Genomic DNA, 72,089 nt, shown 5'->3' with positions numbered 1-72,089 from the left:
CATTCTGATTGGTGTGAGGTAAAAGCTCAGAGTCATTTTGATTTGCACTTCCCTGATGACTAAGGATGTTGAACATTTCTTTAGTGCTTCTCAGCCATTTGAGATTCCTCAGTTGTGAATTTTTTGTTTAGCTATGTACCTCAATTTTTAATAGAGTTTTTTTTGGTTCTCTGGAGGCTAGCTTCTTGAGTTCATTGTATATATTGAATATTAACCCTCTACTAGAAGGATATAGGGTTGGTAAAGATCTTTTCTCAATCTGTGGGTTGCCATTTTGTCCTATTGACAGTATCCTTTGCCTTACAGGAAATTCAGGTAACAGCAGATGCTGGCGTGGATGTAGAGAAAGAAGAACACTTCTCTATTCCTGTTGGGATTGCAAGCTGTTACAACTACTCTGGAAATCAGTCTGGTGGTTCCTCAGAAAATTGGAAATAGTTCTATGGAGGACCTAGCTATACCACTCCTTGGATTTTCCCAAAAGATTCTCCAACATTTAGTAAGGACACATACTCCACTATGTTCATAGAAGTCTTATTTATGATAGCTAGAAGCTGGCAGCAATTTAGATGTCTCTCAACAGAAGAATGGATACAGAAAATGTGGTTCATTTACACAATGGAGTACTACTCAGCTCTTAACAACAATGACTTCTTGAAATTCGTAGATGAATAGATGGGACTAGAAAATATCATCCTGAGTGACATAATCCAATCACGAAAGAAAAAACAAAAAACAAAAACAAACCACACATGGTATGTACTCACTGATAAGTGGATACTATCCCCAAAGCTAGAAATACCTATTATACAATTTACAGATCATATGAAGCTCAAGAAGAAGGAAGACCAAAGTGGGGAGGCTTCAGTCCTACTCAGAAGGGGGAAGAAAATAATCATTGGGGTAGAAGGAGGAAAGGATCAGGGAGGGAGAGAGGAGGAGGAGGGAAAAAGGGGATAGATCCAGGGGAGGAGATGGGGGAGAAGTACAGAGGGTCAGGATTTTAAAAGGTATGTAGTAGTGGGGGATGGGGAATTGGGGTTAGCCATTAGAAAGTTCCAGATTCCAGGGATCCAAGAGTTTCCCAGGACTCAACAGGGATGACATTAGCCCAAATACCCAACAAAGGGGAGATAGAACCTGTATTTACCATATCCAGTGAATAGGCACGGCCCCCGATTGAGGGATGGGGCCACTCACCAATCTCAAAATATTAATCCAGAATTCCTCCTGCCATAAGGAAATGCAGGGACAAAGTAGAGCAGAGGTTGCAGGAAAGGCCATCCAGAGACATGGGGATCCATCCTATCTTCAGACACCAAACCCAGTCATTATTGCTGATGTCAAGAAGCGCTTGTTATCAGAAGCCTGGTATAGCTGTCCCCTGAGAGGTTCTGCAAGAGCCTGACCAATACAGATGTGGATGCACAAAGCCAACCATCAGACTGAGCATGGGGTGCTTAATGGAGGAGTTAGGGGAAGGACTGAAGGAACTGAAAGGTTTGTTACCTCTTAGGAAAAACAATATCAACCAACCAAACCTCCCCCTCCAGATCTCTGGGGTCTAAACCACCAACCAAAGAGTACACATGAAGGGACCATGGCTCCAGCTGCATATTATCAGAGGATTGCCTTAACTGGCAGCAATGAGAAGGGAGTCCCTTGTCTCAATGACCCAACAGAGTGGAATGCTAGGGCATGGAGGTGGGAGTGGATGGGTGGGTGGGGAAGCACTGTCATAGAAGCAGGGGAGATGGGAGGATAGGGGGATTAATCGATGGAAATGTGGGGAGGGGGATAACTTTTGAAATGTAAATAAAGAAAAAATCAATAATAATCATAAAAGCTTTATTTGCTCAGAGAAAGGTCTACTGAGCAACTTCTCTAATCACTGGCTGCCTTTGACAGCAGTCTCTGTAGGTATCTAGATCCATTCTGGTCAGTGGCTCTAAGCACTAATCTCTAATGGCTGCCTGCCTTGGTTTACACACCACACAGATGACAAAGCTAGTCATTGGCACTTCCCGTTTGTATGTGGGCACAGTGAAAAGTACATGAAAATGAGATAGATTATGATAAAGAAAACAAGATTACGATAAAGCTTCTATGAGATCTGTGCTCCTTGCATTGCTTAACATGATCCATTTTGTTTCTTCATTTTTCTTCTAGTGATGCTGTATCTGGAAAGAGCCCAGAGATTCTACACAGCCAGCATGAATCATTTCTGTCTGTTTCCCCTGGTATCTGGGGATCCTTTCAGAACAGGAGTGCTCTCATATGACAGTAGCTATGTCTGCCCTAGCTCCACTAGCTTTGTACTGGTGTGAGATCCTCCTACAGGCTCAGGAGGACAAGAACATGGATGGGGGTGCCTGGGGAAGAATGATGTTCATACTCAAGTGGAGCCCTCCAGGTTAGGCTAGCTGAGCTTGTGTTCTCATATATTGACAACCCTGCATGTCTGGGATTTCTACTTGATGGCTCAGTTCATTTGGAATCTATTAGTTCAAAGTTTAATACAAGACTATGAACATTGAGAGTTATTCTAAACTGCCTAATTGGTCCCCATGATGCAACACAATTATTTCTCCATGGAATCTGTGTTTCTGTGTTTGAAGGCAGAGTAAAGCAAACACACACACACACACACACACACACACACACACACACACACACACAAAATAACCTACCAGAAAAGGAAAAAGCAAAGACAGAAGTAAAATGTAAGCCTTTTCTCTGAAATAAGTGAAGGAGATCATTGTAGAGACTCAACAACAAGGAACCCTACTCTGGCCAGTCTGCTGAGAACTGCGTAGAATCTGAAGAATAAGGAGAAATGCCATACAAATATTGCAAACAAAAATAATTTGACAAAATTTAATTTACTTTCACAAGTATTTCTATGAATTGAAAAAGGAACAAAACGCTTTGTTCCTAAAACATAAATTGACACAAACACAGTATTCTATTTTTAAAAACTAGGAGGCATTCCTAAAAATATAGAAAAATGTCATGAATATTTGCCATTATTATTTCTACACAATATTAAATTAGAAATGATATACAATGCAGTTAGACAGAAAAAGCAAGCAACCTAAAAAGGAAAATGGATCATATTATCAATAAATATTATCATACTTTCCATAAAATGCCCAAGATAATTTCAAATATATGGGTATTAAGGGAACACAGTAAAATTACTATGTAATTCTCGGGAACGGATAACATTTCTATACATTGAAATTAACTAATACAGTCTTAACAAACTTTAAAACTATAGACATTTCAATTTACATCAAAACTATAGGACACAAAAGAAATTATCAAACAAAGATTGTGAAAAATTTGTAAGAAAACGTCCTAAATCCTTATTGCAAGCAATAAAGTGATATATTTTACACAATTTAAGCGATATTTATAAACAAAGACTCAAAGAATTAACCGAGTGACACACAATTTTCAACTGCAATTCTGACAAAATTGATTTTAAAGCTAATATAACAAAATAAGAACTGGGAATAACTAAGAATTATAGGCAAGAAAAATAAATGAAATTCATGGCATCAAACATGGTGGAGCTTGAAAAAATGTAGTAACTTAGTATTGTTAATAAGATTCATAAATATTCATTCAGGTCAGTAGGACTGAAAGAAATCCTAGAATTACCTCATATATCTCATATATCTTAGACTTATTAAAAAAAGTACTCTACAGACTGAAGTAAAAACAGGCATTTAAATTTTTTTGCTAGGTCAATTAGCTAATTATATTAGAAAAAAATCAAATTATATCTCTACGTTGAACCAACCATAAAGGAAGTCTCTAGTCACTGTATCTCTACATTACAAAAACAAGTTCTGGAAAAGCATACAGAGAAACATGAACATGTGTGTTTACAGTGGCAGGGGAAGAAACTATTTCTGGAAAAGACAATACATAGAAAATCACATTCAAGTAAAAAAAACTGAAACTTAGTGAAAACAGTATAAACAATTCTAAAATAAGCTGTCATGGAAAAAAGATACTAACTTTACAGAGGGCTGGAAAAGGTCCATAGTAAAACTATATAGAGTTTACTAAATACAATGACAAATATGTGCTACCGAAAAGCATCAAATGCTACTCCTCCTGTGTACCATAGATTCTCTATACACATTTTCCTGAAGGGGCCAATATGTGGGTTCAGAGATGATGTGTTTGTGTGTGTGTGTGTGTGTGTGTGTGTGTGTGTGTTAGGCAGTCCTTCTCTTCTGAAGTTCTGATAAGCACACAAGTTAAGCAATGTGAGTGCCATCCACAAAACAGCGTAGCTTTCAAGCACCGTGCTACATTAACTATGACTACATTAACTACATACTGTTATCTCTCAAGTTCACACATCACTATGTAACAGATAATCATTGTGATCAATGAACATACATCACTTTTCAGTCTGTAATTGATTATTATACAGCAGTTCACATAAACAACACGGACCATGCTCTAAATCAAGGCAATGTACATCAAAATACCTTGTGATACCCTTATAGTTCTGTTAGATGGGAAATATGTAAATATATGAAATGTGCTTATTATGATCAAACTTGAGTCATGGTCTTATATACTCTCTGCGTTGACTGAGCTTTCTCAGTCGAGGACAGAGAGAAGCATGGGAAATCAATCAAAGGGTACCCTACTGAGGCTGCCCTTATATTAGATCAACTCCCTAATGAATAACTCTAAAACTTGCCCCCATCACACCAGCCAGTTTAAGGATTCCTTAGAGAAGTGGTGACTAGTAGAAGAGAGTTTGCTAATATGATCACTACATTTTAATAACAACAATCAATTTGAGTTTATACCACAATATATGTAAATGGTTTAAAAATAATTAGAAATTTTCTGTTGAAGAATCTACAAGTTCATTGACTACCCATCATGCCCATTTTGATGAGGGCCATCCACAATGGATTTTTAATTTTTCAGATACTATATTTTCACTTAGATATTTTATTTTGGTTCTTTTATACTGCTTTGTTTTTCTGCCTTGAAATACTCTTTTGCATTTCTGTGAAAACTATTTACCTTACTTCATAGAACATATTTATAGTAAATGATTTGTAGTCTTTGATAATTCTATATTTGGGTCACTTTAGATTGCTATCTATTGATATTTCCCTTTAGAATTTTTCTTATTTCCAATTATTGTTATGTCAAATATTTAAATGAATGTTGGATTTAAAAGTGTATCAGGAGACTGTGAATCCCATTACAACACCTAGAGATTGTTGCTCTTCCATTTGTTTAGCAGGAACAGATCACAGGTGATAAATGATCAATTCCAGATCTGTTATATGGGAAGTATTCAAATATATGAAGTATACTTAGTGTGATCACTCGACTCATCTACTCTCTTCTTGGACTGAGCTTTGCAGTCATGGACAGGGAAAGCACAGGGAATTCATCCAATGTGCAGTCAACTGAGGCTGACCTTGCCACTAATGAATCCCTAGGGAATTTCCCTTTAGGTTAGGATCTCATAGAAAGTACTGTTTCACTTTCTATGTATAGTAATTCAAATTGGTAGCTTAGTGTTCAAAGACCTTACTCTGTTGCTTTGGTTGTTTCTCATGCACATGTCATTCAGAGCCTTTTCTATTATGGCTAATGCTTAACTCCTCACATCCTTCACTCTGCTCTTTTGGGTTTTAAACCATCACTTATGCTATTACTAAAATAATAATAACAACTACATCAAATAGCTCTGGTAGATGATAAACAACAAATCCTTATTTCTTTTGGTTTTTGTAGGCTTGAGGAGTGCTATATCAAAACTCCAGCAAAGTCAGTGGCTGGAAAAAACATGCCTTCTTTTTCATACACAAGTTTCATTCCATTTAGTGAGAGAACTCTATGAAATCTCCTTCACAAGGGTACCAATCCCATTAACAAACTTTGCTACAGTTTAAAGGAGCCATTTTCCTGTAACTATTCATTAAGTTGAGATTTCAACATATGACCTTGATGCAAACAAGCTTTCAGTCTATAGTGATGGAGGGGGTGAACTGAGAACTTCTATCAGTGTCTACAGAAAACTTAGGACTCTGCCTCTGCAGCTCTGTTTTCTTTTGGATTTTGCCCACAACGCATGGAATTCTGAGGTTTTAATTCACATTGCTCCAATAGGAAAGTACAGATTCCATCCAAAATTTTACCCAACACTGTTACTATGCATAATGCTAATATAAATATATGTGATTAGAGTTGCAATTAAAACTAAGAAATGAAGAAAGACAAGTGGAAAATATGAAGATGTTCATGTTAATGCTCACTGTCTATTTCAGTAGATTTGGAATCACCTGGGAGACACACCTCTAGATATATCTGTGAGCATGTTTCCAGAAAGGTGGGAAGATCACATCATGAGTTGACTTGTAAGGATAAAGGAAAAATGGAAGCTGTTCTCTCTGTTTCCTGGCTATGATGTAACCACATGATCATCTACCTCACACCCTTTTTGCCACAGCTTGAACCACTCTCAAAACAATGCCTTCCCTTCTGTGATTGCTTTGTGAACTATGGATCAATAAATCCTGATTTTCTGAAGTTGCTTTTGTGTGGTCATATGTAGTCACATCAATGAGAAAAGTAACAGAAAAGTAGGTAACAAGGAGTAGAGGATGCAGAGAGGACTGGTGCTCTAACCAACCTGACCTTGTAGTTTGTAGGACACTGGAGTTGATTTTTAAGTAGAATGTTGAAAAATTTAGAGTAATGTATGATGGAAAACCTTGAGTATTGTAAGAAGAGCTTAAAGTTCAATTTGGTAGGATTTTAGACTAACAGAAAGCCAATGGAAAAGCAGAAAGTCAAAACTGAACATCAGGTTTCAGAGGAAAATAAAATTATACTGAGAATTTGGCAAGAGGCTGTTTCTGCTATAATATGGTAATGCCTAAGACTCCTTTCTGTTGTTGTTCTCATAGTTTGAATGAAGATGAACCCCAAAGAATAAGCTAAGTTGTTTAACAGAGGAAATTTCCTACCACCATCACATTTGCATATGGCACAGTTGTATTTCATTGCTTTTAGTCATATCTTCAAAGAAAGAAAGCAGAAACATAACATGTGCACCTTGGTTTTAAAAGGAGCTTGGTGAGTTTAAAGTTTCAGACAGGGTCAGTTCAAACAGAAAAACTACAATTATTAGAAGTTATAGACATTAAAGAAAGCCCTGTGTCTTTATATGGCCAAGAAGAGGGTCTCTGAGGGCAAGGCCACAGTTTATCAAAGGTGTAAACTCACAAAAATTAAAATTCAGTCTAAAGGAGAATGTAATTAATATGCAAGGAAAGAAGTTTCCCTCTCAACACCAACCATTTAAGCAAAATTTTTCCCAGAATCAACCACCAAGTACACAGAGGTATTTACAAACATGGTAGAAGAAAGGTGACTTCATGTCAGTGTTGCCCATGTGGTGCTAATTTTTCAGTCATACAAAATGTAGAGACCTGAAATCTTGGAGGTTTGGATCAACATTTTAGAAAATGATAGAGAACAGGGGAATGCCCATCAGGGTTGGGTTTGTAAGACTGGGCCTCCAAGTCCAGGATGTCCCACTCACAGAGACACAGAGTTGGAGATTGATGCAACAAGCAAGAGGTTTAATGATCCAGTACATTGAGGTGGCCCTGTGATTGGGACAGAGGCAACCCCAAAGAACAAAAGCACACACTTTCAATACTTTTTCAGGGTATAGGCTCTAGGTTACAGTATTAGTTGGTTATTTCTCATTGGTGAGACTTATTACCCTTTAAATTCATTGGTGGCTGCCTATTGTCCTTTGAATTCATTGGAGGCCCTTGGTGGGGAGATATCTTTGGCATGCAGAGGGGGTGGTAAAGGATCCCTCCCTTACTGAGGTTAATTAATTTGAGCAGCCATGGTTGGGGGGCTGGGGCTGGGGGTGGCACTGCTAAAGGTGGTTAGCTCATTTCCTGGAACAGGGTGTTATCCTAAATTCTTTGGACAGTGTGTTAAATTCCCAGCCACCAGGTGTTTGCTCAAGGCAGCCTTTGACCTTAAAGTTTGAATCTTAGCCTTTGTCCTTAAAGTTTGATTCTTTCAGGTTCTCTGTGAAGAGGTCAAAAAGGCCATTGTGTAGTACTGTGAAGGTGACTCTTAGCTTCTCCATTCATCTTCCTTACTTCCTGATGAAGGGTATTGTGCCACCAATTGATTAATGCTTTTACCAAAACTCAATCAATTTTCACCATTACACCATCTCCATCTAGATGAGCTACACTTTCAAACTGGGTGAAAATAAACCCTAACCCTTCATTCCTTAGGTTGTGTTGTTGGTATTTTGTCATAACAACAAGACAGGAACCAGAACACAACTATATCATTCATTCTTACTCTTTAAACTCTTTTCCTCATTTGTTTGACTAAAGATTTTCTGTTGACATGAGAGAGGAGAGAGAGAGAGAGGGAGAGAGAGAGAGAGAGAGAGAGAGAGAGAGAGAGAGAGAGAGAGAGAGAAATGATAGAGAGAGAGATGGGGAATCAAGAGAGGGAGACAGAAGTTAGACATAGAAAAAACATTACATTTTCTTTTTTAAAGTTCCCTTTTAAGTATTTAATTCATTGTTTTATGGTTGAAATAAATTCTATAGTACTGTCTGTAAGCATAGGTATCAATGCGTGTGATAAACAATGGCACTGAATGACAGGCAATTATGCCTCTGGCTTTTCGTTATTATTATTAACCTTTCCAAATTTAGAAAGGCCAATTATTCAGTTTATTCAATTGGAATTTTTAAGATGCAGTAAATCATAACTACAATAGTTTGACAATGAAAGTAGACATTATTTTCTCTTTTTTTCCCCTGTATGTGAGAAAGAGGGCAAAATGATTTTCATTTCAGTGATTTTTTTTCTAGCAAAGGGCTGTAACCTTATTTAGCCATTGTTAGCTACGCTAGATCATAATAGCCCCTGTTATTGTTCAGGTAGTAATCAAAGCTGGAACGCAAGCACATTGAAAGAGAAGGGCAAGGAAAGCAACATGCTTTTTGATCTTTCAAACTTTAAGTCCAGTGCAACTCTAGTCTCAATTTCAATGTGTGAAGAATCATCGTCTTTATTTAAAGGAAAATCTGGACCCAATGAAAGACAAGTGCTTTTCTTAGATCCCATCAGATAACTGAACAAGTAAGGAAAGCCACCATGGCAGAGTCTTTAGACACAGGACCAAGGAGAAAGAGACAGGAGGATGTGCTTCTGGGATGTTATGGCTGGGATGAGGAATCAGCGAGAATATTTGAATAGATATGACATATTGTTACAGCCTGGCGTGGACTAGAGAAAAAAATTACTCTAGGCTGTAGTCTTTAGGGGCCATACCTTGTGAACTCTCACTCCAAAAATCCTATTAAGTTCTTATGATGAAGTTCTGAGAAAAAAGAAAAAAACCCACTCCCGGCTCTAGCCAAAGGAATGAGAGAGTAATTATTTTGAAGCACATTGTGGACTTCCTCCATAATAAAGACCTAATGATCAGGGGAAAGAAACCTGGGAGTATTATTTAAACAACTCTGCTCTCTATCCTTCCTGCCTTATGCAAATGGGAAAGGAGGCTAAGAACTTTATATGAATCTTTATATAAATAGGTTGGGAATACAATTGTGAAGGACAGATGGGAATAGAGGCCAGGGAGTGAGGACACAGACCAGACATAGCACAGGAAGAACGTGTCTGCGAGGCACATCTCACTGATGACAACTGATCAGATGAATTGGACATTGTTCTTTGCTCCATCCTAACTGGCCCATCGTCGAGGTTGCAGTGCCATCTGTGGAAGGTGGTTGACAGTGCTGTAGGACACCCTCAGAGGGACGGCCTAGTGAAATCTGAACTGGAAAGGAATGAATAAACAAGGACGTAGGAGCAACTGTGATTCTTTAGCACTTAGCTCCAGAAAACATTAAATACAGTTCAGCTCTTTTTTTTTTTTAATTAATTGCTCACTTTAATAATCTGGTCGTGATGATTTAGGCTGGTAGTCTTTCTTTCTCCTCGTATCTTTTTTTCCATTAATATTCTTTATTCACTTTACATCCAGATCATAGCCACCCTTCACCTCCCAATCCCCACCTCACATATCTCCTCCTTCATCCCCTCCTCTTGTTTCCCTCTGAGAAGAGGGAACCCCCACCCTACCTTCCTGATATCAACACTTCCTGGTACATCAAGTATCTGCAGAATTAGCCACATCCTTGCCCATTGAGAGCAGATAAGGCACCCTAGGGAAGCAAGATCCACAGGGAAGCTACAGAGTCAGGGACAACCCCTGCTCCAGTGGTTTGCTGGCCAAATGAAGACCACGCTGCACCTTTGCTACTAGTATAGCCAGCCCATACGCGCTTTTGGTTGGTGGGTTCTGTCTCTGGGTGCCTCCAAAGGTCCAGGTTAGTTGACTCTGTTGGTCTTCTTCTGGAGTCTCTATCCCCTAGGGGTCCCTCAGTCCTTCTCCCAACTCTTCCAGAAGACTCCCAGCACTCAGGTGTCTGTATCTGTTTTAGTCAGCTGCTGGGTGGAGCCTCCCAGAAGGCACTTGTACTAGCTCCTGTCCCGCAAGCAAGCACTACTATCATCAGCTCCTAAGGTGAGAATAAAACCCTCACTCTGTAGGCCAATTTACCTCAGTCTAACTCCAAAGCATTACATAAATTTCAGAAACAAACAAACAAACAAAACCTACGAAACAGTTAAGGGGAAATGATTACTCTAAATTCAAAGGGCCATAAAATCCAGTATCAGGATATGATAGTAGGAATAAAGTTATCAGTGTTAGGTCTCAAAGAAACTCAGAACACGTGGCTAAGGTGCTTACTTAACATATCAAAGGGGACACTGGCCAGCTCGCCCAGGATCCATCAGTACCTGTGGCTCTTCCCAACATTACTAATGGCTGTGGGTCCTCCCAACACCTCTCACTGTGCCCCTACCCTAAAACTCCACCCCCATTCCAGGTCCAGGCTTCCATTTTTTCTTCCCCCAGTCTGAGCCCTATATAACCCAGTCATTTTACGTAGTCTAGTCTCTTGGCCTCCTGGCCTAAGCCAACTCTTGGTCAGCATCTCCTCTCTTGCTCTCTCTCTCTCTCTCCTTCTCTCCTCTCAGGTTTATCCTGCCCCCCATGTTCAGCCCAGACTCTTCCTTCTGCCTGCTTTCTCCCATATATCTACAATAAAAAAATCATCTCCATAATTTAGGAGTATCTAATATGTTTATAAAAAGATAAAGAAAGGATGTGTCCCAGGTTTCAGCACCAATGTTGTGTTACTAAAAGGATAAAGAGAGGATAGATATAGTCTATGGAGGTCTGGGGAACCCATACTGAGACATCCCTTGCCTCCTGAGGGACCAGCCACAGGATAGTATAGTATAGAACAGAGTTATTCAGGGCATGAGGAGGAGTATTAAGAGGGTAGAAGGGCAGAGAGGGAGGGAGGGAGAGAGAGAGAGAGGCATAGAGGTGGGCCATGAGCTCATGGAGAGAAGTGGGGAGGGGGGAGGGGAATGGGGGAGAGAAGGGACAAAGAGGGAAGAGTGTAAGAGCAAGAGAACAAGAGCAAGAGAGTGAGGAGGGGGCAAGCAGCCCCTTTTATAGTGTCAGCATGCCTGGGTGTTGCCAGGTAACTGGAGGTGAAGCTTAGACAGAATGCTAACATTCCCCCATTTTGATTTAATTAAAAAAGAAAAACTAGAAAGGCGATGGTGAAGCAGGATAGAGTCCTTGTGATCACTGACTGCTTCATGCTTGTTTGGGGTCGACGGGTCTCTAGGGAACCTAGAAAAGTGTGTATGGGATGTTTGCCGAGTCTTAGGTGAGTTGGATGTTTTCTTGTTGTCCAGGGTCTAAGGAACCATCTGAGGATAGGTCACAAGGAACAGGTCCAATAGAGGCATCTGTGTCTGTGAGAGGAGATTGGGAACATCTGGAGGTTGCTGCTCTGGAGCTGTGCCAGGTGTAGTAAGCACCTGGACTTGACAAGATGCTGAAACACACATATATATTTATTAAGGAGAGAATAAGTACATTTGGAAGAAAGAAATTTTTTTTCTTAGATGTACATTGGAAACCCAGAGGAATCCCACCCTCTGGAATAGGTAGTAAGTGGGGACTTTAGACAGAGGTACTTACTGGATGGACTCTATTTGGTCCATAGGAGGTAGATCTGAGTGGGTTTCTTGTAGCTTATAAGTTTACAAAAGAGATTAACAACATGAGTTTTTGTGGAGCAGAAGGAATAAGAATTTGTGATTACTGTTGGATCACATAGTAGTGAATTTGGCAAGAAGAAGAAATATGAAGCATTTAACCAATGTAAACCGCGTTTAGGTAAGGAAGTAACCAATTACATCTTTGAAAACTTTACATCTGAACTAGTTAGAAATTGAGTTTAGAGCTCTGTATTTTTCGATTGTCAAGCTACAGTTACCTTAGCTGTCAATAGAGTCAGAAATCTGGGGAGGAATAAACTATAATCTAGCAGTCATATAGTATTTAAAAAGTGACAGCCCATTAACCAACAGTTCCCAGTGGTCTCTGTGGTCTTCATGGTAACTTGGGCAAAGTCAATCTGGGTTTCAAGCCCAAAAGATGCAGAGCTGTTTTTCTGTGGAATGGATACATGTGCCATGAGAAATGACTTACCTTGATTTAGATAAATCAGTTGACTCTGAGTTTTGTATTCAGTTTGTCCCTTGTGTTTCTCAGTGGCTATCATATCACAATCTAGGCAGCCTCTTAAAGCTGTATTCATATCTTCTGAGACCTTGTGGAGCAAAGAGTTAAAGGCTTTGAGAGATTCTGTTTGTCATAAACTTAAATATATTAATAATTACCAGACTTCTGACAAGACTGAGGGCTATATTGATTGGTTACATCTAAATAGAGCACATCATCTGTACAGGGTGGAAAGTCAAGCTATAAGACTGAGTACTGTACTGAAACTTTCTAATAAAGGAGGAGTTAGAGGTGTGGGAACCCTGTCTGCTTTCTATCTGAGAAAGTTCATTAGCTGGGTCAAGGTTTGTACTGTCATCTGATGTGTGCCTCATAGCTAAGAGAAGTTGAGTTCGAAGACAGTGAGTTACCCATGGGGGGAGGTATTGAATTAGTTGTACCAGCATCCTGAGAATAATCTCAACACCCCAAATTTCTGCCAAGCTAGATGTCTAAGTCATCACTCAGACCATCTAGAGGCCATATATAGTGAGTTCAAGACTCACCAGAAAGCACTTCTACCAAGGCCTGCGAGTTTCTTTAAAAGGCTGCAAGAGCTCAGAAGGGGGAGGGGATAGAGAGTTGCTCTCCAGGGAATACTTGCCCAAGGGTCAAAGTCTAATCTTGTGTGTCAGCTAGGAGACCCCTTTATCCCATAAAGGCTGGCCTGGCTCTGTTTGGGAAATCGGGATCCTGCTTGCCTCCTGGGATTGGCAGGGGCTTGGTTCCCTGGATTACTCCTAGTTCAGGGGGAAAGAGTACCAATGTGCAAACTCCTCACCAACTGGCAGATAGGCGATGATATACCTGAGTGCCACAGAGAATGGCAGTTTTGCACTGCCAGATATTCTGGTAGAGATGAGGTAACAAAGGTTGTGGTTCTATTGCAGTCTAAGGAGCCTATCGTTCCTACAGAATCTATCCCAGATATCTTAAAACAGTTTGCCACACCAAAAAGAGGGATAGAGAAAAAGATATGGCGTCAAGGTGACATCAGAGACAGGGCAGTTGACAAAAGGTGAGGTGAGGTCATTGGGCAGTATCACTGGAGCGGCTGTGAATTAGTTCCCTGGGGTACACATAGCCAGCAATCTTTAAAGCGACTAGGTCAGGTGACATTAAGGAGTTGGTACGCTGAGGTCAGGGTCTGAAGCAAAAGGCGAATGACAACTTAGTGCCATTTATGAGCAGGGATGTCAAAGTGGTAAGGACCTTAGAGGAGTGTTTGGTTACCTCCCCCACTTTTCCAATATCTAGAGGTTGGGCAATTGAGACACATTTTTTTCTGAAAGCAGAAAGTATTTATTGGGGACCCTGCTTGATTTTTACAGAAGAATTCACCAACAACTCCTGTCCCCCACCTGACATTCTATAGGTCTTATATGTAGAAAGAGTGTCTTGCATTGTTGAAGAAGTGATTGGTTCATGATCGTCACATATTTTTCTGACAAGACCAATATGGGCAGCCCCCATGTTCATTTGACCATTTTTTTTACAATTGTCTTTTGTTTCATCAAAGAGAAAGCAAGTAAAGAGATGATAATATTTAGATGGAATAACTGATATAGGGATGACAGCAATTTGGATGGGTTCCTGGCATCTGGCCTTGGAACACTTTCCTAGAAACTATTTGGAAAGGCTGTTTGTTTAGCAACAGTGGGGTTCTGGACCTCTTAGACTCTAAAGTCTACCTGAGAAGTTGGTAAAGGAAGCAACATGTTATTGTTGTAGGTTGGCTGGCTAGAAGAAGGAGCAGGGGGAGCGTTGTCAAGCTTGGGTTTAGTTGCACGGGTGGAGCAAAGGAAATAGAGGCTCCCACCTTAGCTAGAAGATCCCTTCCCAGTAAGGGGTCTAGGCATGTTGGCACTACCAAAAAGGAATGGGTGAGAGGCACATCCCTAAAAATGCAACTAAGTGTTGAGGTTTGGTGAGGAAGATAAAGTGGTCCTCCTACCCCAACAATCTAAAAACTGAGATGGGTTTTCCTGTTTTTCCTGGATGACCTCTTGAAGTTTTTCAAAATTTACTGGTTTTAGGGCTGCCCTGCTAAGACCGGCCAGGAGGCAGGTTTTGCAAATAGAGAAAAGTAATAAGAAAAGTATGCCATGTGTGAGACCTTGATGGGGAGAATTCAAGCCTGACACTGAGCACAGCAAGCCTTGGGAATGGAAGAGGCACAAGGCTCATGCACGCGGGCAGGTGCAGTTGAGGCACCAGGGTGCTCTGGTGCTTCTGTGAAGCTAGGACCCAATCAGGCGAGGCAGAGGTTCGTCCTAACAGCTGGAAGCACCACACCAATGATTCCTCCGCTTCAAGCCAGCACTGCCAGACCCTGTGGTGGGCGGGGGTGGGGGGAGAAGTAGCATCCAGTAATGAGTGTGCTATTCTTGTGGCGGGCAGGGGCAGGCACTGTGAGAGTGCAGGGCAAAGTCTGTTTTCCTTGTGACTGTGGCAGGCAGAGAACCGGAGCAAAGTAAAGGAGAAGGAGAGAGAGAGAGAGAGAGAGAGAGAGAGAGAGAGAGAGAGAGAGAGAGAGAGAGAGAGAGAGAGAGAGAGATGTATGGGTTTCAGCAGGTAGAGTCCCTGGCAGGACACAAGTTGCAGGGCTAGACCCACTTTTCCCACTATGGTGAACCAGGGGCTGCAGCACCTGCAGTAGCGGGCAGAGCACAGAAGCCCCAGAGAATTCACCAAGTATAGGGGTCGCGCAGGCATGGGGCACGTGCTTTTCATGGGAGCAGCAGCAGTGTACAGCAATGAGGAACGGTGGAGGGGAAAGCCCACGCTACTGATTGCTAGTAAGAGAGTGCAAGTTTAGTGACCACATAGAGATATTGCTTTCTGCTTATTGTGAATTAGACCAAAATATCCCAGTAAATAGGGACAAGTCGGTGAAGACAGACCGCATAAGTGAGAGAATAGGAGCTCGGTGCCCCTGAGTGAGAGAGCAGTTTATCCAGGCACAAGTCTGGCATTTCAGCAGCAAGAAAGAGACTGTCTCAAAAGGAGACAGAAAAATCTCACCCAAGGGGAAAAGTCCTAGAATGAGGGTCAGTGAAAAGCTCCATCCTCAAGGATAGCACAGGAGTAGCTCCAAGCTCAAGAATACTCCCCTGGGACCATGTGGACTTTTACTCTGACCAGTTGGGGGAAGGGGTTTAACAGTTCTCCTTGTTTAGGCTAGCAAATGTTGGCTCCCATATTACAGCAATGGGGTGCAAACCTGCAGTGTTTCTAAATCAGTCATAGCATCATGTGGTGTGCTTATAAAAAGATGAAGAGAGGATATGTCCCGGGTTTTGGCACCAATGTTGTGTTAATAAAAGGATAAAGAGAGGCTAGATATGTTCTGTGGAGGTCTGGGGGAAGGAAGTACCTCAGCAGGCCTGTGCTGAGACATCCTTCCCCCCCAGGGACCAGCCACACAGCAGTGTAGAGTAGAAGAGAGTTTATTCAGGGCCTGGGGCAAGGAGTTAAGAGGGTAGTAGGGCAGAGAGAGGAGTAGAGGCCGGCCATGAGCACGTGGACAGAAGTGGGGAGGGGAATGGGGAGAGAAGGGACAAAGGGGAAAAGGGTAAGAGCAAGAGAGCAAGAGAGCGAGGAGGGGGCAAGCAGCCCCTTTTATAGTGTCAGACACACCTGGCTGTTGCCAGGTAACTGTGGGGTGGAGCATACCTGTCTGTTGCCAGGTAGCAGTAGGGGTGCAGCTTAGACAGAAAGCTAACAGTATTCATGTCCTCCTTTTATTTCCAATTTCAAATCAGTTATACTACTTGTTGACACAATATTGCCACTGCTTCTTCAAAGGGAATAAGAATTTATTCTGGAGACAAATATGGCAGAGCATGGCCCAGGAACAGCCAGGTATGGCGTTTAAGCATACCAACATTTGCACGAGTATTCACAAGAGAACAAAATAAAGTCAGAAACCAAGACACAATGAACAAAATATAAAATCCTCATTCCTTCTGTCAGGTTTTCTGTCAGTGTTCTTAAGAGATTAATATTTTGAGAAAACATTGTTTCTCCTAACAGAATAAAGCAATGGTTCTACATCAGAGTATGAAGATTTTGACCTTAAGATTGTTTAATAGTCTCTAATTAATGTCAATGAAGTTATATTCATGCTATCTTTGGTTTTTATCTTTTATAATCTTTTTTATTTATTCTTCCCACCTTCCTCCCTATTTAACTCTATGTTCTTTCTTAATTCTCTCTAAAAGAGAGAAAAACAAAAGCAAGCAAACAGAACTAATACATCAAAATAAAAAATCAGTAAAATCCATCAACACACACACACACACACATGTTCCCACTATTAAATTGAATTCATTTGTGTTCCTATGCATGTGCCTTCCCTTTGTTTATTTTGTCTGCTAGTTTGGTCCTCATCTGTCTACTTTCATTTGGAACATTCTTTTAGTTTAAAAAATTAAATTATAATCTAAAAGCATGTTCACTGAACCTTCTTTTTTAAAATATGCACACACACACCCACACACAACTATTGTATTTCCTTTTTCTTTATTTTTTTGGGAGGCTGAGTGGTTTCCACAAAACTTAGAAAAAGGAAAGTAATAAAATAACATTGTTTCAAACTGTAGTTTATCTAAAAACAAGGGAAGATTATAAAAAATATCCAACAGTTACAGCTACAGGCAGATCAAAGTTAATCATCTACTTGCTAAAATCTAAGTCCTATTCTAATGTGAACTTTGACATTGGCTTTTCTAAGAAGGACTTCTTTATGTTTGGTCCAGGAGATAACTGCAAATAGTGCTAACAGCTGGGACTTCTGTTTCCGCCCTGTTGTGATTTCCTCTACTTAAGGGTCACCTGTTCCTCTTTGTTTTAAGCAAGTAATTCAACTGAGCATCTCTACCCAGGTTACTCTAGTCTGCCTAAAACCTGAAAGCCTTGTGATAAATTATTCTTCCAATATATTGTGGAGAGAAACTGCTAAACTTAAATTATATTTGTGGAGCTGTGAAGCACATTATTATTTTTATATGTTTACACGATATTTTAAAGCTTTAAGCAGAAAAAGCAGGTAGTTACAGATTGGCTTTACAATGAATGTCTTGTTTCGTTTTGTTTATTTCCATTTAAAAAATTGAAAACAAATTCTTCTCTCATATATCCCAACCACAATTCCTCCTCCTTTCACTCCTCTTAGCCTCCCACCTCAACTTTCAGAACCACATCAGCTCTGTTTCTTCTTCAGGAAAGATTGGGCTCCAAGAGAGGGCAGTCAAACAGGACAAAACAAGATGCAAGACGAAAACTCTCATATCCAGGCTGGAAAAGGCAACCCAATGGGAGGAAAAGAGCTTCAACGGCTGGCAAAAGAGTCAGAAGATTCATCTGCTCCCAATGTTAGGAGTCCCACAAGAACACCGAGCTAACAGTCAGGACTTTTTTTTAAGAGTCATGCTCTTGGGTTTGACTATGATGAGGACCTTGAAAACTATGTTTCTCTAAAGATGTAGTGTTAAGGAAAGAGAACACACAAATAGGCAACTGCCCCTGCATATTAGTGCTCTATTGTTAAGTTCAGAAGCCACCCTAAAATGTTTTTATCCACATATGCGTGAATATAAATGTCTTAAATAACACACACCAAGAACAATAATTTTACACAGTAAGTTAAACCTATAAAAATAAAGTAGCTACAGACTTTGCTATGTAGCTATTTTAAGGATTTCAGGGGCATATTGAGTTTTGTTCCAGTTGGTTTAAATTCAAAATGACATAAAAATTATAATTATATGAAACATCTATAAGCACATATGACTTCAAAGTCTACTTTCCAGTAAAAACTAAGTAGAAAGTTTCTATGTCTGTGTTTTCTGGATATAGGAAAGGCAGAAAGAAAACTGGAGCATTGACAGATGAAGCTTTTTCTACAGACCCATGCTAATATTTTCCCCTCAAAAGAAAGGTCAATTGAGAGAGAGAGTAGGAGGTGGGTTTTTAGAAATGTGGTCAGTAAGGGATTGGTCTTCTCTCTAGGTTTTATCATGGAATAGCCTATAGCAACCTTTCTCTTTGATGTAAAGTTTTACTCTGCTTAAGGAGGACAGAGAAAGTTGGAGAGTAGATTAGAGGAGAGTTGAGCATAGTAATGTCCCTTAAATTTACATTGAGTTTTACATGTCAATGTGGTATTTATTTATTTTTTAACCTATTTTGTAATTTTAACACTGTCTTTAAAGAGTCTTTCCATGATTGTAATTCCTAATATTTATCATTTCTCTCCTGCACACAGTTTAACTTGTCCAGTAAAGCAGGCTTTCTACGCACGATCTTTAGTTCTTGTGCTTAGAGAAGTTTTAGTTTACCGTGTCAATTAACAAACAACAAAAACAGTGAACACAATTGAAACACAAGAAGTGTTCTCTACTGAGAGAAACATACCTTTTGTTAGACAGGTCTGTGTTGTCAAGTGCTTACACATTGAATTATCATAAAGTCAAGCATGAATCCAGCTGGAGTAACAAAGGACAGTTTTGTTTTGTGTTTTCCCAGAACGTTCTTTCCTTCAATCTCAGTTTCTATTTCTCCTTAAAATTGAAGTCTTCTTCATGATAGCTAGGGAATATGTGAATCAGATGAAATTCATATTTCTTTTGGGAGTAGCTCCCTCTCCCCTGAAGGAAGAACAGCTCCTCGCACTGTGTCTTCAGCTTGTTTATAGGAAGTGCGTGAAGACTCAAGAAACTAGATGATCAGCCCTTATGTGTGCCTTCTCTGCTGAGCCAGAACGATTTACCAACCCAGGAGTAAGATATACTTAGAGCTTCCTAGGAAGATGATTACATACTACATGGTATTCCTCCTGACAGCTCCACCCTACTGTGCTGGAAGGAACAAGTGTCTCTTATATCTGGTATCTGAATGATTAGGACAATTATAGAATTAAACTAAAGCAACGAAATTACAGTGAACAAAGCAATATTACCGAAGAACTCAGTCAGATCTCGGAAGAGTAGCAGGGGCAAACAGACTAATGGTTGTAACTTAACCAATGTTCTGAAAGCAATAAGAAATTAATTGAATTTCACAAGACCAAATAAACTAAAATCAATCAAACAAAAAATAAGATACCTTTTGAAACAAAATTCTATGAAGTAAGAAGAAAAACAAACGAAACCTATCCAAACAAAATAGAATCTAAACGATTGTCTCAGAATAAATGGAGGGATCATTGCCCAATTCAAGAGAGGGGGGCCTGAGCTCCAGAAACAACGCACTGACCGTGTCTAAGGAAGCAGTGCTAGATGGATGTGCACAAGATGGTAACTGGGACCAACACAGGTGACTTTTGCAGGGAAAATAGGTCATGGCTGAAAGCCTATGTTACTTGCCAAAATCTGTAGAAGCCAAAACATAGCCTTACCTCAAAGATTGTAACAAATAGTTTATTTTCCAGCCAAATAAAACCATGGCTGGGAATCATGGATTCAGATCCTCACCCCCTGAATAGTGTGTTTCAATGCAGTAAGAGTTTCATGAATTATTTTTAGCAACATATCAAAGTAAAGTCATAATCAAGGCACTTAGTAAACATGTTGTTGACAACATCAAAAGGGAGTAGCGGTAGAGCTGGAAACTCTCCGTGATAGGTAGGCTTTGTCTGAGGACATTCTTAGCATTGGGCTTGGTAGGCGCTATTAACTTATCAGTACATTCAAAAAAGATGTGTATAGACTACTACAAACATAGAGGTGGAGGGTAAATGGTAATAAAGAAAATTAAAGGTAGCTTCACATGATTTGGCTCAGGACTTGCATGCTTCAAATCTCCCCACAATTTTTACTTCTAACCAGTGAATGACTATTGTAGCATATTTAACTTGGCTGAGGCCTTTTAAATGTTAACACCAGTTTTCACTATAATCAGTGTGGTAAAAATGTAAAAGGAAAAAAAAACAGACAATGTAAGACAACAGTAAAAGCAGAAGAGAGAATATCTGGGGAATAATTAACTCTAAAGAAAGTCTAGTTGTCTAAGCACTCATTACATCAGTAAAAATTCTCCAGGCATGCAGATGTGCTATGGACCAGATATTGGTATAGGAAGTAGTATGAAAATAGTTAATAATGGTAAAAATAAAATAGTTTTCTTGTTCTTACTGGATTCGAAACATAATTACAAGCTTAAAAGTCATTAAAAAGCTGGGTGATGATGGGAAGATGAAGGCTAGCCTGGTCTACAGAGCTCCAGGACAGCCAGGACTATACAGAAAAACCTTGTCTCAAACAAACAAATAAAACAAACAAAAGACAAAACAAAACAAAAAAACCCCTAAAACAATAGCGAAACAAAAACCAAAAACACACAAAACAACCCTCGAAAACAACAAAAAAGTTATTAATAAACATCCCTTTATGTATTTATACATAAATACATAAACACAAGGTCAGATAAGAATCAATGCAGAAGAGAATTTGGACACATGGAAGAGAAGATTTGGTGCTATTTGAAAGTAAAACTAAACTAGTCAAAATATAAATAGTAGATTCTAGCTCATTCCTAGTTTTCTTCAAAGAGATATTTAACCACTATTAGGCAGTAAATGAGATCAAATTTTAAAAATATTCAGTCACAATGACTAAAGCACATGAAAGGGTGGTAAGCAACACATGAAGGATGTAGGAAGCACAGTATTGCTATTATTTAACTCTTATTAATAATAATTTTTTAAAAAAAAGTGGTTGAATATTCAAGTTAAAGACATATTGCTACCATGGAACAAAAATATAAGACATGGCTGTTGTTGATAAGAAACTATTTAAATATTAAAACTCAAGTAAGTTAAATGTTAGAGACAGAAATATAAACCACACCAACACCAAAAAAAAAAAAAGTTGATGTGTCTCTATTGATTTAAGAGAGTTCAGATTTTAGATCCAAGGAGGACATCAGAAATAAGCTAAGCATTGAATGATGATAAATTAATTTTACAAGAAGATAGACATTCTCAAAGTGTATGTATATATCAACACACCACCAAAATATATTCATTAAATATTTCATAGATATTAAAAGAAATAGAAATATCTAATATTTGAATTAAAATCGTTAGTATACTCTGTCACTGTACAGCAGATAGAAGATCAATAAAAGTATGAGCGCTCTAAATGGTGCAATCACTAAGGTTGATCTGATTGGTAGTCATTGAATCTTCAGCCTAACAAAAATCTAATATATTTTACTCAATCTCATGTGGATGATTTACCAAAATGACCCATATTCTGTGTGATAATTCATGTAATAATAACTTTGAAGAGCTGGAAATTGTGCGAAGTATATTCTCAAAGCAAAGCTGAATTAAACTAGAAATAAACAAGAGTAAAGAAGCTGGAAAGTCTCCAAGTATCTTGAAATTACACAACACACTTTTAATTAATAGATGCATCAAAGGCATCTAGTGATAATTTTAAAATCTTTTATTGAGTTGAAAATAAAATATAGCTTGCCAAGAGCTTCAGAGGCAGTGACTACTGTAGTCTTTGAAGTTAGCATGAGTGTGTGTGTTGTGTGTGTGTGTGTGTATGTGTGTGTGTCTGTGTGTCTGTGTGTCTGTGTGTCTGTGTGAGTGTGAGTGTGTGTGTGTGTGTGTGTGTGTGTGTGTGTGTGTGTGTGTGTGTGTGCATGTGCATGTGTGTGTGGGTGTGTGTGTGTGTGTGTGTGTGTGTGTGTGTGCCTGTGTGTCTGTGTGTCTGTGTGTCTGTGTGGGCACACGTGCATGTGCTAAGAAAGAATATCTAAAGTAGACTATCTAAATTACCAAAGAAAGAAAAATAATTTAAGCATAAATTAAATAGAAAGAAATGTTTAAAATTTACAGAAGTATCAAATGGCAAAATCAATAAAAAGTTGTCCCTTAGAGATTAACATAATTTATAAAACTTTTACAAGGCTGAGAAAAGAAATAGAAGGCAAAGGAAAAGGAGAAGCATGATGGTTACAGGGCTTGCAGATATTAAAATGGTAAATACCATAAGCAACACCACACCGAGAGTAGAAACAGACACTAGAAGAAGCAGGGAGATCAATGAGTTGGGTAGACATAACAGGAGTACTAAAGCAAGTGAAGCACTAAGTATTAACTTCTCAGACAAGAAGGCACACAATGTTTTATAGTGTCATTTGATCAACATTTAAGAAATAAGTAACACTGTTCTGCACAATTTTGTCTAGAGAGGTCTATCCTAATGCTGGAATTTTTTTCAGCCATTGACATTAATACCTAAGAACAAACAGATAAGTCATGAACGGAAGATGGAAAATTAATTAAGAAAATAGCATTGTAGGGGTTGGGGATTTAGCTCAGTGGTAGAGCACTTGCCTAGCAAGCACAAGGCCCTGGGTTCGGTGCTCAGCTCCAGGGAAAAAAAATAAAATAAAAAAAAAAAGAAGAAGAGACACCAAGAAAATAGCATTGTACTAAGCTAGATACAGTAACATGAAAGATATAAAGCTTTAGAATCAAAGAATATACCTTTTTAATTCACAGATATCTCTAAGGAGAACTGCCTCCAAGTGGGAAAGTTAATGTACCATCTGCAACTAATAATCTATATAGCAAGGTTATACAATATAGGATCAAATGCATTTGCATATATTGATATTGAATAATTAACTTATCTAAATTTGAAAGCAGTGTTTTCAAAGGTATGAAAAATGTTACATAAATTAAGCCTTACAAATTTAGATGTAAATACAGCAAAGAAGTAGGAGATATGTATTTACAAACTGAAAAAATAATAAATCAGTGAGCTAAATATATAAATATTCCCATCGAATTAATTTAAATACACTTTTGTTGTGTTTGTTATTTAACTCAATATATATTAACTGAAATTCCAAGATATGTGTTAGAAGTTCATTGTACAGATACCAACAAGTAGATTCTAAAATGTGTGTATGCAGGCAAAAAGAAGAACTATTACTAAACTGTTGAAGAAGGATAGATGAAACCTTAATTGCCTGAATGTGAAGGTTCCAGAAAATCTACAGTAATAATGGTAGCATAATGTTGTTAATGAATTAGATAGATCAATCAATAAAACCAGAAACTGGCCTACATGAAATAGTCAATTAACTTTTACATGTGAAAGGTCTTTTATGATGTGAAGTACAGAATGTGTTAGTATAAATTATTAAAGGAAATAATGGCATAAGAAGGGTTAAATTTAGGCAGTTACTGGAGGACAAGGTAGAAGAGAGAATATGGAAACTTACTATTGTTGAATTTCACAAACAGTTCACACACACATGTACACACACACACACACACACACACACACAGAGAGAGAGAGAGAGAGAGAGAGAGAGAGAGAGAGAGAGAGAGAGAGAGAGAGTTAGAGAAAGGTGTTACAATTGAACCAAGCGACAATTCCCCTACTGCTCCCCAGAGGCTAACAAAAACAAACAAACTAACAAACAACCACTCAAGAACAAAAAAAAAAAAACAACAACAAATGGTGCCAGAAGTAGATGATTCTTTTGGAGGTTTCAGCAAGTGATATTCCATAGGACAGACCCCCTGAAACATTTCAGGTATCGCCAGTACTCTTGGTTACTCTCTAGAACTTGACAGAACTACCTTGTTGCTATGATAACATACACTTACATTAGAGAATATGGAGAAATCAAGCTGATACCAACTAAGACATTTCATACCTCTTGACTAGTTTCATAGAGTTAGAAGTTATTATGCACGCTCCTTGAGGAGAAATTACCCATCTTAGCCAGCTGTGAACTCCATGATCTAAAACAATGACAAGTTGACCAAGATATACCCACTGGTGAAATAGTGTCATGAATGATATGGAGTAATCAACTTCTTTAGGATTGTTCTTAAAGGCTGTTTCACAAAGTGGAAACTATGCTTGGCAGTGTTAAAGGAGCTAAGAATATATGGCTACACAATCATGGCCCCCAAGATAAAGCCTATTATTACTATTTTACTAAATACACATAGAATTAAACTGAACCCCAGTGACTTATTATTATACATATAACAACCATAGATGTACCAACCTTCATCAGAGAAGCTACTTTTTTTTTGTTGTTGTTCTTTTTTTCAGAGCTGGGGACCGAACCCAGGGCCTTGCGCTTCCTAGGCAAGCGCTCTACCACTGAGCTAAATCCCCAACCCCGAGAAGCTACTTTTTACAGCAGATGATGATTAGCATGAGGACCCACAACTGACCAAGGTACAGAAAATAAGAAGTTGTGAAATAGTCACCCCTAAGTAGAACACAGTATCACATCTTCTCATCTGAGGGTTCACAAATCATTGAGAAAGAGGTAGAACAAAGAGTATAAGAGCCAGTGTTGATGTATGATAACATAGAAACAATATATTCTAGGCAGCTTCACATGTAAACTCAGAGTGGTTGTCAACATGTCAAAAGCAGTAAGAATTTATCATGGAAAGGAGATTTGGACATGAAGTTCCACCCCTAGCCATGGAGCTACTGATAATTGCTAGCTAGGTACTAGAGAGGAAGAGTCCATTTTCTCTAAGAGTATAGCCACTGGTAAATTGACCACATTCCAATGGAAGGCTACACATCTAAGGTTGGATAACACCAACTGATCCTGATGGAAGCAAAAATAAATATAAACAACACAAAATTGGAGAATGAGGGAGGAGACATGAATCTGAAAAGAACTGAGTGGAGGTGAAAATGTTCAAAGCACATGGTATAAAATTGTCAAAGAACTAATACAATGGTGAAGCACAAAACAATTCATTGTATAAGACACAAATTTTTCAAGCTTTATCCATAATCTGTGAGCAATCTACAAACCCATGGGGGGGACTTCTTTAGCCCTTCCCTCCAAAATCTTCTACTTTAGACAAAAATGAACTTTAAACAGATACTATTATTCTTACATAAAAAAACAAAGTTATAATAGCCATAAAATGAATAGAAAATAATCTGTCAATTTAAGGTTTTTTAAAATTGTATTTTAATTATTGTGTGTATCTATGTGGGTGTGTTTGCATTCAGGTAATTATGTGAGGTCAGAGAAAACATTTGGGTATCAATTCTTTCCTTCTACCATTTAGATCCCAGTGATTGAATTTATCTCCTTGGATGTAGTTATAAACACCTTTACCCTATAAGCCATCTCACCAGCCCATCGCATGGGTTTAGGTGCAAAACCATAAGCATTAGTCATAAAAAGAAATGTTCTATTTACTTTACTAAACTGAAAGCTTTTGCTCTGGCAAAAGCATAGGAGATTTCAAAGGCAAACTGAAGACTTAGTGAAAATATTTGGAAGACTCAAAAGCCTGAAGCCTAACAACTCTATTAAAATATGGGCAAATGATCTGAACTGACACCTCATCAAAGAAAATATGAAGTTGCCAAATGAGTACATGAAAAGATGCTCGATGCTCACCCTCTTCTTGTCACCAGAGAAGTGCAAATTAAACCACCCTGAGAAGCAACTACAGAAAGAAATGACAATACCGGTCTATTCCGGCTATGACGTGGGACTTCAGCAACTCTCATTCATCACTGATTCCAAACACAAGATGGTACAGAGTTACGAAACAGTGGATGAGTTCTACAAAGTCGAACTGCACTTCTCATTCAATCTAGACTATCTCCTTAGTATCTGCAAATGGATTTAAAAGCCTATCCATGATAGTTAAGGAAAGTGTTACTTATAGATCTCCCAAATTAGAAAATGCATAAATGAACAATTGAACTATTGTACATTTTTGAAAGACTACTATTTAATAAAAAAGTTATGAACAATGCTGAGTGAAATAAGGCAGACCGAATAACTACATCCCATATGCTAATCAGGAATAGTCAAATATTGAGATGGCAAAAAAGTTAATAGTTATCAACAGCTTGGTGTTGGAGAGGACTGGGTAAACGGAATGTGGGATGCTTTTGTAGGGCAGGGAAACTTTTGAATGGTTCTCTGGTGATGCATACGTAGCAACATGGATTTGCAACAGCCTACTTAACTCTGCACTGCACAATGAATCTTAAACATTCAAATTCGAAACTTTCCCAGAGGACTGGCGAATGCTTGGCAGACTGTGACAGTACTCTACGTGCACCATAGACGCATAAAAAGAGCAATTCTGAAAGGTTGTGGTGAGTAAAGTGGTGGACCAAAGTCATTTGGAAAATGAGTAAAGTCTATAAGACCGAATACTGGGGAAGTGGTATATAGCATCTTCTCGTGGTTAAGACCACCCCCTTTCCTCAGGAAGCTGGTTACCAAGTTTGAAAAGGATACTGGAATCAAACAATGGTGTAAATGGATGCAGAAAGTTGAGTAGATAGGATGTGGATAAGAAGTCCAGGATAATGCCATTATGATTAGATGTGGAGAGATGAGTGTGCTATTTAGTTACTTCTTTCCTTTGTTAAACACAAGAAAATCATCTTAAAAGTACAAGCTGAAAGATGGCTCAAAATTACTGTTATCTTCTTGAGTGATCAAAGTAGGAGAAGATCTCACAATCAAGAGGAGTCTAGAAATGTTATGATTAAGGCAGTTTCTCAACACGGGGAAGGAAAAGAAAACACTGAGAAAAGCCAAGGAAAATAGAAATGCATGGGCTTTAATAATGCTGTGTTGGTACTGGCTCATTGTTCCTGGGCAGGCACCACACTCACATATGGTAGTGTTGCATTGGAAGCTAGTAATGGCAATATGAGACTTCATTAAAAAAAATCTTGTCTTTTATCAATTGATTTGAAATGCTAAAAATAATTTTTTTTTAATTCTCTGGATAGTTGTATATTTTTGGATCTGTTGTCCTATTGGCGTACCTATTGGTGTATTTGTAGCACACCAGTCAAATCTTGTGAATTCGATACTCTGATAAAGCAAGATTCTCCCAAGTAAGCTTGTTGGTAAGTCATTGTGAGTTCTGTTTTATTTGAATGAGTCCACATGACTAATTTCACGAATATATACTTAATCACTATTTTAATAAATTTCCTCCTGTGTATTAACTTAGGGAAAATATAGAATCTTGTAAATGTTGATTATAGCTATGAAGAAAGAGGAAGTACATTCTACCTTATATGTGAAGTTTGTAAGGAACTTATGTTTTATCTGATATTGTCCAGTGTAGTTTGTTTTTTACTTATATATTAAGTGGCTTTATATAAAAGAATTGAAAGGTAGTTATTGTTACAGTAATACTATAACCAGCAACCTCATCTTTTCTTAATATCTCTAATGATTTTTCAGTTGACAGTTGAGATTTTCAGGTTTACACACTAATCATATATTGTTACTAAACTTCCTTCCCTGAGGGAGACATAAACAACATCTGCCTCCTTTCTCCTATAGTCCCAGAGACTTACTAGGGAGACTTTCTACTTCTATAAAGGTTCACTCTGGAGAACCAATAACTATGTCAAAGCTACCTAAAGAGCATTGGGTAAAGGATTACAGGTAAGAGCATGGGTGATGTTATAGAAGCCATGCTGGAAAGTCTGCCCCCAGTATAAGTGATGACGTCACCATGACTATGTAGAAGGACTGCCCCTCATCCTTCCTTATCTACATTCTCTAGCCCAGTGGTTTTCAACTTGTGGGTTGTGACCCCTTTGGGGATTAAATGATCCTTTCACAGGGGTCATCTAAGAACATTAGAAAGCACAGATACTTACATCGTGATTCATACCAGTAGAAAACATACAGTTATGTAGTAGCAATGAAATAGTTTTAAGGTTGGGGGGGTTACTACATGAGGAATTGTGTTAAAGGGTCACGGCACCAGGAAGGTTAAGAACCACTGCTCTAGCCCTTCTCTGAGACCACCAAAAGACATATACAATTAGAACAGAATTGCATAAAACTGAGTGGGAAGGGTTACTGGGGCCTCAAATGAGGTCCTGTGACCATCCCTCCCCTTTCCTTGTAAGTGGAAATTGTCACTCTGAACAAGCCCAGCTCTGGTGCTCTTTCAGGAGCAAACTCAGTCCAGCTTCCGAAGATGGTGGCAGAGTGTCAAAGGACGGTTCTCTACATCACTGCCCTCTTCCTCTGGCTCTTATGTTCATTCTGACCCCACTCCTCTGCAAGAATGTTCGAGCCTGGGAGTGGTGACATAGATGGCTATTTTCCTTCCATTCAAGCAAGGTACCAAACCTTTGTACCTTCTCGTTAACTTTGTCCCCATAGGATGGCTATTGCCAGTTCCAGAGGGGGCTCTTCTTACTACAAAATATAAGTGAGAAGGACAAAAAAACTTAAAACATAAACATCCAAATAGGCACAGCAGTAATAACCTATGATTGGAAACAGATGTCAGGAAGCTCCCAGTCAATACCTCCTTTGACAAAGCAATGTCAGCTGCTTTTACACTAAAGCTGGTCACTTCCCTGGTCATGGGATTTTTGTCTAAGCTCCGAATACTAGATGTGGTTTTTCCTAACAGAGTGGGTACCGTTTTACTCTACAAAAGTCAGTCACAAGTCTGGTTCCATTTATAGCCGAATTTCTATAAATCCTGCAACAAAGGCATGCTATCCTTTCAACTGTCCCTCACCACTTAATTCTGGAATACAGTCAACAGTTTTGGCAGTAGTCTCTTTCAGCAGTATGGCCTGTGGGATAGTCCTGTACAACAAACTTCCTGAAGTCGACAGACAGACAGATTTCCATTTGAGCTGTATAATCTAGACCTCTCCCTGTACAGTTCTTCATTAAGAATGATCCTCTTTCTTCAGTCCTAAGGCAATTTCCTGGCATAATCCTGGTATAGCTTTTCCTTCCAGATTTAGGCCTTATTCCCTAGTCTTCATTGCTTTTCCACTTTAAAAATATGTCTCATGACAGCTTGAGAGATGGCCCAGAAGTTACTGGCCGCTCTCCTAGAGGACAATGGTTTGACTTCCAACACCCAGCATGGTGGTCCCCAATCATCTGTAACTCCAGTTCTAGAGGACCAAATGCCTTCTTTTGTCCTTCTCAGATGCCAAGCATGCATGAGCACAACACCCATGCAAATAAAATAAAATAAAATAAAATAAAAAATAACAAAATGATAAAATAGAACTGTTTGTCATGCTGGCTTCAGACTCACTACGTAGACGAGGATGACCCTGAATTTTAACCCTCCTGCCTTTCCTCTCAATTGCTGGCATCACAGGCATGCACCATCCAATTCATTCTACCAACTGTGATACATCTTGAGCTGCCATGTTCTACTTTCCATGCAATACCCAATGCTTAGAAAATTGCTGGTTGTTAGAAGTGGTATTTTCAAGATACAAAGCCAGGCATCAAATACTTGATACACAAGTTCAAAACCCATAGCTTGGGGATCCATGACCAAATAATAGCTGCTACTTGAGCCTCGAGACACTTCTAAGTGCTGGGTGTAAGGAAGAGGTGAGATTTAATGAGGACAAAACTCCAATGGTCTAAGATAGCTCCTCATAGTGGTGCACAAATGCTTTCTCTTGATCATAGAGCCAAAGTTGAAGTTTAGGGCCTCTCTGGTCTCCAGGAAGCTTGTAAGGGGGTGATCGCAGTGCAGAGATGAAAATACAATGTCAAGGACAAACAGAAGACAGGCGATATTAGCAGCAGCCCTGCACAGTGGGAACAGCCATGACTGCTGGGTAGCGGTATGTCCCAGTGCACACTGCTGACTCTGACATAAGAGCCTAGAGAAACTGAACGCCCTGAAGAGAAATACTTAGAAGAAACAGTACCTGGCAAAGCCAACAGATGAACCTGGGAAAGTGACCTGCAATTCAAAAAAATTAAAAATGAATTTAATTTTTTTAAACATATGAACTGAGACTTACACGTATTGAGTTGCTTAGGAAAAAACAGAGAGAATTTATACTTTGTGATACCTGGTATTCCTGGACTTCAGAATAGATGCAGTTACCAAACCTATGTAGTACCAAGAGTATGTAATACCAAGTGCACAGGGAGAATGTGGCTTCTGCAGATCCACCTGGTATCTTACCCTGTAGCTCTGCCACTCGATACACAGAAAGACTTTGCTTACAGTTACTTACTACATCAAGTTTTCTACTGTCAAGAGGGAAAGACAGTATCTTCCTATAAGCACACTGCAGGAACCAGAGAAAGCATCTGAATTCCCGACCTTAGCACACAGCCAGGCTAAGCCAACTGCCTTGATTGCCATGCCATCGTTGAGGGAAACCCACTGGAGATTCTTGACCACTGCCCAGCCCCTTCCAATTGCAGGCCTCATAGCTATGTTTTTCGGAGTACCAAAGCTATTGGCTGTCATCCCGAGATGTATAGGAGGATGAGAAGCATCAGGCCATAGTGTGTAGTTAAATTTCATACCCTGGCAGATATAATGAGGTGTTTGAAAATAGTAGGGAAATAAAGATAGAAACACAGCAGTCTCTCTCACAAATTCACAGCAGTGTTGTGGAGAAGAGGGGGGGTATTAAATTTGACATGTGAATGTAATCCTAACCTTGCTGTACATCTCAGAATCCTGACAGTTACCTACTGAGAGAAAGCTTGAAACATTTACCATCTTGGCTTCCACACCATGGTAGTGCATTTTCCTCTAGACACAAGTGATACTCACCAATGGCCTCAATGAGAAAACATACTTGGGCTACAGTGATGGTTCAGTGGGTAAAACTTTTCCTTTACACATGTGAGGACCCAAGTTCACTTCTCCACATCCCACATAAAGTAGGATATAGTAGCAGGTATCTAACCCCAGCTTTGTTAGGGCAAGACTGGAGGAGGGCGAGGGGGATCCTCCCCAACACACACAGACCAAGTTCGCAGGCCTCCTAGCCTGGCAAATGAAATGCCAAGAAGGGACCTTGTCTCAAGCAAAGTAAAGGCAAGAAGCAAAAACCAGAGTTGTCTTTCGACTGCCGTATATGTTCCATGGCACATATTTACCTCTCACACAAATATGTACATGCACACACACACAGAAAGATTTTTAAAAGAAGCCATGTTTATAACTGTTCGAATTTTTATATAAAAAAGGGGGGAAGGAAGTCTAAGGAAGTATAAAGAAATATTCCACTCCTGCTCCTTTTCACCCCTGACAAAATTAATTGAGATTTTTATTAAAATAATGGCATAGGTAAAAACACACACTGATTAAAGCCCTTTAATACTGTATTTTATTACCATATAATATGAAGTGAGGCACAAATTGGAATTTGCTTGGCATAGATACATAGGGCCTCGTGCTTCCCACAATGATTTTCAATTGACTAGCTACATTTAAACACCAGCACCAGGCTCATGGAAACTAAGTCTAGAGCAGTCTCTAAAATAAGCAGGATGTCATTTCGCATTACGCTCTGACTCAGACACACCAGCGATGCCCTGGAGGTGAAGTGCATCTGGAGATCACATGAATCATATTCTGTAAGACTTGCAGAAAATAGATAGTCTGAGATCTGGACACTTGAAGATGTTGAAACCTGGAATTAGGAAGCTGATTTTTCTAAGGAAATTAAGAGATGTACAGAAATGGGAGGAAGGCCTTTTCTCCTGAAATAGTCCCTCTTAGGCCACCCAGATAACAACTTCAGTATTAGAAAATAGTCTCTGCCTTCCATATTGTCTGGTTTCTGCTGCCTTTAGGTCGGTGTCATGACACACAATGAAATATTATACTTTGTCTTTTAAACTCACATGAGGTCTTATGTGCATGCTTTAATTGGCTATTTTTTATTCTGTCCACATTTCAATATGTCTTTGTTTTTGAACATCAGGAATGGTTCACCCAAAGAGTTTCTTTTCCATAGGGGTTTATTTAGATTTTTTTGTGTGTTTGTTTGTTTGTTTTCTTGGTTGTCAGCTGATGTTTTGGAATCAAAATGCCACAGTTCCAACCATTCCCCAGTAGATGTTGAACTACTGTGCCTGGAAAAAATTGAATGACCTGTTTAAGAGGACCCCAGACAAATTTATTCCATATTAAATGATACAGAGAGGTGGAGACACTTACCAAAGGGTTCACAGCCAATTTGTATTAAAGCAAGACTAGAATGCAGGTGTCTTCACTCACTGACCGGTTTTCCTTGACTTTGCGTACTGATCTCCGATTATTTTTCTTCCAGCAATCAGGGAGAAGGTAAGAATATATGGTACTTTGTGCCTTTAAGCCTTGCTTGGGAGAGCTCAGCCTAGTTGCACTAGCTTCTTAAAACATAACAGTTTGCTCTGATTCTTAATTCCTAACATCCCAGGCTTCCATGCTGGGCCTTTTTGTTTGACCATTCATCAGGCGTTTTCTGCTGCGAGCCAGAGACTTGGCTCACTTCTCCACCCTGCACCGAGAGCTTCATTTGCGCTGATTACCCAGCATTTCACATAAAAGTCATTAAGAATTCTGTTTCAGTGAATAAAAGAATGTAAATGAGGTAATTATGAGCTCCGCTTACCTTACTAACCCCGTGCATTGTGCAATCATTAATGCTTTCACATGATCTACTCACTGGAGAAACCAGAAAGATAGAAAGTAATATCACTGGGAAAGAAAATAGGATTGAAGCTTATTCTGCAGCAAACTTTTCTTTTTTCTATTTGTGGGGGTTAGGGAGATAGTCTTTCAAATGTAAACTGTAAAAACAGACAGCATGAGAAATGGCTTTGCATTGCCCTTCGAACTCCCCCCCACCTCTCCTTTGCATACATTAACTCCAAGTTGCAGAGGTTGTCTTCTAAAGCATTTCACACTTGGAGAGTGGCATTCATCTGAAGAACCCTTTAAGATACATCGACATGATCCTTTCCACTTGCTGGACAAATACATCTTCCCACACAACGTAAGTTGGCTGTTAAGCTTTAGCAAGCAGAATGAAGCTGGGACAGTTACATTACCGTGGGTCAGGGATAATGTGGTACCCAAAGCTGACCTTGACCAAGCCTCTCATCTTTCCTCTTGTGAAGAGCACATTATCCTTGTCATCTCAGTGTCTCTGTCTTGTGCACCTACTTCCTACATTGACAGAATATCCCTGCCACTGTGTTCTGCTACTGTCTTCATAAGAGTAGGTAGAAGAGGACCCAGACGTGTCTAATCATGTGTGTTCTGCCCTTGATCAAGGGCATGACCCCAGTAATCCCCTCACTATAAAGGAGTGAATAAATTGAATACACAAGCATATAAGACTAATGGTTTCTGCTCCTTTCTAGTTGCAAGCCATTAAAATGGAAGGTGTTCCCTGCTTTGGATCCCTTTCTCCTAATTGGTCTGCCATGTCCAGCCTCAATAGGAGAATATGTGCCTTGTCCTACTGCAATGTGATATGCCAAGAGGTTGATATCCATGGGAGGTCTCCCCTTTTCTGAGGAGAAAGGGAGGGTGGGAGAGACAGGAAAGAAGACACAGACTGGGAAGAGAGGAAGGAGTAGAAGCTGTAATGGGGATGTAAAGTAAATAAAACTAATGAATGATTGAAAATGCAAGGGAGGGGAAATAGAAACCATCTTTACGGGGTTGGGGATTTAGCTCAGTAGTAGAGTGCTTGCCTAGCAAGCGCAAGGCCCTGGGTTCGGTCCCCAGCTCCGAAAAAAAGAAAAAAGAAAAAAAAAAAAAAGAAACCATCTTTACTGACTCTGGGGAGACCCCTGGCAGAAAGTATTTCCCCATTCACAAAGGAGATGACAAAGGAGAAGGGTTCGGCCTCTCGTGGACAATCTTTGAACCTTGAATACAGCTGTATCCAACTCAGAGGGTCCTAGAAGCTCTCTTTATCTCCTCTCTTGTATTTTTGTTTTTCTTTTTGAGAATATTATACCTGAGAACTACATTTACATCATTTCCACCCTAACCTTTCCTCCCTCCAATTCCTTCTATATCTCTGAACAACCTCTCAAATGGAATACCTTTACTTTATTAGTATTATACACACACACACACACACACACACACACACACACATACACACTGCACACATAAATGCCTTAATCTATACTGTTTCTCATATGCATAAGGATATAGAACTGACTACTTAGGAGTTGATAACTTCCCCGATGTCTTGTCTCTAAAGAAGACACAATCTCCTCTTTTAGTAGCTACTAATTGCCTATAGCTCTTTATTTTGGGGTGAGGCTTGTGAAATTTCCCCCTTATATATTAGGACATCACCCATGATAGCATTGTGGAGGTCTTGTTCAGGGTACCATATGATTAAATTTTCATGAGCAAAGTTCTCTGTCGCATCTGAAAGATTTAATTTTACAGCATACCTTCTGGTCCTCTGGCTGTTGCATCTTCTGCACTCTTCTAGATGTTCCATGAGCTTTGGTTGTGGGGTGTTATCGATTGATCAATAGAGAGACCAGACAAGCTCAGCTTTCGCTGCATTTTAATTAATTGTATATCTCTGTAATAATGGTCTATTTCTGCCGTAAAAATGAAGCTTTCTGGATGAGGTCTGAGAGCTACACTTACCTGTGGCTATAAGGATGAATGCTTGTATGCAGATGGGAATTATGCTAATTTAGGAAAGTGACAGTAGTAGGTTCTCCTCTAAGATCCATGACCTCTCCAGCCATTGATAGGTGCTTAGGTTTCTAGTAGCAGGAATAAGTTCCCTCCTACTGAATGGATCTGAAATTCAATTAGGCAGCTTTTGGTTACCCTTGAGAAATAAGTTCCACTATTGTACCTTTGGGGATCTCTCACTGCTCTGGTCATTATTGTGGTTCATAGGCTCTACAATTGGGTAGAGCTATTGGGTGTTTTCTCCCTTGAGAGCTTTTAGGAACAGCTAGTCCTCAGAACAAAAGCTTGGAGGTTAGTTCCACCTTGATTTCTCCAAGTCCTGGATCCAAAGTCTGTGGTGTCTGTAGCAATAGAGTCTTACATTCCAACTCCTGGGAGGCAACCAAGGGCAACAGCAATAGCCTATATTGTTTGGGGAGAATCTTGAATTCCCCTGGCCAATAATTTGACAGGAGGCTTCTCATGCCTGGTACTAGGGTTTTTTTTAGATTGTCTATGGATCTTGGGGAGCATTATCACACCAAATGTTACAATTTCATTTAAACTATATATGTACACACACACATACACATACACAGAGGAATGTATATACATATAAGCCTTGTACATGTACATTCTGAACATATGTTGTCATAAGGGTTTGCAACCCCATAGGAAGAACAACAATATCAACCAACCAGACACTCCAGAGAGAGCTCCCAGGGTCTAAACTCCGAACCAAAGAATACACATGGAGGGAACTCTGGCTCCACTTGCATATGTAGCAGAGGATGGCCTTGTCAGGCATCAGTGGGAGGAGAGACCCTTGGTCCTGTGAAGGCTTGATGCTCCAGTGTAGGGGAATGTCAGGGGGGGAGGTGGAAGGAAGTGAGGGGAAGGCGGGAGGCAGTGGATGGGTGGGAGGGAGTGGGGGAGCACCCTCATAAAAGCAGGGGGAGGGACGATGGGATAGTGTTTTCAGGAGGGGAAACCAAGAAAGCAAATAATTTGAAATATAAATAAAGAAAATATCCAATAAAGCAACCTAAAAATGATAATTTGATAAAGCTTTTAAAGATATAATCAAGAATGGTTTTCCTGATATAGACTGGTAGTTGCAAACAAGATAATATAGGAGGAGAGAGCAGGTAGAAGCCAAGTCTATCAGAGTAGAAATCCTCCTGTCACATTCTCAGTTTGTCTTTCCCATATTTTTTTTTTTTTTTTTTGTGATAGACGAGTGAATAACGCTAAGCCTAACTACTAGTAAATCATACCCAGCCCATTAGGATATTGGTTAGACAAAATGAACTAAAATGAAATCTTAAGATCTGTTGTGATCTTCAGCAAGTCATGAAATGTAAATATAAGCTTTGGTCTGTGCTTTTGAAAGAGAAGACAGTAGTAGAGTGGACCCTTGCCTTCAAGGGTATTGGCAGTCAATGCCGAATGTTAGATGAGTGTTTGCAGTGGAGCTGGTATGAGGAAAAGTCAGAAGTAAGAACTTCATAGATACGACTAGAGCCAGAAGATGAACAAATGGTAGAGACCCAATATATTAGGCAATCCCCAAACTCCTGTGTATGTGGACTGAGAGTCTGATGGGTCACATTTTATGCAGAGCACTTCTTGTTGCCAGTGAGAAGGGGAAATGATGTCTGCTTTCAACACCCAGCTGAATCCAAGATGGAATCATTAATGGAAAGTTTGGGGACTGGCCAAACCCTAAACCCTGTTGCTGAAAGACAAAAATTATGAGAGAAAATGCTTGGCCAGATTGATGGTGTTGGCTCTTGACGCAATGAAGCACAGGGAAAAAAAATAACAAAACAAAAACACAAAGACAAAAAAGAAACCATCAGTATCTTACTAAAATATTCCAATAGGCTAATTGCAGGATTTCTTCATACATCTCGTAGACAGGGATCTGAGCCTGACCTGAACCTCAGATCTCCTCAATTACCAAGTACCGCTGTAAAGGACAATTGACTCTGAAAAGCCTTTAAAAGGGCAGAGCCAGAGGCACAAAACTGACAAATCATGTGTGCTTAAACTGTGTGTACACCAGCCATTCCTCTCTTTTTCATTGCTGAATCTTTGTTTTTTTTCAAGCATTCTGACATTTTCCAGACAGTATACAATCCAGAGGAAGCTGAATGCCCTACCACCTCTAACAATCTGGGTCAACCATAGTAACTCCCATCACTAAGAATGATTGGTATTTAGAAACAGATATTTTTTTTAGTAGGTAGGTGAGGTAAATTATAGAAAAAAATTCCTTTCTTTAAAAAAGACACAGAAAGAGACTATGGACTTTCTGGAAATGTAACATCTCTATATTTACCTGGTCATGATAGTTATAATTAAAATTATCTTGTTGTAGCCTGAGAATGAATCAATCATTAAGCAAAGGTGGAAAAGCCAAGACCATAGCATTTGCTCCATGCAAGGTACTGCAACTAGTGTTTTGGTATATCTGAGGATTTCTTGTTTTCCCAAAACATCCCGAGACAAGAAAAGCTATGGCTGTTGTCCATGGTTGCCTCGAAGTTGAAGGTAAGCTCCCATTGATGAAGATACCACACACTTCAGACAGAGAATTCTGAATAAATGAACTTTATCTGATTCAAAAGCATCCTCTTTAAAGACTATCTCCCATAATACAAGGAGATACTATCTGTGAGGGCAAGGAAGGAAATTATTCAGTAGTCCTACCCAGTTGTAATGTCTATGAATCACATCACTAATGAGTATGACAAAAAAAAAATCTCTAAAGGTACAATAGTGGTACTCATATTTTGGTGGTAACCAGAAGCTATCTAATTGGAATTAAGGTTCACTGAACAAGAGGTAAATCATGCCTGGTTGTGTAAACCTAACCATATCTGGCTATTGAAACCTTGAATCTCAGAAGAGATCCTGTGACTGCCATTTTCCTACGGCAGTATAACTGCCAGCTGAATTCTAAATCTGTGTATTTATATCTGCAGATAAGTGAAGCTCTCATCCCTAATCAAAGAAACTTCTTTGTTGTAGTAGATGAAAAGCTGGAACTAGTCAAAATGCAAAGAACTACTGACTTTGATATTTCAAGATACAATTTATACATCTATAACACAACTCTTATATATGAGGCTCAGGGAAAATCATGGAATGAGGAGCAGAAAGACAGTAAAATACAGATAACCAAGAAATCTGCTCCAAGCCTGAGTCTGACAGGGAAACCACACCCAAGACATACTTATAGTTAAGCTGCTTAAACAAAACTTGAACAATGACCTTGTGAACATGACAGTGTAGACAGGGAAAATGACATGCGTCTGGATCCTTAGATGAAAAGCAGTTTAGCTGAGAAAGAATTGGTCTTCCCAAGAAATAAGAACCCTATATGATGATCAAATCTTAAGTACTTAGTTCTAAATTAAAAATACACAATCAAGCGATTCTAAATGGATTTTCATTTACATATTTGTTTGAATATGTACACAACAGTAATAATTAAAAGATCAAAGGCCATGAATTTTAAAGGTGGGGACAGGGAAGGGATAAGAAAGATGAGAGAGAGAGTACAGATTTCATGAAATTAATAAATCTTTCCATAGTTTCAAAACCTAAATTAGTGGCCCAAATGTAAGAACCCATATTTTCATATAATATTTGGAAAATATGACTATAAAGTACTCAGGTCAAAGGTCAAATATTTCATTGTTTCTGTTATATATGTGTGTGCATTTGTGTGTGTGTATATATCTATCTATATCTATCTCTATCTCTATTTTTATCTATCTATATCTATATCTATCTATCTATCTATCTATCTATCTATCTATCTATATATATATATATATATATACCAATTTTACTCATCAACAATGAGTTCTTTTCATCTCCTGGTTTCCTAACTAAGCTACATTTTTAAAATATTTCAGACTATTATATTTAAAATATTGATATCATTCTTTTGGAATCTCATGTAACACATGACAAGCAATTTGGTTAGAAGGCACCGAATTTTCCTCAAGTGTTTTGCCCATAATGAGGCCAGTCTTTCCAGCTGGGTCTGGATATTCCCGCACTCTCTGTAGAAATGTTGCCAGGGCATTTGGTGTTGAGGATCATCCACTTAGGTTTTATTGCTGCAGCTCATTTGCATAAGTAAGGACATTACCATTTACACAGTCTTCCAAAGTAGGAAATTCTGGTGCCCTTTTCAGCAGCACTTCTCTGTTTAACAACCTTGGTCAGCTTCCCGTGGCTGACTACATTCTATTTGTCTTATGAAGTTTGCTAAGTAGCTCCAACCTGTAATTTCAGTCTCTCCTACAGCCATCCGGAAACACTGTGTCACTGTCAAATCATCTTCTTCCCATATCAGTCTCCGTCGCATTCCATCCTCTTTACCTAAAACTCTTAGCCATTTTTCTCCATGGTGACAATTTCTATTTGTCACTCAGAACACTGCTCAAATGTTAGCTCTGTTGAGTGCAATTCGCCCTACCTTTCCAGTTGTATTAGAGCCTGACTTTAATCCTTACACATATCTTCTGCAGTCCAGACCTCATTTACTACAATTTATCTGTCTATCTTCCCCTAACCTGTTTTCTTTAATACCTGTAGAGTTTTAAATACATATATATTTCATACATTCTGTGACAGCCATCTCTTAAGAGAGACTTTATAAGGATTTGATGATTAAATTAATACATGAATGAATGAATTTAAGAACTCACCCAGTACACAGAGTAAGAGAAATCACAGACCATAAAGAAGGTAAACTAAAAATACAAAAAAGGCTGATGATCCAGAAAAAAAGAACAAGAACAAATATTCAAGTAGCTATTATTACCATTGTTTCTAGTATTTATTGACACCTGTTGAATGAAGGACATTTGTGCTTTCCCTGAAGCACTGTCTAGTAACTTTTAAATTTTATTGTGATGAACTATTAGATGACAATCTAATGGAAAACAGATAACCACAGCTCGCCAAGAGGTTAGTAAAACAAGACTTAGCTGGAAAAATTCTTCAGAAAGGATCTGCGCTATCTGCATGAAGGACAGGTAAGATTTATATGCAATCATTAACTAAATAATATTTAAAATGGAAAGCCTTACATTATCCCTTTGCAGAGAAATCTCCATGACCACAGAAACCTGTGTGCCTCTCATGATGGTAAGTGCTTGTTGAGTGAAAGAATGTCCAATCAGCTCAATGACCTCACTTCACCATTAGTATACCATCGCTCCAACTCAACGGTGGACCAAGAAGATTAGGTGATGGGGAATGGAATGCCTGCTCCAGACCACAGCGTCACCACTTCCCACGTTTTCACATTCTTCAGCTTTCAATTGCTGTGACAAGATACAAAAAGAAAACCATCTCCAAGAACTAAAGGTTAACTTTTATTTATAGTTTCAGTTGGATCAGGACAAGGTAGCGTCGTGATTTCTGAGCTCAGCACATCATTAGGTTTACTGTTAAACTTTCAGAAAGCAGAAAGGAATACATAATGGGAAGGAAGGAAAGGGAGAAGGAAGAGAAAGGAACTAGAGAGAAGTGAGACTTCTCTAAACCCATACTTCCAGCTACATCCCATATCCTGTATTGTGAGACTTTCTCTGGGCAGAAATGCATAAATGCCTAGTCCAGGGAAGGCACCACCATTGACAAAAGCAATTAATCCTTCAAAGCCTGGATCAATGTGTTTACTGGGGTTACTTGCAGAAATAAGGGTGATTCAGAGACAGTAGCATCAGTGTATGTCCCATTCCAGCATGGGTGGCAATTCACAAAAGCTATGACCCCACACACAACTTTTAGGCAACTCCATCAAAGAAAAGTCCTCCTTCCCTGTCTCCCTCCAGCAAGTGTTTACTGCTCATACAATCTTGGATAAGAACCTTGGAAATCTCATAAGCCTTTGACATTCCTGAACCCTTTACATTTAGTTTCTTGATCCACTCAAGTTTATTAGCTTCCCAAGTCTTCTGCTCTCAAAGAAGGAACGTTTCAACATCAAAGAAATGATTCCACAATACCTGTGATCATTCCTACCACCTCCCCGCCCCAATACCATGAAATAAATCAGAAACCAATACATTAATGAGGAAAAAAACTATCCTCTTCCAGAAACTCTCCAGAAGTTTCACCTGAGAATGGCAACATTGGAGAACATGACTTCACTCTCTGACAAAAATATACTAGTGTCTACAAAGTGGCTAGAATATAGTTAGCATTCACCATATTACTTACCAATACATAGCCACAGTGTTAAGACATGGCAAGATGCAAAGTAAAATTCAGTTCTTCTGAATGAAAAAGCATGTTCTTTTCAAAACATATTTAAATAGATTGATAGGGATAGAAATAATACAGAGCCATCCTCTTGCTTTGATAACTGTTGGGGTGGGGTGGAAAAGTTTGTTAAGTAGAAACTGTACCAGATGCACGTGACTATGAAAACATTTATCATTCTATTTTCAACACATGACATCCTGGTTCCAGCATCCCATAATGGTATCATCAAAGACATAGTGCCACCTGGCCTTGAACCCTGGTTTGAGTGGAAAGTGAAGAAAGGTAAGTTAAGCAAACTTCCTTTGTAGGGAGTCCTATAAAGGAAAAAGATACTAGGAACCGTATTCAAGTTGCAAGAGTCTGGGTATTACATAGCTGGCATTGTTACTACTGAGTACCTGACATGAACCGCAAGAACGAATGCAAATTTGTCAGAAGTGCAGAAATAAAAGTGAATATAGATGAAAAGTATAAGTGAAAAAATAGAAGTAAATGCTTTATAGATTATGAAAGAGATTTAAGGAAAAAAATGTCATTGGATATGATGTAAAACCTTTACTGTTCATTTGAAGGACACTCGCTTTGCATAACAAACGAGATGGTCGGCACTGCGGCACTCTATGATTTCCTGATTTTTTAAGGGAAATGCATTTTAGGACTCATTAAAAGCTAGCCTAGGTTAGCTGGTCATCAGAGAGCTCCCACAAGCCAAAATGTTGATGATTTGAGCATAAATGAGTCAGAAATGTGTGGTTGCAATTTCCTTTCAAATGAATGAGAAAAAAGTGCTCCTGGCAAAATCCATTTTTGAAATTCTACTGGACCAGAACTTCTAAAATGTACTCCAAGGCACAAATCACCTGGAGCCATGTTAGAGGAGACAGCAAGGTGGTGGTAGAGAGGGAGGTTGAAGAAGCTATTCTGCTAAATGTCTTTAATTCAGTTCTCTGACTCAGACACCTACTTTAATGGTAGCCATTCCTTTCCACCTGCTGGGATGAGACGCAGCAAGGTAGAATGGTTGGGTGGTTTGCAGTTCTGTAACAAATGGGCTTTGGAGGGGGATGGGTGGAGAAAATTGCTAACTCTAACAGCATTGTTGTTATGCAATGTGAAAGGGGCATAGTTTCTATTTTAGCCTTCAGATTAATACAATTTAGCACTAGCTCAGTTCATTTTAAAATTCTGTCTCAGAAACTTGCAGAATTATTTGTGCCAGGAATGCAAGAGACTTTCTTAGAGGTATTCTTAGTAATTACTTGACCTGGAAATGGAGTTTTCAAAAGGATACTTGCCCTCACTCCCTGAGCTGAGTATGACTTGAGTTTTTCTTTTTTAGAGTGGAAGGTTACAACCTCATGAAGCTATGAGACTTTATCTAATTGGATTTGGACTTTACTATGATCAAGAAACAAGTTTTCTTCTTTTAGAAGCCTAGAGTAGAGAAAATTGCAGGAGACTGAGAGTACACAGTAGTGATTTCCAACAGACACTGAGATTAGTACTGTGGTTAAACCTATTCTCCATACAGTATTTAAATGACTTATGTGTGGAAATCTTGTCCCAAAGGGCGTCTTAATTTGCTAATAATGGTAAACCACATAGAGGATCAACCTTTTCCAAAGACATTGAAAGGATTTTGCAGGATTTGTGCAGATTTAGAAATGGTAAGTATCAACAAACAGATGTCATCCCTGCCCAGTTTTATTAAATGGAAAAATTAATTTCAGAAAAAGGGAGGCGTGGGAGTGTCATCGTGATACAGTGGTGGGAGGAGGCGAGCTGAGGTGAGGGTTGGAATTGAGGAAGAAGAAAATCTGGCATCTCAGATTAAATTATAATTTTAGATCTGCTATTTTGATATTAATTTTCCTAAAGAAAAAAAGGGTACATTAATCTGCCCTTACATTAGACACTTTCTAAATATCTAATGATTGCAATTTATAGTATATTTATAAAGGAAGACTTAGATGACATTACAGAGAATATTCGGGATGACTTTTGCAAATCTAATAGTATTAATTACGGTAACATGTGATGCCATAAGCAACATACCCAAGAAATCTAAGGTGTCTAATGCTTATAGAAATGTGTTTGACTCAAAGCAGGTATTTTAAAATGGATGAGCAGTTCCCCCCTTGGTTGTTATTCATAGCCTCAGGCTTCTCTGAGTTTTGAGTTTTATTGAATTTTGGGTTCAATATCTCTTAAGGCCTCGGGTCCTCTGTGGAATCTTCTTTCTCCAACAGCTAATAGGAGCCAAACACATTTTTTAAAAATGTGAAAAAGTTGTGCCTTCTTGGTCCTCTCAACCTCTATTGCTTTTCGTCACATCTGCTCATAGTCCGTCAGTGTCCCCATATCCCAACCTGTCCCTACTTATGCAAAATAGTCCGAAAAGCATAACCTTCGAATGCATAGTCACTGGACAATAGTTCAAAAGCACGGTATCCTGCTCTTGTAGTCTACTTTTTCAGACATTAGGTGTTCTCTCTCTGTTTCCACAAGTAGGATATGTAATGAAGAAAAGGGAAATGGACAGCTCAATATTCAACTTCAAGTGTACTTCTAGAGGATGTCCAGCACCTCAATCCCAAATCCATCTTTGAACAGGGACTCAGAAACAAGGAACTTATCAATCAAAATGTTATCTGTCCCTTAAATACCATTTAATAGAAAGTGTGGGAGGAAGGTAACATAATGACAGAAGAAGGCTTTCATAAAAAGAATGATTGGGAGACAGAAGTTACTGATGGAAAAAGATGATGACTTATCCTAGAAAAGATAGGTTAAAAGTAGATTGTCAGGGTTGAGAGTAGCAACCGCTTCTCCAGCAGACCCAAGCGTGTCACTAAGCAGTTATAACTCCAGTTCTAGGGAACCTGATGTGGCTGCTCTCCTCAGGCGCATTCATGCACATGACCCCATCTGCCACAATTAAAAAGAAAATAAATCTTCATTCGTTCTCATCTGAGGCAGGCAATAAGAACCACTCTTGAAAGTCAACGAAACAAGAAACACAAATAACTCTGAACCACAATGAAGAATATTCCACTAGGAAAAAACAGCCATTGTTTAAATCAATATTTAAACACCATGAATACCTGCATTCTCTCTCTCTCGCCCCTCCCTTCTCTCTCTCTGCCTCAAATACACACACGCAGTACGAGAGAGACACAAACTTTGAACTCATTGAAAAAAAAATAAAAGGACATGTGCATTACTGGATCATGGCTATTGGTCCAACTTTTAAACCAGTCACTTCAGTGTGCTAATATAAAGTCTGACCAAAAGGAATAAAAATATTTAAATATGACAGACTTCGCAATACAATTTTCTATCCTAGACTTCCCTCTCTTCTAAGCTGAGTGCCTTCATTGGGATGATTGGGAACCCTATAGCTAGCTGAGTGAGCATGAATCATTTCTTTCTAGAGGCAGTCTGACTATATCTAATTCTGTGGCTCAAAACTGTTCCCAATTCTGTGGCTCAAAACTGTTCCCAAAGTTAAAGAAATACAAATATATTTACATATCATTTCCAAATCGCCCTTGGCATTCTGTGAGTATTTCATTACTCCAAAAGAGGAGAGTTGCAACGTGAAAAGATATCAGTCATTTATCTTTGGTTTTAGGGTATAATAATAAATCTTCAGATTCTCCTCTATTTTATGTGGTTTTAAGTTGCTTAATAGTAAAATACATTTGCACCAATGTGTCGTTTGTGTGTCAAGAAAAATAGTAGCTAAGCATTAATATTTTGTTATAATCTATAAAGTATAATAGGTCTTATAAGATAATCAGGTATATCCAACAGAATTCATTTTCTTTGTCACTATTCCATTGGGATGTGATATATACATATATATATATACATATATATGTATATATATACATATATATGTATATATATATGTGTGTGTATGTATAGTATACACATTATATATATTATATGTAATATAATAATATATTTTTAATTTTACATTAAAAATTGCCAATCACTCTAAACACTTGCATCTGCTCTTTTTAATATGTTTTTTTCTCTTAACTTTATTTTGTGATTGACAATTCAATGCACAATTGACTCTTACTAACTTTTGTATTAATTTAATCTAAAAGTCTGATAAAATTCAGTAGTAAATCCATCTGGTTTTGCGGATTTTTGTGTCATTTCTTTTGTTACTGCTTCAGTCTCATTGCTCTTTTGTGTAGTGCACTTACTTTAACACAGGTTTGTGTCTGTGCACGTGTGTGCGGTGGTACTGGAGTGAGTATAGTATACAGCAGGTATAATGGCTCATCTTGGTCTTCATTGTTATCTTGACTGGATTGACAAATGCCTGTGATATTAATGAAGGTTACTAATCTGGGCTATCTTTAAACATTTACAGAGAACATTAAGATTATTTTATGAAGAGGGAAGATAAATCAGATAACTGCTATTGGAATCAGGGTCAGTCTTGGGCTTACACCTGGCCAAGGTTCTCAAGTCACTGCTACTAGTTGTGAGATGGATTTTTTAAAAAATGGAGACAAAAATAACAGTGAAAATCTATATGCTATAAGTAGAACTGAAAGGGTAATTCTGCTGGGAGCTCAGAAAATGGGAATGCTAATAGACATGTGGATAGTAAATGCACACACAGGATTTCTGGTGGAAACCAGTCCTTTATTAGAGATTAAATTAAAAGCCACTCACTGGCAAAGAACTGGGCTACATTTTGCTCAGGACCTGAGTAGATACTAAGTCCAAAGGTGATAGACAATTTATATTTTGTTTTTATTATTCTTTGAGGGTTTTTTTTTACCACGTACCTTGATAATGTTCACTACCAACTCCTTCCTGTAATCTCTTCAAGACCTATCGCCCTTCGCTGAATTTGTGTCTTCTTTCAGTTTTAGTTAATAAAACATCGACACCAATCAGTTCCCTTCACACTTTAGTGCAGGGAAAGGGAAAGACACTCGCCGAAGTGTTCTCAGCTACCCAGTAGCCATACCTGGAAAGAAAACTGATTCTTCCTACCCACAAAGCTTTAACGGTCCAGAGCATTTCAAACGGGGGTAGGGCTTATGACCTCTCCTATCCCATACTAGAATGCTGACTGATTTGATCTTCATGTCTGGAAAACAGTGTTTTGCTCTGATTCTTTCAATATCTGTTTCTTAAAATCTTTCTGCTTCCTCCTCTGTTAAGGGAGCATTGTCACATCAGCCCAGTTGACATCATTTAAATCATATCTATCTATCTATCTATCTATCTATCTATCTATCTATCTATCTATCTATCTATCCATCCACTGGCTTAAATGTATTGCAGGTTTTAAAAATATTAATAATATGATTCCAAATAACTCTTTTAGACATCCATATTGTTATTTCATCTCTCTGTATTTATCTCCTTTTGCGCCCTAATGAAGAACTCCCCAATCTTTCTCCTTATTTCTATATGAGTCCTGGGATAATAATATTTTGATAACTATAGCTTCGTAGTATATTATAATGTGAAAAAGTAGGATGTACTCAGATTTGTTTATTACTCAAAATTCTTTTGAATAGTCAGGGTCTACTGTGGTAGCAAATGAGTGTTAGGTTTTTTTGTTTCTATTCCTGGAAATGATGCCATTTGGATTTTAATTAGGATTGCATTCATTTAAGCTAATTTTTACTTACAGAATAAATACCACTCCTTGGTGGAAGTTTAGTAAATTAATTTTCTCAGCTGAATTATCACCACAAAAAAATTAGAGTAACCCCAATAAAAAGTGTCTTAAGATCTTATTATGAAGTTTTACTGCTTTTTCTTTAAAGAATTAATCAATTTTCATTTGAATACAAAACCAAACTGCATTTATCCAACATTTAAGGTACACATAGGTAGGCGCTGAGAATTTTCTATTTTAGATGTACTTTTCCTAAAACTGTCAGAACGTGTGGACATAATAAGATCGTAAACACAGTTGTATGCGATGGTAGGAGCGTCTCGGAGTTCATGCATGCACACTGACATAGCATCACGTGCTAAATGAAGTACAGCGCACTGCTCCTAGGGCCACGGTGAACAAAAGAGCAGGAGGAAAAAAAAATCAAACACAAGAGAAAATGATGCAACCAAGAAAATCAACAGTGTTTTTGTAGCTTTGCATGTATTTTAATAAATGGGATCAGTAAGAGTAGTAATAAAAATATTCAACTTCATTTGTTAGTATGAACAAGCATGACAGTACCCATGAGTATGTCTTATAAACCTGGCAGTCACAGGTTTTACCTCCTGTAGGTGGTAGAGCTTTCAGCCACACTCTATCCTTCTGGACTTATCATCATACATGCGGTACATCTTGACTAACGTCTCTTCATGTGGAATAAACCTGTGCCTGAAGGATCTGATAATGGAAATCTGTGTTTTACAAACCTAAGTCTGATATGAAACTTCATTAACAAATTCTTGCAGGAGAGAATTGGTACCGTTTGTCGATATAAAAGAGGTTCTGTCTTCCAACTAGTGAGTCCTTAACCAATGAAAAAGCAGAATAACTGAAAACTTTCACTTTGGAGGTCGAAGGTGTTGAATATGGACGGTGGTTGGTGGTCATTATTGTCTCCAAGTTGGATATCTTGTCATCTGGATTTCCACTCTTTTCATGGGAGGCAGGCGTACAGGGTGTCTTCTCCACTTTCAACTCATGCTAATTGACCTTTAATTCCCAGTTCCTAATCAAAAAGTGTGGGAAACATGCAGTAGGACTATTTCCTATTGCTTATTACATTTTCCTCTTTGGAGTTCTACATACTGTATGGAAACATGGAGAATGTTATATATCATCGATAGCCATACAGGTAAAGAAGGATGTAAAATATGAGTACTTGGGTGTTTTTATTAGCCAATGTGGTCAATGTATTAACAAATTTGATCACTGCACACTTCAACTTTGGGAAGGATATCTCTTACTGAACAATCAGGATGGGAAAAATCTATCCATGGGTAAAGGATCCATATCTTCCCTTCCTTTCTTCCTTTTTTTTTTTTTTTTGACGTTTCAAACACACTTATGTCAACCATTAATTCAAGAACAACAAAAGCTGAAAATGTTGAAAAGCGAAAACAAGCAAAAATCTAACCAATTGGGGAAAATGTAAATACAAAGCAAATGAATTATTCACAACCTCTGCAGGTTGTCTGCTCTCATTCTTAAAAGAGTAAGGAAGAAAGAAAGAAAGAAAAGCAGAGAAATAAAGTCTAAGGAATGAAAGTTGGGAAGCATTGGCGCAGCTCACAGAGGTGCCCGCAGCATCTCCTTAGGATGCCATTATGCACGAACAAGTTCTTATTGCCCTTACTAAATAGCACCATGCATCTGAAGGATAAAAATGGCAGGCAACCCTCGGGTGAAATTTGCTGGCATGTTCGCCATTTCACATAAATTGTTTTAATTGTGAAGGTGTGTAAACACACACAGGCTCACAGGAATATACAGTGCTAGGAAAGTTCATTGTCAGGACTTACATTTAAGGTTACAACAGAGCTGTCTGTGAATCTGATCAGGAGTCGGAGAGAAGACTATAAGAGCACACGGCAATGCCGTGCAAATTAAGAGAACTGTCCAGTCCTCCAGTCTGCAGCGTAGTGAGGACCTGGAAACCAGGCAGCGGCAGAGGAGAAGGAGCACCTTGAGCACAACCTATGGTGATGGCAACTTCCACAAATAAACCTTTAGCTGATGGCCCATAAATAGAGAGCTTTAGACATTTCAGAGTCTCCCGGTAAGCTGTAGAGCTCTTTTTGATTACCACACTGCAAGGTTTGGAAGCTATTCCTCTAGGAACTATGTTTTCAAAATACTTGTATTGTTGAGGATTCTGGGAAGGCGAGAGGAGAAGAATGTCAAAGATCCAGCTGGAGTGGTTGAGGAGTTGTAGAAATGAATGGGAAACAAGAAAGAGCTGAAAAAATAGTGCATCAGAGAAAGAAAACTATATAACTTTAGAAAATATGTGAAAAGACAAATGGGAAATAGAAAACATCATTGGGAATCCCATGACTGGAGCTACCTTGACACGGACTCAAACAGTAATGAGTCCTGGGGGACAGTGCTGAGGCATACGGATTCTGCCAGTGAAGAGGGGAGCAAAAAGTAAAGTTGGAAACTGCAGTTTAGGAAGCCTTGGCATTAGAAATTGCTAATTCTTATGACCAATCTTTTTTCCTTTTAATTTAGCCAATAAGGACATATCTCATCTTGAATTATTTGTCCAAGGTCATACAGTTTGTAAATGAGAGAACCGAGATTCCAGCCCAAATCTTCAGATAATGCTTTATACCCTTTCCTAGCATAAGGATGTAAACAAATGCAGGAGAAATGCATTTTAAATGAAATTCAGAAAGGGGAGGATTTGGCTAGGGTCCCTGCAACAGTGCCAACAGATGCTGCTAAACTCAAAGTGTGGTTCATTAAGATTTTTTAATTTGTCCAATTATAAAATGAATAAATATAATTATAGCATAAATGAAGAAAATTCATGCCCGAGTAATAACAGCTTTGGATGAGGTTTTAAGCCTGAAAACACATTGAATTCCAATCCTCCAATATGGGGCATTGTCTACTGAACAGAATACAAATTTCTAGTTTTTAAAATTCATTGTTGTTATTATTATTATTATTATTATTATTATTACGACTACTACTAGTAGTAGTAGTCGTACTAAGAGTAGTAATAGTAGGAATAGTAGTACTTGTAGAGTGTGTGTATGTATGCATGTGTGCGTGTGTACAGGCACACAGCACACATGTCTGGAGGACAGCTTTTGAGAACTGGTTCTTTCCTTGAACTGACTTTGCGGTATAAAGGAAAGATCATGTGTGGTGCCGCTACCTACCGAGACATTTTTCCAGGCCAGAACAGGAGCCTGATGCAAGGAATAATCACATAAAAGAGGGGGCAGATTCCAGCATCTGGAAAAATGTTACATTGTAAAGCTTTAAAAAAAATATTGGATTTTATATAAAATATCTAAGAAGATATTTTAACATTTGCATTTTACTCTATACACTGGCTATTAGTTTAAGTTCCAAAGACCAGCTTTAATATAATATGTACAAAGATATTATGTACACAAATATGTCATAACTACACCTGTGTGCGATGCATTCTATTTTCAAACATCTTAATCATTGTAATAGACTACGATCTGATTTTATTTGTTAAGTCATATATTTTATTGTAGAGATCATTAAGAATCCTTTTTCTTCTTTGATACACCACTTAATTAGCCCAATTATCTAATTCTTGGGAGCAAAAACAGTTTCCCTGATTAAATACATGTTTCATATAAATAAGTGGAGTCTATCAAAAGTTTGTTGCTATCGGGCATAGAAATGTTTTAATCATGATAAACAGTTTCATCACAGTATTATGCTTAAGAAAAGGATTAATATCCCTTTGTAAAGGTTCTCAGATTAAGCTTATAAAAGATTAGGTAAATGAATGTTCAGTAAACAAAGGATAATACCCTGGATAGAATAGCAAATGCAACTCCATCTATTCAAAAAAGGAAAGCTAGTTAACTAGCTAGTTTAAGAGGTTATGGACCCATTTGCATCTGAACCTCAGGAAACATTCTGAACTGCTGTGCAGAAAGACTATATAATTCTTCTTTCTTAGTAATTTATATTTCGTGGCATATTTGTAGTGTCATGCAAAAGGTCATCAAAGGTATACACTTATGTATATAATTTAAATAATTAATATTTAATATATAACTAATGTTTTAATTTTCTATTACTACCTTTATAATATTTTAATTTTGGAAATTTTCATACATGTATTTTGATCATTTCCCAGTACTCCCTCCTAACTCTCCCATACATCCCCTAATGGATCCCTGTTTTAAACTTTAAGTCTCTTCCTATTCCTCCTCCTTCTTTCATTTCCAGTAATCCATTGATTTAAAATAGAAATTCTTGCATATTCATGACTAAGTAGCCATCCATTAGGGCATAAGCAACCTATCTGTGGCTGTAACCCCATACAAAAATTAATCTCTCTTCCTCAACATCCATCACCTTTAATATCTTCTCATTTGTGAATGAGACCATATATAAGCCCTTCAACATTCATGCTGGATAAGCTAGTTCTTACGCATAAACAGAGCTGCTGTGACTTCATGAATTCAATGGCTGTGTCATGTCCTAAAGACGTAATTTCATCTTTAGTGTGTATTGTCCACACTTTAGCTATAACTATTCATTCTATCCCCTCTTCCATGATGCTTGCTAAACCTCTGAGTGGGGATGGATTGGTTTAGGTGCCCCATTTAATGGATGGGTACTCTCAGTCAATTACTCTCAGTTACAGTGTTCTATGATAACTCCTTCTATCTGCAAAACAAACTGCTCTGACAAATGTTGGGACCCCATAGATCTATGGGTATAATCATAAATGTTTAGAAGACACCTTGACAACAATACTATTTAGAAGGATACTGACAATCATGTCTCCCTGTCCTTGGGTCTATGGTTTTACCACACATAGGTTTTTGACCAGGTTTATAGTACCAGGGATGAATGCTATCCTGTGGAGGAAAGCTCAAACCAATCATTATACCATAACTACCATACTACTGCACCAAGGGTACATCTTACCTCTCTGGTTGGTATGGTAGCATGAAGGGCTTGTGGATAGATAGGGCCATTGATGAAATCTACCTAAGTGTCTAAGTAGTGAAAGCTAGCTAGCAGGGAGAAAGTTTCCCTTTCAGTTCCAGACTGGATTTACTATGTGCTAGAATTTGTGGTGTCCTATCTAGTTATAGTGGACAATCAAAAGCAGTCTGTTGTTTTGAGGATCTCTGCACTGAGATTTTCATTTGCTAACTTATTCCTTCCTTATAGTATTGTCCATCCATGCAAAGTTCCTCCATTCCTACTCCCTTTGTTATTATAATTTTTAATTAGATTACAAACTTGTGGGTTTACATAGGCTTTCCCTTCCATACATTCTTAGTTTTGACTAATCTTCTCCCCCCTTCTCCCCTCGCTCTTCTCTGTCCCCAGTATCAGAAAGGGGCAGCCCTTTCTGATGTAATAAGTCTTTTACTATACTGCCTGACTATATTTTTAGTTGGGTTGCTAGATAGTAGATTTCCATATTACAAGGTCTTACAATGTAAGTCTGGCTGCACTAGAATTTGCTCTGTAGATCAGGCTAGCCTTGAAATGGCCAAGATATTCCCAAATCTGTCTACCAAGGGCTAAATAATATACATAGTTAGATTCTTTATCTTTATTAGCCTCCCCCTGCTTTCTCATGTCTGACATCTTTGATGCCAAACCCTGGGTAAATCTTTCTGACCCAGCATTCTCCCTTTCTGTGTATGTTCTATTCTATTCGTATTCTGTTATCTCTCCTTCCTTACAGAACCCCACATAACCCATTTCTAGACCCCTTGTGTCTACATGCATGCCAAGTTTCACACAACACAACAGATTCAAAGTTAGAATAAACATGAAGAAAGACATTTGATTTTCTGTGCCTAGATTGTCTCACTTATTTTTTCCTCCATTTGCCTCCAGTTTTTCTTTCCAACGGAATAAAATCCATTACGTATATATACTACACTTTTCTTGTTCATCACCGGTCAAGGGATGTAGTGATGCTCAGTTTAGTTGTTAACTTGATTGAATAACCAGGGAAGAGAGTTTCAATGAGAAATTGTCTAGGTGTTGTTAGCCTACAGGCAAGCCTGTGAGGGATTCTCTTCATTCCATGTTAACTAATGTGGAAATATGTAGTTCATTCTGGATACCATCATGACTTAGCAAATGATCTTGTAATACATACATGTTAGAAAAGACTGAGCACAAGTAAGCATACGTACATAGATTTCTCTGTTAGAAACAAGGATTGCTCATAATTACTAAATTATCCATTGTGTTCAGGGTCCCTTGGTCTATGCTTGGTCTTTTGATCTTCCATATGAATTTGAAGGGTTTTTTTCCTATAATTGTGAGGAACGGCTCTAGAATGTTGACTATAATTGAATATACAGATTGTTTTGTGGTTGTTGTTGTTTGTTTTTTGAGTTTTTTGTATGACAGCCATTTTCAAATGTTTAATTCTAACCCATGAGTATGACAGGTATTTCTACCTTCTAATGTCTTTTTAATTTTTTTCTCAACGACTTTAAACCTTCACTGTAGAGGTCTTTTGTTTCGTTGGTTATAATTATCAGGTATTATATCTGGGTTATTGTAAATGGAATAGTTCCTTGATTCCTTTTTTTTCAGTGTATTTATCATAGGTTTATAGGAAAGATACTGACGATCTTTCTGTGTTAAATTTGGGAACTGTAATTTTGCTAACCACATTCATCAACATCAAGACTTTATGCTTATGGGAAGTTCAGGAGCTCTTATGTACTGAATCATCTCATCTGCAAGTGTGGATACTTTGATGTCTCTTTCTACTTATATTTCTTCTTTTGTTTTATTGCTCTAGCCAAAACATCCAACACAATTTTTAAATTTTTTTATTGGATTTTTTACAATTTATATTTCAAATGTTATCCCCATTCCTGGTTTCCTGTGCATAATGCCCCTAACCCAGCCTCCTCCCCCTTCTTCTTCTTCTTTTTTTTTTTTTTATTAACTTGAGTATTTCTTATATACATTTCGAGTGTTATTCCCTTTCCCGGTTTCCGGGCAAACATCCCTCTCCCCCCCTTCCTTATGGGTGTTCCCCTCCCAACCCTCCCCCCATTGCCGCCCTTCCCCCCACAGTCTAGTTCACTGGGAGTTCAGTCTTAGCAGGACCCAGGGCTTCCCCTTCCACTGGTGCTCTTACTAGGATATTCATTGCTACCTATGAGGTCAGAGTCCAGGGTCAGTCCATGTATAGTCTTTTAGGTAGTGGCTTAGTCCCTGAAGCTCTGGTTGCTTGGCATTGTTGTACATATGGGGTCTCGAGCCCCTTCAAGCTCTTCCAGTTCTTTTCTCTGATTCCTTCAACGGGGTCCTATTCTCAGTTCGGGTTTGCTGCTGGCATTCGCCTCTGTATTTGCTGTATTCTGGCTGTGTCTCTCAGGAGCGATCTATATCCGGCTCCTGTCGGTCTGCACTTCTTTGCTTCATCCATCTTGTCTAATTGGGTGGCTGTATATGTATGGGCCACATGTGGGGCAGGCTCTGAATGGTGTTCCTTCAGTCTCTGTTTTAATCTTTGCCTCTCTCTTCCCTGCCAAGGTATTCTTGTTCCCCTTTTAAAGAAGGGTGAAGCATTCACATTTTTGATCATCCATCTTGAGTTTCATTTGTTCTAGGCATCTAGGGTAATTCAAGCATTTGGGCTAATAGCCACTTATCAATGAGTGCATACCATGTATGTCTTTCTGTGATTGGGTTAGCTCACTCAGGATGATATTTTCCAGTTCCAACCATTTGCCTACAATTTCATAAAGTCGTTGTTTTTGATAGCTGAGTAATATTCCATTGTGTAGATGTACCACATTTTCTGTATCCATTCCTCTGTTGAAGGGCATCTGGGTTCTTTCCAGCTTCTGGCTATTATAAATAAGGCTGCAATGAACATAGTGGAGCACGTGGCTTTGTTATATGTTGGGGCATCTTTTGGGTATATGCCCAAGAGAGGTATAGCTGGATCCTCAGGCAGTTCAATGTCCAATTTTCTGAGGAACCTCCAGACTGATTTCCAGAATGGTTGTACCAGTCTGCAATCCCACCAACAATGGAAGAGTGTTCCTCTTTCTCCACATCCTTGCCATCATCTGCTGTCACCTGAGTTTTTGATCTTAGCCATTCTCACTGGTGTGAGGTGAAATCTCAAGGTTGTTTTGATTTGCATTTCCCTTATGACTAAAGATGTTGAACATTTCTTTAGGTGTTTCTCAGCCATTCGGCATTCCTCAGCTGTGAATTCTTTGTTTAGCTCTGAACCACATTTTTTAATAGGGTTATTTGTTTCCCTGCGGTCTAACTTCTTGAGTTCTTTGTATATTTTGGATATAAGGCCTCTATCTGTTGTAGGATTGGTAAAGATCTTTTCCCAATCTGTTGGTTGCCGTTTTTGTCCTAACCACAGTGTCCTTTGCCTTACAGAAGCTTTGCAGTTTTATGAGATCCCATTTGTCGATTCTTGATCTTAGAGCATAAGCCATTGGTGTTTTGTTCAGGAATTTTTTTCCAGTGCCCATGTGTTCCAGATGCTTCCCTAGTTTTTCTTCTATTAGTTTGAGTGTGTCTGGTTTGATGTGGAGGTCCTTGATCCACTTGGACTTAAGCTTTGTACAGGGTGATAAGCATGGATCGATCTGCATTCTTCTACATGTTGACCTCCAGTTGAACCAGCACCATTTGCTAAAAATGCTATCTTTTTTCCATTGGATGGTTTTGGCTCCTTTGTCAAAAATCAAGTGACCATAGGTGTGTGGGTTCATTTCTGGGTCTTCAATTCTATTCCATTGGTCTATCTGTCTGTCTCTGTACCAATACCATGCAGTTTTTATCACTATTGCTCTGTAATACTGCTTGAGTTCAGGGATAGTGATTCCCCCAAGTCCTTTTATTGTTGAGGATAGTTTTAGCTATCCTGGGTTTTTTGTTATTCCAGATGAATTTGCAAATTGTTCTGTCTAACTCTTTGAAGAATTGGATTGGTATTTTGATGGGAATTGCATTGAATCTGTAGATTGCTTTTGGTAAAATGGCCATTTTTACTATATTAATCCTGCCAATCCATGAGCATGGGAGATCTTTCCATCTTCTGAGGTCTTCTTCAATTTCTTTCTTCAGTGTCTTGAAGTTCTTATTGTACAGATCTTTTACTTGCTTGGTTAAAGTCACACCGAGGTACTTTATATTATTTGGGTCTATTATGAAGGGTGTCGTTTCACTAATTTCTTTCTCGGCTTGTTTCTCTGTTGTGTAGAGGAAGGCTACTGATTTATTTGAGTTAATTTTATACCCAGCCACTTTGCTGAAGTTGTTTATCAGCTTTAGTAGTTCTCTGGTGGAACTTTTGGGATCACTTAAATATACTATCATATCATCTTCAAATACTGATATTTTGACTTCTTCTTTTCCGATCTGTGTCCCCTTGACTGCCTTTTGTTGTCTGATTGCTCTGGCTAGAACTTCAAGAACTATATTGAATAAGTAGGGAGAGAGTGGGCAGCCTTGTCTAGTCCCTGATTTTAGTGGGATTGCTTCAAGTTTCTCTCCATTTAGTTTAATGTTACCAACTGGTTTGCTGTATATGGCTTTTACTATGTTTAGGTATGGGCCTTGAATTCCTTTTCTTTCCAGGACTTTTATCATGAAGGGGTGTTGAATTTTGTCAAATGCTTTCTCAGCATCTAATGAAATGATCATGTGGTTTTGTTCTTTCAGTTTGTTTATATAATGGATCACGTTGATGGTTTTCCGTATATTAAACCATCCCTGCATGCCTGAGATGAAGCCTACTTGATCATGGTGGATGATTGTTTTGATGTGCTCTTGGATTCGGTTTGCCAGAATTTTATTGAGTATTTTTGTGTCGATATTCATAAGGGAAATTGGTCTTTGTGTGGTTTAGGTATAAGAGTAATTGTGGCTTCATAGAAGGAATTCGATAGTGATCCATCTGTTTCAATTTTGTGGAATAGTTTGGATAATATTGGTATGAGGTCTTCTATGAAGGTTTGATAGAATTCTGCACTAAACCCGTCTGGACCTGGACTCTTTTTGGTTGGGAGACCTTTAATGACTGCTTCTATTTCCTTAGGAGTTATGGGGTTGTTTAGCTGGTTTATCTGTTCCTGATTTAACTTCGGTACCTGGTATCTGTCTAGGAAATTGTCCATTTCCTGTAGATTTTCAAGTTTTGTTGAATATAGGCTTTTATAGTAAGATCTGATGATTTTTTGAATTTCCTCTGAATCTGTAGTTATGTCTCCCTTTTCATTTCTGATTTTGTTAATTTGGACACACTCTCTGTGTCCTCTCGTTAGTCTGGCTAAGGGTTTATCTATCTTGTTGATTTTCTCAAAGAACCAACTTTTGGTTCTGTTGATTCTTCTATGGTCCTTTTTTTGTTTCTACTTGGTTGATTTCAGCTCTGAGTTTGATTATTTCCTGCCTTCTACTCCTCCTGGGTGTATTTGCTTCTTTTGTTCTAGAGCTTTTAGGTGTGCTGTCAAGCTGCTGACATATGCTCTTTCCTGTTTTCTTTCTTCAGAACTCAGCGCTATGAGTTTTCCTCTTAGCACAGCTTTCATTGTGTCCCATAAGTTTGGGTATGTTGTACCTTCATTTTCATTAAATTCTAAAAAGTTTTTAATTTCTTTCTTTATTTCTTCCTTGACCAGGTTATCATTGAGTAGAGCATTGTTCAATTTCCACGTATATGTGGGCATTCTTCACTTATTGTTATTGAAGACCAGTTTTAGGCCGTGGTGGTCCGATAGCACGCATGGGATTATTTCTATCTTTCTGTACCTCTTGAGGCCCGTTTTTTGACCAATTATATGGTCAATTTTGGAGAAAGTACCATGAGGAGCTGAGAAGAAGGTATATCCTTTTGCTTTAGGATAGAATGTTCTATAAATATCCGTTAAGTCCATTTGGCTCATGACTTCTCTTAGTCTGTCTAAGTCTCTGCTTAATTTCTGTTTCCATGATCTGTCCATTGATGAGAGTGGGGTGTTGAAATCTCCCACTATTATTGTGTGAGGTGCAATGTGTGTTTTGAGCTTTAGTAAGGTTTCTTTTACGTATGTAGGTGCCCTTGTATTTGGGGCATAGATATTTAGGATTGAGAGTTCATCTTGGTGGATTTTTTCTTTGATGAATATGAAGTGTCCTTCCTTATCTTTTTTGATGACTTTTAGTTGAAAATTGATTTTTTTTGATATTAGAATGGCTACTCCAGCTTGCTTCTTCAGACCATTTGCTTGGAAAGTTGTTTTCCAGCCTTTCACTCTGAGGTAGTGTCTGTCTTTGTCTCTGAAGTGTGTTTCCTGTAGGCAGCAGAATGCAGGGTCCTCGTTGCATATCCAGTTTGTTAATCTATGTCTTTTTATTGGGGAGTTGAGGCCATTGATGTTGAGAGATATTAAGGAATAGTGATTATTGCTTCCTGTTATATTCATATTTGGATGTGAGGTTATGTTTGTGTCCTTTCATTCTCTTTGTTTTGTTGCCAAGACGATTAGTTTCTTGCTTCTTCTAGGGTATAGCTTGCCTCCTTATGTTGGGCTTATATTATCCTTTGTAGTGCTGGATTTGTAGAAAGATATTGTGTAAATTTGGTTTTGTCATGGAATATCTTGGTTTCTCTATCTATGTTAATTGAGAGTTTTGCAGGATACAGTAACCTGGGCTGGCATTTGTGTTCTCTTAGGGTCTGTATGACATCAGTCCAGGATCTTCTGGCCTTCATAGTTTCTGGCGAGAAGTCTGGTGTGATTCTGATAGGTCTGCCTTTATATGTTACTTGACCTTTTTCCCTTACTGCTTTTAATATTCTTTCTTTATTTTGTGTGTTTGGTGTTTTGACTATTATGTGACGGGAGGTGTTTCTTTTCTGGTCCAATCTATTTGGAGTTCTCTAGGCTTCTTGTATGCCTATGGGTATCTCTTTTTTTTAGGTTAGGAAGTTTTCTTCTATGATTTTGTTGAAGATATTTACTGGTCCTTTGAGCTGGGAGTCTTCACTCTCTTCTATACCTATTATCCTTAGGTTTGATCTTCTCATTGAGTCCTGGATTTCTGTATGTTTTGGACCAGTAGCTTTTCCGCTTTACATTATCTTTGACAGTTGAGTTGATGATTTCTATGGAATCTTCTGCTCCTGAGATTCTCTCTTCCATCTCTTGTATTCTGTTGGTGAAGCTTGTATCTACAGCTCCTTGTCTCTTCTTTTGGTTTTCTATATCCAGGGTTATTTCCATGTGTTCTTTCTTGATTGCTTCTATTTCCATTTTTAATTCCTTCAACTGTTTGATTGTGTTTTCCTGGAATTCTTTCAGGGATTTTTGCGATTCCTCTCTGTAGGCTTCTACTTGCTTATTAATGTTTTCCTGTGTTTCTCTAAGGGAGTTCTTCACGTCTTTCTTGAAGTTCTCCAGCATCATGATCAAATATGATTTTGAAACTATATCTTGCTTTTCTGGTTTGTTTGGATATTCCATGTTTGTTTTGGTGGGAGAATTGGGCTCCGATGATGCCATGTAGTCTTGGTTTCTGTTGCTTGGGTTCCTGCGCTTGCCTCTCGCCATCAGATTATCTCTAGTGTTACTTTGTTCTGCTATTTCTGACAGTGGCTAGACTGTCCTATAAGCCTGTGTGTCAGGAGTGCTGTAGACCTGTTTTCCTGTTTTCTTTCATCCAGTTATGGGGACAGAGTGTTCTGCTTTCGGGCGTGTAGTTTTTCCTCTCTACAGGTCTTCAACTGTTCCTGTGGGCCTGTGTCTTGTGTTCACCAGGCAGGTCACTTGCAGCAGAAAAGTTGGTCTTACCTGTGGTCCCGAGGCTCAAGTTCGCTCACGGGGTGCTGCCCACGGGCTCTCTGTGGCGGCAGCAACCAGGAAGATCTGCGCCGCCCTTTCTGGGAGCTTCAGTGCACCAGGGTTCCAGATGGCGTTTGGTGTTTTCCTCTGGCGTCCGAGATGTGTGTGCAGATTGCAGTCTCTTCTGGTTTCCCAGGTGTGTCTGCCTCTCTGAAGGTTTAGCTCTCCCTCCCATGGGATTTGGGTGCAGAGAACTGTTTATCCGGTCTGTTTCCTTCAGGTTCGGTGTCTCAGGGCAGGGTCCTGCCGCTCCTGGGCCCTCCCCATGGGAACCCAGAGGCCTTATACAGTTTCCTCTTGGGCCAGGGATGTGGGCAGGGGTGGGCAGTGTTGGTGGTCTCTTCCGCTCTCCTCCCCCTTCTTCTATGAGGATGTTCCCTCACCCAACCACCCACCCCTTCCCACCTCCCTGCCCTGCCCTGACATTCCTTTACACTGGGGGGGGGAGGTTCAGCTTTGGCAAGACCAAAGGCTTCTCCTCCGAATGGTACCCAACAAGGCCATCCTCTGCTACATATGCAGCTAGAGCCATGGGTCTGTCCATGTGTACTCTTTGGATGGTTGTTTAGCCCCTGGGAGCTCTGGTTGGTTGGTATTGTTGTTCTTATAGGGTTACATTCTCCTTCAGCTCCTTCAATCTTTTCTCTAACTCCTCCAATGGGGACCCTGTTCTCAGTTCAATGGATGGCTGTGAGGATCCACCTCTGTATTTGTCATGCTCTAGGAAAGCCTCTCAGGAGACAGCTATATCAGGCTCCTATCAACATGAACTTTTTAGCATCAGCAATATTGTCTGGGTTTGGTCGCTGTACATTGACTGGAACCTCAGATGGAGCAGTCTCTGGATAGTCTTTCGTTCAGTCTCTCCTCCAAACTTTGCCTCTGTATTTCATCCTATGAATATTTTTATTCCCCCTTCTCAGAAGGACTGAAGCATTTTCACTTTGGTCATCCTTCTTCTTAAACTTCATGTGGTCTGTGGATTATATCTTGGTTAATTTGAACTTTTGGGTTAATACCTACTTCTCAGTGAGCACATAACATGTGTACTTTTTTGTGACTGGGTTACCTCACTCAGGATGATATTATCTAGTTCCATACATTTGCCTATGAATTTCATGAAGTCATTGATAGCTGAGTAGTACTCCATTGTGTAAATGTAGCACATTTTCTGTATTCAGTCCTCTTTTGAGGGACATCTGGGTTCTTTTCAGCTTCTGGCTATTATAAATAAAGCTGCTATGAACATAGTGGAGCATGTGTACTTGTTATATGTTGGAGCATCATTTGGGTATATGTCCAGGAGTGGTAGAGCTGAGTTCAGGTAGTATTATGTCCAATTTTCTGAAGAACACCCAGACTGATTTCTAGAGTGGTTGTACCAGCTTGCAATCTCACCAACAATGGAGAAATGTTCCTCTTTCTCCACATCCTCACCAGCATCTGTTGTTACCTGGGTTTTTTTATCTTAACCATTCTGACTGGTGTGATGTGGAATCTCAGGGTTGTTTTGATTTGCATTTCCCTGATGACTAAGGATACTGAACGTTTCTTCAGGTGCTTTGTAGCCATTCAATATTCCTCAGTTGAAAATTCTTTGTTTAGCTCTGTACCTATTTTTGATAGGGTTATTTGATTCTCTGGAGTCTAACTTCTTGAGTTCTTTGAATATATTGGATATTAGCCCTCTATCAAGGTAGGATTGATACAAACTCAAAGAAAAAACCACATGATAATCTCATTAGATGCTGAGAAAGCATTTGGCAAAATCAGCACACTTTCATGTTACAAGTCTTGGAAAGATCAGGAATTCAAGACCCATAACTAAACATAGTAAAAGCAATATACAGCAAACCAGTAGCTAACATTAAACTAAATAGAGAGAAGCTAGCATCAATCACACTAAAATCAGGGACTAGACAGGTTGCCACTCTCTCTCTCTACCTATTCAATATAGTACTTGAAGTCCTAGCCAGAGCAATCAGACAATAAAGGGAGGTCAAAGGGAGACAAATAATTCAGGAAGAAGCCAAAATATCACTATTTGCTGATGATATGATAATATACTTGTAACACCAAAAATTCCATTGGAAAACTCTTTTTTTTTTTTTTTTGGTTCTTTTTTTTCCGGAGCTGGGGACCGAACCCAGGGCCTTGCGCTTCCTAGGCAAGCGCTCTACCACTGAGCTAAATCCCCAACCCCTGGAAAACTCTTAAACCTGATAACAACTTCGACAAAGTGGCTGGATATAAAATGAACTCAAACAAATCAGTAGCCTTCCTCTAATCAAAGGATAAATAGGCTGAGAAAGAAATTAGGGATGCAACACCCTTCACAATAGTAACAAATAATATAAAATACTTCAGAATGACTCTATCCAAGCAAATGAAAGATCTGTATGACAAGAACTTCAAGTCTCTGAAGAAAGAAATTGAAAATCTCAGAAGATGGAAAGATCTCCCATGCTCATGGTTTGGCAGGATTAATATTGTAAAAATGCCCATCTTGCCAAAAGTAATCTATAGATTCAATGCAATCCCCATTAGAATTCTAGCTCAATTCTTCATAGAGTTAGAAAGAACAATTTGCAAATTCATTTGGAATAACAAAAAAGCGAGAGTAGTGAATACAAACCTCAACCATAAAAGAATTTCTGGGGAACTCACCGTCAGTGACCTCAAGCTGTATTTCAGAGCACTAGTGATAAAAGTCATATGGTATTGGAACAGAGACAGGCAGGTAGATCAATGGAATAGAATTGAAGACCCAGACATTACCCCACACATCTATGGTCACTTGATCTTTGACAAAGGAGCTAAATCCATCCATTGGAAAAGTAAATAGCACTTTCAACAAATGGTGCTGGTTCAACTGGAGGTCAGCATGTAGAAGAATGCAAATTGACCCATTCTTATTTCCCTGTACAAAGCTCAAGTGCAACTGGATCAAAGACCTCACCTAAAACCAGATACACTCATACCCTAATAGAAGAACAGTGGGGAAGAACCTCAAACACCTGGGCACTAGGAAAAATTTCCTGAACAGAATAGCAATGGTTTATGCTCTAAGATCAAGAATCCACAATACTACATAAAATTGCAAAGCTTCTGTAAGGTAAAGGACACTGTCATTAGGACAATTTTTTTAAACAAATTTTATTCTTAATTTTAGTGGAAATAATTTTTAGACATTTAGCATAATATTAGCTGTAGGTTCATTGCATGTAGCCTTTAATATGTTATGGTATAATCTTTCTGTCCGTAGTCTCTGCCATGACTTGTATTGTGACATGATGCTGGATTTTGACAAATATCCTTTCTGCAGCTATTAATAAGGTCATGTGATTTTTATATTTTAGTCTATTACTGTGATAAATTATCCTTTTTCATTTAAATATGTGGAACCATCCTTATATCTCTAGAAGAGTCAAGGTGATAATGATGACTGATTTTTAAAAATACCTTTTAACAGTATCTATTCAAAAACTCTGCACCGATGTTCATTGTAGAGACTGATCTGTAGTTTTCATTTACAAGTTGCATCTTCTTTGCTCTTGTTGTTAGTTTGTTTTGGTATCCGGGCAATACTTGCCTACAGAACCAGCACAGAAACTTTCTTCCTTTTCCTACTTATGGAATAATTAAAGTAACATTGCTTTTATTTCTTTAACTTTGATATAATACATCAGTGAATCCATTTGGCTCAGGGCTTTCTTCCTTTTAGTTGGAAACAATTTTATTGATGTCTCAATCTTATTGATGTCTATAAATGTGATTAAGTGATTTATTTCTTCTTGGCTTAATTTTGGTCTGTTACATCCATCTAACTTGAAAGAACCTAGCCCTTCCTTTTGCATTTTCCAACTTAGTGGAATGTCAGTTTTTAAGGCATGCCATCATAATTTTATGGATTAAATTGATGTCTATTGTGATTTCTTCATTTTCATCTTTAATCCTACTTATTTGGATTTTTCTCTCTTTTGTCTTATTTAACTAAGGGTTTGTCAATATTATTTTTATTTTAAAATAACCAATATTTTATTTTCTTAATCTTTTTCTTATTGTTTCTATTTCATTAAATTCTTTCCTCATTTTGATTATTTTTTCCCATATTCTGTTTTGGGGTTCCATTTATTTTGGTTTCGTCAAAGCTTTCAAGTGCATATTTAAGTCTATTTGAGTTCTCTCAAGTTTTTTGTTTGTTTTTGGTTTTGTTTTAATGTTGGCACAGAGCTGTGCAAATGTTCCCTGGGACCACCTTCATTGTGTCCAACAGAATTTGGTGTTTTGTGTTTGCATTTTCATTCAATTCTAGGAACTTATTTCTTTTCTTTCTTGACTCTTTCATTATTCATAGTGCGTTGTTTAAGCTTCATGAGTTTGAATGCTTTCTGCCATTTTTATTGTTCTGGATACCTAGCTTTAGTCTGTTGTGGTCACATAAAATACATGATATTGTTTCAGTTTTTCTTGGTTTGTTGAGACTTTCTCTGCATCCTAATATGTGACCAATTAAAGGTCCACAGGGTGCTGAGAATACGTCTAAAATATTTCATAGATGTCTATTAGATTATATTCATTTATGACACTATTTAAATCCAGCATTTTCTTGTTGTTCTACTCTGTTCTGCTCTGTTTTATATGATCCTTGGTAAAGATGGTAATTTTGTTCTGGTTAATTTTTTGTCATGTTGAAAGGAGTTAGAATCCTTTAAGAAGAAGAAACCACGATGAAGAAAACAACTCCATCAGATTGCCCCATGGGCAAGTCAATGAGGACATTTCTTGATTAATAATTGATGTGGGAGGTCCCTGCCTGTTGTGCATGATGCTACCTTGGGCAGCTGGTCCTGGGTTGTATTAAAATAAATAATCTAATTGAGAAATGAAGATCAAGCCAGTAAGTAGTTTGCCTATATGACCTCTGCTTCAGTTCCTATTTCCTGGGTTTCTGCCCTGGCTTCCCTCAGTAATAGATCACAAAGTATAAACTGAATTATATCCTTTCTTTTTCCGGCGGCTTTTGTCATGGTGTTTATCACAGTAACAGAAACCAAACTAGGACAGAATTTAAGTCACTTATTATCACTACTTTGGAGTTAGCACACTGTGGTTTTCTATCTCAGAGTGTTTTAAATGAAATTGGGTTCACCTTAGTTTGATGTATTTGAATTTAGATTTACAATATTTTTGGTTTAATTGTCACCATAATGACTATGAAGTAATCTCTGAATAGTTTTAGTTTAAAGTCAATTTTGCCATATATTATAGTAGATATCCCTACCTCCTTCTTGATGAAATTTTCTTAGAATATCTCTTTCAATTATCCTATCCCTAAGATGATGTCTGTCTTTGATGCTGAGGTGTGCTTCTTGAAGACAGACAAAAATCTGGATCCCATTTTCTAATCCAATCTGCTCATCAGGGTTACTTTACTGGACAATTGACACTATTAGTATTCAGAGTATGACTAAAACACATATACTAATTTCTGTTCTTTTGTTGATTTGGGGATGCTTATTCAGATACACTCAGACTGAGTTCTGATGACTTTTACTTATCCTCTGCAGAGTCTTGAGTATGTTTTCCTTCTACTCAGTCTTAATTGTTCCTTCCATTGTTAACTATAGAACTGGACTCCTGGTGAAGAAAATTTCTTGTCACTTCTTATAGTGATATTTTTAGTTTTTCCTTCAATCATAATACATAGTTTACTGAATACATTACTATAGGTTGGCAAGTTTGGTCTTTCATAACGTAAAGTACATAATTTTAGGCCATTTTGGCTTTAAATTTCATATAATCTATTGTTATTCTGATGGGCCTACCATTATAAGAGATTTGACTTTTGTCTCTTATAGCTTTCAATATCTTTTATTTATTTTGGTTTTTATATTTTATCACTTTAACTGTAACATATCATGGAGATGATTATTCCCTCTATAATCTTGTTTTATTTTTTATTTTTTATAATATATATTTAGTGTGTGTGTGTGTGTGTGTGTGTGTTGTTCTGCTTCTCATTGATCTGGTTGAACATCAATTAAAGTTTGGGCAAATTTTCTCTAGATTTCATTGAAAGTTTCCTACCTCCTCCTCTTCCTTTTCCTTCTTCTCTTCCTCTTCTTTTTGCTCCTTTTCCTCCTGTTTGTCCTTATTTTTTGCCTATAACTCAGTGATTTGTTTTTTTGGTTTTTTTTTTGTCATGGTCTACCAAAGCTTCAGTTCATTTAAAAAATATTATTCATTTATACTGAACGATCCAATATTCCACTTTGCCTTTAAGCCTGGACAATGTTTCTCACATGCTCTAATCTATCATTAAACTTTCCAATGATATTTTTATTTACCTCATTGAGGCTTTTATTTCTAATATCATTTTAGTTTTTTAGTTCTTCAGCAACTCTACCAATTTATTAAATTGTATTTGTGTATGTTGAATTGACTTCCTTATTTCATTTAGTTCTTTTTTTTTACTGTTGAATTATGTTAATGTCTTCTTTTAGCAACTTAAACATACTTATAACCATTATTTGAGCAGTACATACATTTTGCCAAATCATTCTCATGGAGACCTTCCTAAGGGATTAGTAACTTTTGAAGAAGACCTATTGCCTTGGTCTTTTGCACTGATTTTCCCCTACACAGAGACTTTGAAGAAGTTTATTGGTTAGGTTTTATTTTTAATTTGTTCTATTTATTTTTTTTCTTTCAATTCAAGTCAACATTCTTCTTTTAGTGGAGCACTTTCAAGGCTCAGAAGAGGATGATGTCACAGCAGGGTTGTGGTTTCCTCTTCCTTGGTGAACCAGCTCTGTTCCTAGTTTTTTTCCAACAGCACTCAATTATCTGTAGAAACAGTCACCATCCAAGGATCAGCACACTGCCTTGCCTGGTTTCTGACTCTGTCAGTCTAATGTGCTTCTTCAAACCTAGATGTTCTACCTTGAGATTAAGCATACCTGGATAATTTACTCTTGGTCACCTCTGGCCCCATACCGCATTCCAAATTTTTGACTCCATATTTTAGTTAATTGCAAACATGGATATCTTACCCTAGGTCAACTCCATCTTCCTTACTTTCACAACTTCTGATTTTTGGTTGTGGTACATCCCATTCTGGGATATCTTATGTTGTATCTATCTCTCTGTGACCCTAGCTAATTCTAGGTATTGTTGGTTCCACAGACCTGGGCATCTAACCATTGGTTCTAATTTACTATTATTTTAATGTCAATAATTTTATATTTAAGTGAAACTGTCCATCCAAAATAGTCATATCTCTAAGACCTAATGATGTTCTGTCCTATTACCTGTCACTCATCCCTCATGTACCATATGAAACTGATATTTTTAAACACTTTAAGGTGCTTTTTAAAAGTACATGTGATACTTGTCATTGTCATTCTATAATATCTTTATGTATTGAACTTAGATATTTTTGTATCATAATATAATAACATTCCATGTTGCTAATTGCTTTTTCCTTACATGGATAACTATGCCTGTCTTGGTCAGTGTTTGATTGCATTGAAGAGACACTATGGCCATGGAAACTCTTATAAAAGAAAACATTTAATCTGGGATGACTTACATATTCAGATGTTTAGTCCATTACTGTCATGGTGGGAAGCATAGCAACATGCAGGCAGCTATGGTACTAGAGAGTTCAGGATCTGCAGGCTGTAGGGGAAGAGAGAGAGAGGGGGGGGGCTGGGACTGGGACTGGGACTGGAACTGGGCTGGGACTGGGTCTGGATTGAGTATTTGAAACCCCCAACTCCACCAGTGACATAATTCCCTGAACAATGCCATACCTCCTAATCCATGTCAAGTTGTCCAACAGCCTAATGACCACACTTTCAAATCTATGAGTCTGTGTGACCATCCTTATTTAAACATCCACAACACCCATGCAAACATTTTTTGTGCCATGGGGTCTAGTCAAATACCACAGTTACACCATTTCTTTCATCCTCATTCCTTTAAAATAAACACTTAGAAAACTGCACTTTCTGGTATGATTTCTATAGTTCAGTAACAGTTAATTTTGTCTTTTTTCCTTTTTTATAAAATTTGATAGTCTATGTATTTACATTTCAAATGTTATCCCCTTTGCTGGATCCTCCTTCTGCCATCCACTCTCTCCCTGTGTCTATGAGGATGTTCCCCTTCCCATCTACCCACTCCCACCCCAAAACCCTGGCATTCCCTTGCTCTGGGGAAAAGAACCTTCACAGGATCAAGGGCTTTTCTCCTATTGATGCCAGACAATGTTAACCTCTGGTACACATGTGGCTGGAGCCATGGGTCCCCCCATATGTACTCTTTGGTTGGTGGATTAATCTCTGGGAGCTCTGGAGGGTCTTGTTGTTTGATATTGTTTTTTCTATGACATTGCAAACCCCTTCAGCTCCTTCATTCCTTTCTCTAACTCCTCCATTGGGGTCCCTGTGCTCAGTTTGATGGTTAGCTGCAAGCATCTTAATCTGTATCAGTAGCCTTTCCATTACTTCTGAGAGATCATATAATGCCAATTAATGATATTTGTAAAGTACACAACTTAGTCTCTTGATTTCTTACTTCTATATCTTCCATGGACCAGGGCACCTTCCAATCCTGTGCCTCTTCACTGGTTGCGCTAAAGTTCTCTAGGCTGGTTTCTAGTCCAAGGATTTCTCTTTAATGATCCTGTGAATATCTTACTTCCCACCCTGGGCTGATGCCATGAGTCCCCAAATGCTATGGTTGGGGCATTGCTGGGTCTAGCATGGCCATGGAAGAGATGCTGAGATACAGTTCCTGACCCTGAGCAGAGCTTTAGGACCTGGATCTCCTAAAACGCTGATGGTTGCTATAGGCATAAAGCTTGTTTGTGTAATAATTTGCATATTTTATCTCATGTTCCGCCTCCTGGAATGTTCTCCCTGCCAAGGTTAATGACCTCTGTGATAATCAAAAACAGCACGATTCCAGAGAGCAGGAATGTGCCTGATGATCCTCCAGAAAATGGTGATGCTGTCCCTTCAGGTCAGCTCATTAGGCTGTGGGAAAGAACTCTGAAAACATAAGTTCAAGAATACATGAATCAATGTAAGAACTGTTCTTTACAGGGTTTCTCAACTACACAACCTATAAAGATGCAAAATGAATTATGTAAGGGGCTTCATGGACCTGAAAGAACAGAGGCAGTTGCACCAATGATTCAGGTTATTCAGAAAGATATCAAGAGATACCTGGATCCAGATACCTGGATCATGAAAGAAAAAGGAATAGTTAAAAAAGAAAACTTGGATAGATGGTTATATAATATTAGTGGTGAAATGATATCCTTAATGGAAGCTATGAAGAACTGTATTTGATCCTGATATTCTACTCCCCAAAGGAAGTAGTTGTGTGTGCCATGAAAAATAGAGGTTGGGATAGGCAAAGGTATGGTACCAAGAAAACAGATAATGGCTTAATAATATTCCTACTTTCTGGGATTACTTAATACTTTCCAATAATAAGCCTCAGAATCACTGAGATATAAAAGAAAAAAATCCAAAGATTATAAGAATATATTGAGCTAGCTAAGAATTATAAAAATGAGCTTCAATGTTGCTTACATCAGCATAAAAAAGAGCTTGCTAAATTGCAAAACAAATATAAAAGGTATTATACTTAAAGCTAACTTTCTCACATAAAGATAATTTCTTTGCCTAGACTTGGATACCAAAAGCACTGTGCCCAGCAAAACTCATAGGACTTGCTATGTACTTAGTGTCTGGTTCATTTGCCTTGAATGTGCTCTATATTTCAGTTTCTACTATTAAGACTCAAGGGGCTAAGGTTATAAAATGCTGATTCATGGAATGATCAAAAATGAACCTGGGATAAATTATTAAACCAATATGCAATTTCCAAAGAAGTAGGTATGCAAATAAAAGATTGGCCTTTGTTACTTCATATAGATAAATGCACCAAAGAACTCCAGAGAGTTATCTCGAGCAGATCACAGAACTGTCAGGTTGCATCCATCACTGACTCATAAGTCATTCTTGCCTTTGTCCTCTTAACCCCTTCCTCGGGACCCTCTCTCAAGCTAAGGCTGGACCATGGCAGGACATGGCTTGGGTGTGTTGTTCAAAGATTTCTCTTTTTGTCCCAGTCGTGAGGCAGTGAGTGACTAGAAACTTAATCCAGCCAAGGACTCTAGAATGGGATTTTATGAAGTGGTTAGGTTCTAAGAGGTCATCAGAACGAAGTGCTAATGGTTGAATCTTGGTGGCTTTTTGGAGAGAGAAAAAAGAAAGGGTGATGGTGGGGCAAACACACACTTGTTGTTTTCTTGCCCTGTGAGAACATTCTGATTGCAAGAAGACCTTTAACAGCTCTGTTTCCTTGACATCTAGCCTACAAAAACTTGAAGGAACATAAATACCATTAATTTGTTAAGCAGTGTACCGAGGTTTTTCATGATAGTAATTTGAAAGAGACTAAAATAACTCCTTTTCTGTGGTTGGTCTCATCATACTGTAGCTTCTTGAGGCAGAAGTTTTAAGAGATTTATATTTAAATCCTGGGTATCAGAAAGTAGTTTTATTTTGATCTTAACCTATTCTTATTCTAGGTATAAAATGCAAGACCAAGTACATGTTTTCTTGGACTTTGAAAACTTTTTTCTATTACCATCAACCTACTCTTCGTAGGAGAGATAAAATAGTGTATTATTTTTTATCACATTGTGCATTTCAGCGTTTGGGGGCATATTGTTTTCTTCCTTTTATTCCTCTATTTGTTCCAAACATACTTATAATTAATGAATTATTTGGCAATTTCTATAGGTTTAGATTTTTAAAACCTAAATTAATAAGTTTTCTTAAATTGTTTAACCTCCCTTCTAGCCCACTGTCCAACAGAGGTAGTGGAAAAAGGGGGTGTGGACCCATTTGGAAATAGTTCTTTGGTGTGATACCAATCTTTGTCATCGGGATATCAGCAATTCAGCTCACACAAATCAACAGCTGCAGTTCAGTCCACTTACAAACACCATTCATGAAACATGACTGGCAGTTTCATCCAGAAGAAATCTCAAGACTCCATCAATTGGTTCTAGTCCACAGAAGCGGTGAGACTATCACGAGATCTTTGGTGCATTTATCTATATGAAGTCACAACAAATGATGATCAGTAAAGAAGACAAGACAGGCCAATGCCACAGTGTCATCAGAGAAGACCAGTGTGAGTAAAGTACAATGAAGAAGAACAAAGAGTGACAACGTGAACCAATGTCACAGAAGGATTCACTGTTGGGTTATATTTATACCCTTTCCAAATAGCATGTGTCCTCTCAAGCATTTACTCTACAAAACATTATATGCCCTTTTTAATTCAGGCAACTTTCAGAAAAATACCACATGTCTGTCCTCAACAAAACATTTTCTCCCATGTCTGCTTTAGCAAAACATCCTATCTTAAGACAATTTCCAGAAAAACAACACATGACACAACTGAGTCTCCAAAGATACCAGAAAGTTCCTCTTGAAATTTCCTCCAATAATTTTCTTTATTCTGATTTTAGATGATGGGAGAAGACTTCCATTAACTATATATAGAATAGTCTGCATTTCCCAAATACTTTTTTTTTCTTTTTTTCAGAGCTGGGGACCAAACCCAGGGCCTTGCACTTGCTAGGCAAGCGTTCTACCACTAAGCTAAATCCTCAACCCCTATTTTTAATTCTCATTGTACTTTTTTGTGTTTGTGGTATGTGTACTATAAACATATAAACATGCAGATGTATGAATGTGTATGCATGTACATATGTGGTAGCCAGAGGTCAACATGAAATATTTTCCTGGACTAATTCCCCAATTATATGTTGAGATTGGGTCTTTCTGTGTACCCAGGGTTCACAAATTCAGCTGGTTGGCCAGTGAACTTTAAATATCAACCTGTTGCTGTACCCTACAAGCACTGGGAGAACACATGCATGCTACTGCC

Source organism: Rattus rattus, chromosome 8, assembly GCF_011064425.1.
Source record: "Rattus rattus isolate New Zealand chromosome 8, Rrattus_CSIRO_v1, whole genome shotgun sequence".
NCBI classification, from domain to species: Eukaryota; Metazoa; Chordata; class Mammalia; order Rodentia; family Muridae; genus Rattus; species Rattus rattus.
The sequence above is the reverse complement of the archived record's forward strand: the minus strand, read 5'-3'. Positions refer to the sequence as shown.